Source organism: Geospiza fortis, unplaced genomic scaffold (genome assembly GCF_000277835.1).
Source record: "Geospiza fortis unplaced genomic scaffold, GeoFor_1.0 scaffold1, whole genome shotgun sequence".
NCBI lineage: Eukaryota > Metazoa > Chordata > Aves > Passeriformes > Thraupidae > Geospiza > Geospiza fortis.
Window position 1 is genome coordinate 231070 of NW_005054320.1, and position 72089 is coordinate 303158.

Genomic DNA, 72089 nt, shown 5'->3' on the forward strand with positions numbered 1-72089 from the left:
GAGTGTAAAATTAACAATTAACAATTTGCACAGAAAAAAAAAAAAATTTTCCACTAATTTTGAGCTCTGACAAGGGAAAAAGGGTGCTAATGTTTCCAGCATGCACTGTCTGGGATAGACTGCAGCAAAAATGTTCATCAATCCTGAAACCAATTACTGTTCTGTCTGTCAGAGCAGATACCATTTTCTCTGCATGAATATTCATTAATCACACCACTATACACTGCAGGTGAGTTCATAGAGGCTTTCCTCATCATGAAATGCAGGTTAAAACTTACTACAGCAAAAATACATTGTAGTGCACATTGCTGAATTTTGCCAGTATATCTCAATCCACTCACAGCACCACTGGAAATTCTCAAGACATGTCACTTCTTGGCTTGGACTTCATTAATGACTGAAAGAGAGGACACAAAGAATTTGGGGAAGGTGTGCAAGCATTTACTCACTGAGAGATGTCCTATCAGGGAATGACTGTTGAATCATAGCATGAACTGTAGAAAAAGAGTGCTTTGGAAATCCTGTGCAACTAAGAGATGATTATACTAATAAATGAAAGGAATGAGGAATGCTGAATTTCATGCTACTCTGTAGGATGCATTGTCAAACAAAAAAAAAAAAGAATTCATTTTTTTCCTGAGGACATGAATCTTTCCAGATTTTCAAGGGCTCCGTGTCTCACTCTCAGCTGACAGAATACAGTCACCTTGGGGTTATATTGAACAGAAGTAGCTATTGATTAGAAAAATGTTTGCAGATTAGGAGTTTTGCAAAAGAGTTGCTCAGCAATCTCTATTAATTGGATATTTTCAGCACTTGAAACTTAATTTCTATCTCCATTTAAGTGAGTCAATATTGTGGAAAAAGCTAGAAAACAGGTCTGGCACAATAAAACTATAGTTCTCTTCCTATTTGTTTGGATCAGTCTAGGCAGAAGCAGAATGTGTCTACCTTCAGGCCAAATAACCACTGGCCTCATGCTCCATGAAAAGGCTGTAACCGATTCCATTTGGCACTATACCAGGGATTCATGGATTGTACCAAGTTTACAGAATCACAGCTTGTCTCAGAAAGGAATCTCAGGTGATTGCCTCGTCCAAACCCCTCAGCTCAAGATACAGCAAGTTGTCCAGAATCATGAACTGTTTGGTTTTGAATATCGCAGAGGCTGGACACTCCACAACCTTTCCAGACAGTAGAGTTTCTCTTTATTCCAGTGTTTTGACTCTGTAGCAAAATGTTTTCCTTGTGCTGAGCCTTCACTTAAGGGTAAACCATCTCAGCTCCCAGCTTCTCTCTATATGTGCCTGTATGTACTCACTTAATCACTGTGCCCTTTGCTCCAGTATATCCATGTCTCCTCTTCTACTGAAGAGGAAAGATCTCTCAATGCAGCAGGCATGACTAGAACCAAGGGTCACAATGCTAGCAGTGTTCTTCCAAATGCAGCCTGCTTTGCCACGAGGTTTATTACTGCCTCATGTTTAATGGTTTTGGTCCACTGGGCTCCTCAGCACCTTTTTTCCTAAGCTTCTTCTCAGGCCCTGGTCTGTCCTGGTGCGTGGAGTTATTCTCTAGATCTTGCATATATCTTTGTTGAACTGTATGAGCTTCTCCTTGGTCCATTTGTTCAGCCTGTCAAGGTACCTTCAAACAGCAGCACAGACATCTGGTGTATCCATCATCAAATCCATCCATGAGACTTTCAAATTTCCTTCAGATTTTCTCAGGCTACACTCTGTACTGTTGTCTAGCTCAGGAATAATAGTACTGGCCCCAGTGTTGATCTCTGGATATCCTACCAGTGACTGGCCTCCAGCAAGAGTTCAAGTCACTATCACAATATGCTGAGGCCAGCAGTACAGCTTCTTTCCAGTCCATCTCCCTGTCCACTTGTCTAATGAATTGTTTCACTAGTTTGTCTACTCTTGGCCATCTTTTAGACATCAGTATCTCCAGAAAAATCAGGTTCTATTCAATTCCATTTCTAGGAGGATGAACCAACTAATCCTTACAGACTGCAACACGAATATCCATGAATTGGCTGTGCTGGAACAAGATGACTGGTCATAGTAATCTTGTCAATTTTGCTCCTCAGTCCTGTAGGAAACAGTACATCATGCTGAATAGGGATGAAGAGCAATTAGACCATTGAAGGAAGCCTGCTGTGCTTCTGCCCTCAGAGGTTAATATCCCAATGTGACTAAAGGACAAATACTGAGGACATTTTCTGAAAAACAACATGACCTTTAAGGAGAAAAGAAAAAAATCTTCTTTTTCTTCTGCTATATAAAGCAGAGAGCTTCTGCTTGAAATTGCAGTAAATCTGAGCCTGAAGCTAACATCTGGAGCCTTGCACATCTGTAGCTTAACTAAGAATCAGAGAATTTTTGTTAAGTAACTTACAATATGCATGTTCTTGCAACACAATAGAAGGAGACAAAATTTTGCAGGGCTAGCAAAGATGGGATGGAGACAACAAATGAAAACATGTCATTGAGTTTATCCATTTACTAATTCTCAAGGTTAGCCAAGTTCTTCATTTTTTATAAACACATCACCTATTTAATGCTTAGAAATACCTGAACACCTCATGACAAATCCAATAAGAAAAAGCTTTTCATAGGTCTCCTGCACCTACTGAGGAGCAGGGATAACAGATTTCCCATAAACAAAAAATATGAACACAAACTCCCAGAATCCAAGTCTTTCTGATCATTGGTCTTACAGAGGGAGAGATAACTGTTCACATGTTTGAAAATACCACCTGCTTACACTTTTTGAGGCATGGAGATCTGCAAAAACATAGAATTTACTTCTATGTGTTCTTCTCTCATTCTGTATAACTGCTGCAAATGTCAGTGCTTTGCTCACCCAAGTCCCATTGCACAGCTGAAGTAACCAGCAGAAAGTATCAGTATCAAGTGAAGATAAAACTGCTAAAGCTTGTTTACGGTGGATAATTGTGCCCTTTCTCCCCCTTGACACATATAACCATTTCATTCATACCCATTACCTGCAGAGAGAAAGCCAAACTTTTTGAATGCATCTCCCCTAAATTATTAAATCCCTTACTCTCTCAACAAAGACTTGGTCGCGCTGTTTTTCCTGTGACAATATGATGTGTGCTAATAATTTTCTGATTTGCTGCCACTGGTGTCTCAGCAATTGTTTTTTCATCACAGAGTTCTCTTTGAAGATTATTAGTCACTGTCAAGAGTGACCTGCTAGCTCCATGGTTAGTGGTTAATAAATGATTTTTCTTTACATAATTTATACCAAAAATTAAACTCTAAAGGTTATGGGGGATGTTACCATTCCTAAAGACCAAGTCTAAAAGTGCAGGTATGAAAAGGTGAGACGCATGAAGCAGCACAGCTATTCTTGGGCAAGCATTAATAATTAGATATTACTTTGGAGAAAGGGCAATGCTTCATCTGAAGATGAAGTATTATCTTCAATATCTCTTTGTGCATTTGGTGGAACATTCCCACTGATTGTGCTTCTAATCTCAAAATAAGTTGGCAGGTTTGCCCTTTTCTAGCTGAAATATAGTCTCTTCTGGGAAACCTTTACCAACACATCCTGACAACTGTTATGTCCTATTAAAGGTTGTTCAAAGATATTTGTAGTATCTTCAATACACACTGCATTATTACAGATGAATTCTACATCTGCTTAGAGTGAAGATTTTGCTGAAAACAAAAGACAAACATTTCTAGGGGTCATCTTGTTTAGGAAGCAGACTCCTTGCTGTGCTAGACTATTGCTGTATTTTATGGAGGTGCTTCAGGAACAGCAAAGTCTGCTGGGGATGAAAAACAGGCAGGTGTCAGATTCCAGGGTCATTTATGTGGTCATTTCTGATCTCCTGCTCCCCAAGAACAAGAGGGTTCCACAGACTCTTTTGATAGAAAAGGCAAACCCACAGTATGACTGAGCACTGCATCAGAGTTATATTAAAAATTACTCTCAAATATTATTTCCCTTTCTCCAAATGTCTTTAGGAAATTCCTTTTTATGTGGCAGAAGTGCTTTTTTGTTTTGGTATAGTTTTGTTTAAAAAAAACCCAGCCAAATGTTGATCACATGAGAAAATACAGGATTTCATTGCTTTTATGAAGAAGGAACATGCATGTTATTCTCATTTAATGATTGAAAAAGACTTACGTTGTCTTCAATCAAGTTATTAAAAAATAAAAAAAACCTGCTTGCTTGCATTATTGAAGAAAATATACCAGAAACTAATGCACTCATTAAATGATCTCTTTAGGACTGGCAAAATCTACCCCAGAACATCTCGTGTCAAGACAATTTAGCTTTTATGTTTGTAGTAATTTAAGGTACCCATTTGTGCTAACCACTTTAGAAAAGGACTGCAACAGTTAGTTTTTAAAAAACGAAACAAAACTCTAGAAGCTTCAAATTCTTTTGAGAACCAGAAATTAGAGTTTAGCGCAATATTTCCACTAGATGAATTATTGCAGAGAGTGTTACAATATTGGCTAACAGACAGCATACTGATAATATCCAACTGTCACAATTCAGAAAAATATATAAAACAAAACCACGTCACATCTTCTTGTGCTTCTTTTAAACTTGTGCACAAGTACCAGGAATGTAACAAAATAAGTTTTTCAAGTTATTAAAAATATCCATAAAAACAAGTCTGCTGACCTCTGTCACACATTCCTGGGCCAAGAGGCAAGGGTCACTGGAAGGTAATTGCATATGAAATGTTATGACATGTAATTATTTAATCCCTTTTATGTTAATAGCCACATTTAATCATTAAGGATGGTCAAAATGGCTTTGTCAAACATGTTTTAGTTAACTAGAAGCTCCATAGACATATTCTGAATACAATGTTTGCATGAAAGTTACTTGCCCTTGTATGAAATTGTATACAGTGATTTAGAAACAGCATCAACCTGTCTCTAGTCAGTCTTAGTCAGAAACCCTCATCCCATCTACTTCTCTCTGTGAGCCAGAACATCCTGCTGAGGCATATATCCTATACTGCTGTGGCTCTCCAGCAGAAAAAAATTGTATGTGCTTAGGAATTTGGCAAGAAAAACAGAACAGTGGGGCATTTACATCTTGTGATAGTCTTAAGTGCTATGCACTCAACTGCAAAATATAAAATCCCATTAGCTTTTTCATTTGTTTTGTGAAAAAAATGGAGTTTAGCTTTAGACACAAGTTTAGCTTGTTTGCTTGCCCATCACAAAAAAAAAGTATTTTCCAATATTTATTGCAAAAGACACAGCCTTCATTACTACTACTGATCCGGCCACAGCCTATGGAAATCAGCCAAAAGATTTATTCCTAGGACTTTAGAATTAAACACATGCATACAGTATAGTCAGATTTTAAGCAAGGTTTAGAACTTGTGACCTTCAAGTACAAATTTATAATAATGACACTTTAAAATTACTCTTTAAGACTAATTTAATTGAGTTGAACACACTTCAGCTGAAAAAGTATTCTCTTTATACTTTACAAGGCCTTTTTTAACCTCCCCATTTCTTTGTATGTCCCTTGCATACAAAACCTGTACTTACTAAACAAACAATCACAGGCAGAAAAATCACAGATGTACATTAATACAAGTGGTTTATTTTCATGTGACACTTTAAGGAAATGGAGTTTATTGTGTGAGAGAGACCTGAGTCTGTGTGTCCTGAAAATTCCCTCAAAAACAAAGACATGTAAGAAATCACTTGTATCATGTCTCTGAGAATACAAACATGATTTCACATCTAAGACTTATTCAACAAAATAAATTAAATTAGATGCTGCCTACTTTATGAGGTAAATTGAGTAAATTGAACCAACATATCTACATGAGTGACTTTGAGCTGTCTGCCTATTTTAATAAATAAGAATGGCTTGGTTTTGAAGGAAATGGATTTCTGACAAAATGGAAAAATATTCAGCCTTTGATCTTTCATTTTGCTTACTGGGGTGGAAAAAAAAAGGTGGTGAAGAAAGTATGAATAATGAGGTCATTTCGCATTTGTGTTTCTTACAAGAAATGAAGAAAATAGATTTCAGAACTTAAAAATCCTAAAAAACTTTATAAAAGTATATCTTCACTTTTATGTATGTCAGACAGCTGAAACTGCTGAAAAGTTAACTGGGGCTACTTAAAGCCAAAAATCACACGGACAATACACACTGAGCTTTAGTTTGCAGGAGAAAGAAGAACCAGAAAGTGTGCCAGGGCTGTAATTACAGAATAAAATGTGTGTGCTTATATTGTAAAATGGGAGTCAGTCTACAATCCAATTCAATATGTCACATTTTAGAAAAAACCATTTTACTGGAACAGTATGTACAAGGTAATTGAGGCTATGAGAGACAGGCCTACAGCGTATGACTGTGCATCTCTAAGTGCTTATGAATTGAGAAGGTATTTTAAAGGATTTTCTAGGCAGCTGGAAATCAGGCATCTGGTTTTGACAGCTTAATGGGGAAATGGAGAGAGAATGTGTGTAAAAGGCAGTGTGCAAGAGGGCATGAGAAAGAGTGAGGGTGAGTGAGACAGGATGAGAGGGGGAGAGAGCAAGAAAAGGAAGCAAGACCAAGTGAGAAAGAGCATGAGGAGAGCAAGGAAGTGCACGAGAGCAGGCAACAGTGATTGCAAGAGCAACAGTGAGGGCAAATGCCAGCAAGAGAGCAAGCACATGAGAGCATGTAGGAGAAGGAGGCCTTGTCTGACACGTTCAGTAACGTCAGCTATTAATAACGCAAGACGTAAGAAACTATCTTGTCAGCAGTGAACTGTGTTTTGATCCACTTACTACAGAAGTGAAATGTGACCTAACACAATGGGGCTGGAGCGCTGAAGTTCAGCTACTAACACTGTGTTTGAAAGCAATATCAATTAGTTGGATGAAAATCAATAAGAAAAAATCAGCAGAACCCAGGAGGGCCAAGTAAAATCTGATACAGGGTGTGGGTTTCTGGTGCTGGTGATTCAGTCTGGCGCAGTTTGTGTTCTTTCTCTGCCTCCTTTGCAAAGCACAGGGTGCAAAGACTTGTTGATTAAATGTCACCATAGACTTATACAGAGAGTAAACTGTTGCCCTGAAGCATTCCCACTAAACATTCCTTTTGTATTTGAGGCCAAATCCACAGCAAGATTCCATGATATTGGAATGCACATATGAGCCCTGGACCGTTACACGGATCGAAGGATTCAAAAGGGTGTAGTCCTTTAGTCTGTTTCTCACTGACACCCCCCAGACTCAGGTGGAAATGGGCTTCTGGGACAGCTTCTGAGACCAGACATGTAGCTCAGACCACTATTTCCCACAAAGGAAGGAAATCTCTTATATTACATGCAAAAAGAATGAAAAATAAGGTGGGGAAGGACTAGGAGTGGCTCTAGAAACACAGCTGGAAATTACCTAGCTCCAGTACTTGCAAGAAGCAATTTGGGTTTTGGTTTCACTATGGATGAGCTCGTGTACCCTGTTACATACTTTCCTGTCTATGATGTGCAGGTTTGCAAGTTTGACATCTTTTGGAGCATATCTGTGACCTGAAAGTACATCCTCCCTCTGTCTGTCCCACATGATGCCAGCAGTCCCACTACTCATTGCCATAAGACTTTTTAAAGTTTTACTTTAAAATCATTTTAGCTTCTCTTCTAAAAGAAAGAACTGAAAATAGAAATTATTGTTAATCCAAGCACTGAACAAAGTTAATGTTTCCTCACTTGTAGCTGTGTTGCATAGTATAATATTTAAAAGCCAACCCACACTGAACAGAAGTCTGCTTGCCTAGCATCCTTCCAGGAGTCTCCTTCCCAAACATCATTCAGCCTTCTGGAAGCAGTAAAATCCTTCTGCTAGAGGCATGGAATAATTCTGAGAGAGCTAAAAATGACTTTTCATAGCTCTAGGATTAATGAGCTAGATAGCTTGTCACTATTTGTTCGTTATAAAGAAAGCTCAGAATGGTAATGGCTAAAAGTCATTAACTTCTGGCAGCAGCTCAGTGACATATGGGAAGAATTGGTGGCCTCAGCTCACTTCTTAGAGCACGTAACATTTCTCATTTGTCAGTCCCAGCAAAAAGACCACTGTTTGAATGCAGACTGGAGAGCAGCTTTCTACATCTCAAATATTACATCTCACAGAATGTGGAAACCAGCAGAGAAACTGCTGTGGCTGCTGGGATCTCTCTTCCCTGAGTTTCACACATCAGTTTCAAATTAGGTAATTTGGCATCTAGCTACTGACTTCAAAGCTAAGGGATTCTTAAAATAAAGCAACTCCCAAATCACTAGATTTCTTAAACAGCCACAGGAACATAGTCAAATGCACTTACTGCTCAGTCACAATCTTTGTCTTAAATCATGGCTCTTCACTTCTCTCTCTTCTATTTTGAAGAGCTGAATAAAACCTCACAGATTTTTTTTAAATCATAACTGCACCTGAAAGAAGTTGGAATTGACAGCACTTGGGATTTACCAAGAACTGCTAACACACAACAGCTTTGAACTACTTCTCCAAAAAAAAAAAAACCAAAACCAAGAACAGAACCAACATGCAGACAACTGGATGAATTAATATTAAGTTCAGTTTGGGTTTTTTTTCAGTCATAGGCATATGCATTCAAAACCACAGTAGTTTGACCAGAAAACTTGTAGTTTGATCAATCTTTTGATTCACCCAGGGCTGAAGTACATTTGTCCCTTCAGACTGAGCAGGAACATTGTCAGACTTGTGGCAGCCTTTGAGTTGAAAGATACTAAATATGGAGAGACAGAGAGGAAAACCCACACCAGAGATGCTGACAAGATTTCGAATATGTAAATTTTTTCTTCCAGTAAGCCCTGAGACAAGCAAGGCCTTGAGGATCTTCTCAAAAGTCACTACCATGTTTTACACTATTTAGACAGCAGTGGTTGGATCCAGAATCCAAGTTACAAAGCAGCCCTTGTGCAATTCCCATTTACACACAAAATATGTCATCTTTCTTTTAGGAACAGACAAATCAAAAGTTTCATGATGACATAAGAAACTAGCCTGGCCACTGGCTTCAGCCAGTTTTGCACTGTGCTTAAAATAGCATTAAGTTGTCCTGCCCTACACTCTACCCTGATGTTGTTTACATGTCTACGTTTATCCCAAGTAGGAGTAAAATCTAAACCTCTAAACCTAAACAACTTAACCCAGCCACTTTGCCTTAGGGTGAACAGTTGCTTTTCCTCGACACTTCTCTAAATAGCTATGCCACTTTGAGAATCAAAACAGCCAGTGACAGAAATTGCCACAACATTTTGGTCATGTTGTTTCTGTTGAACTCGATTCAAGAGCTTATGAACAAAACTACATGGTTTCTTTGCTTTTTTTTCACAATGAAATACTTAGTATGAAAAGCATGTTTTACTTCCATTGCTGTTCATTAACACCAAATCTTTTAACCACTTTTATCTCACCTACAGTGAGTAATTCACTGCTGCCTACACTGACAGATAGCAAGCCTGACACACACAGGTTTTTTCTGTGTGGTTTAATACACAGCAACTGAAAATCCTGTACTCAGTCCAAGTAGTTCAGTGTGAAATGAGGATAACTATTCTTCTACAAATTCAGAATTCATTGCTGAAACTTTTGGGCAGTATTATTGCTCAGATATCAGAGAAGATATTTAGACATAACACACTTTTGTCAGCAAAACCACATGTTCCTACAACTTTATGTTATAAGAAAAGATCAGCTATATTTTAAAAGTAGAAATGCAAAAAACTAGAAGAAAAGTAGTGGACAAACTTTAAGCCAAAGATTTTGAGCTGAGGTTTCTATTTAATTCTGTTAACTGTAGTAAATACTGAGCAAAGGAAGTCAGTAGATCCAGAACATCTAGACAGGGAAAAGCAGTAGCTTAAATGGCATGCTGAAAATATGAGAGGAGTCTGAGGTAGGATGAGCAGCCTCAAAGGACAACAGCTGGATTTTCAACAACAGAAACAGACCCCAGTACTGCCTCGGAAACTGGAAAGGCAAAAGCAATGCCACATTTAATTAAAATCGAATTGTAAAATTATGCTGATAACCACAAATATTGTGTTGATTTGATAGGACAGATCCTTTCAGCTTAAGATCATGACATCAGCTGCAGATGTTCACAGCAACAATTACAGAAATACGAGTTTGCTGTTAAAAAACAGGCTGAAATCCACACTTGAAGCTGTTCTATAAAGCAGCTATGCTTAAAAGAGGCAAGCATAACAGCTTACTTAAACCACCAATTACTCATAAATGCCTCCCCTGTATAATGATGAGAATATAATTATACCCTTTGCTATATTTTGTAGAGAGCTTATTTGTCTTTTAAATTTATGACAAAGATTTTCTCAATTTCAGGTAAACTATAAGGCATAAAAATAAAAATCTAAAAATTCCACATAACTCTAAGGCCTCCCCCTGGGAGGGAAATGAGGAGTAATTTCTCACTAGTAGATCATGCTCAGTGTCTTGATAGCCTTCTGGGGAAGTTTTTTTAAATATGAGTTTCATTATGAAACTGCAAGATGAAGGTAATCCTAGTGAAGGTTTTACTTATGCAAGAGCTTTGAAATGTCTATGTATATATAAATGTAAACTTCCTGATATTTTAGAGCACTGCCTCTCCATCCCTTCTTAAAAATGTCAAGAACTTTCACTGAATTTTGGAATTCCCTTTCTGGTGGAGAAAGACCAAAATACCTGTGAGACCTGTTAGAATAATACACACAAGGACTCAGACTGTCCCCACCAACTGCTACAGCAGATAACTGAGTCAAACAGAGGAGGGGCAGCTACTCCTGAAGACAAGAGAGTAATGAAAAAGTTAACTTCCACATTGGCAAAATGTAAAAAAAACCCAAAAACAACAACCAAAAATTCCATTGTGCCTAATTATTTGGAATTGCAGAAACACAATTGTCCCAGCAACTGTCGTTTAATCTCACACAGTTCCAGCTGGGGTGTTATTCTAATATTTTTTGAAAAAGGTTGCCAAAACAGAATGGTACAAAACCTCAAAGTTCTTCAATTCACCAAAAGGTGATTGCAATATGTAACAAGAAATCAATGAGCAGTTAAACTGAGTGCTAGTTTGAAGTTAATAAAAACCTTAATAATAGCAGTAAGATATGTCTAAAACTTCTGTCAAGGAAAACAGTAGAGAAAAACAAATTATTTCCTGTTGCTTGGTTTTGTTTACTCATAGGTTTAGACTTGGTGCCCCTAAGTTGTGCTGGCACCCATCAGTCTAGAACCTTGCTTTTAAATGAGATCTGAAACCCCATATGTACTAAACTGAGGCTAAAAGCAAATATACTCAATGCTTCAATTCATGACAAATCTCTCAGTGACTCACTGACAGTGTTCATGTCAAAAGTCAGCCCAGGCAACATTTAAAACCCCACAGGATTTCATAAAATCCAACAGGACCCAACTTTGAATCACAGTCACCAATCTAATTGGAGGCCTGATTATCTCATTATTCTATGCTTCACATTTATTGCTCAAAAAATAGTAGAATGTACCTTTGTCCTCAATATACTGCTATATGCAAGTACTGTAACTGTTTCCTTTTGAGTGCAATACTAAAATACATTATAATACCTTTGGGGCATAAATCTCTAATGGAGAAACCTATTAAGGTTAAACAAAACCTTGTAAGGGCAGCATGAAGTAGACTTGATTACATTTTTAGACAAATGAAGGAGTTAGTGTTAAGACAGTAGACCTGTTCTTACCAGTCTAGTGAGAAGAACATTATTAGTTCATACTCTCAGTTTTAAAGTATCCTGTGAGATATTCTACCTCCAAAGATGAGCAATTACCAAAAGAGATTCATTTGCCACTCAAAATGGTCTCATTCCCTTCACATTGTTCAGAATGCTTTATAAAACATTATTAAAGGAAATAAGACTACTTTAGTGATTAAAACTAGTAGCTTACATTAAAATAATTTACATTTTATTATGAAAAATTCCTAGGGTAACAGAAATTTTTGAACTCTTCAGGAAATACTCCCTTTCTACAGTGAATCCTGAAAAAATTAAGCTAATTTTATTACACTGTCTTTCTGCCGATGTTTATTTTCATCCATGAATCAATGTGTTACAGGACTTACCTGGGACCCTCCACTAAAGGATGTGGTAGAATTGATTTACAGGTTATCAAGAGACAACATCTTTCTTTCTCACCTGCCCTCAGATTTTCTATGGGTGAAGTCCTGACTATGACTATGTAAGAGAATGCGATATGCAGCCAAATTATATTCCAGTCAATACATATCCTGTGAGATTCTGATAAGCATCAGACAGAGAAAAGGGCAACATTTGTTATCGAGCAGTTTAGCTAAAACACATAATTTTATTTTAGTCAGGACATATTTAGTCACAAGACCAAAAAGTATTTTTCATTTAATTTAAAAAAAGCTCAGTACTTAAATGAAATTCACAAAACAGGGATGCTATTCATCATCATGCTCTCTATAGTCAAAATTTAATTTCCAACAGAAAATCTGTCAGCCAAAAATTTGCTCAAATGCATTCAAAAACACACACTCAGGCTCCTCATCCTGGGAGCAGCCAGATACTTTCTCCTGCAGTGGGTCATCTACTTCTAAAGAAATGAAGTTTCAAGAGGGATTCATCACACATATTTAAAAATGGGAAGGAATATGGAAAAAAAATAGAAAAAAAAAAATAGAGAGCCAGCCTCTCTAATTCTCCTCTTGGGCCATCTATTTTCTTAGACAATGACACCTAGTTACTGAGAAAACTAGAGCCCATGCTCAAGCATCCCAGATTTGTTCCCACAGTTCCAGATGGAAGTCCACAGTAACAACTTCAGTTGGAAGACCCTGACCACTTCTCATCAGACCTGAACATTTTTGCCAAATAAGTATGGGGTACTACTGTTGATCCTACAGAAACCTAAAAGAGTTGTGAGTGCCTTGATAGAGGCACTTCATATTTTGGGTTTGTTCTATCGTTCAAGATAGAGAGGAGCACTCAAAAAATGACATGAGTTAATCAAATACTTTCATTTCACTCCTGACTTTAATTTGAAACCCTGCATAAAAATGTATTTTGAAGATGAAACCTAAATCATTTCCTCCTGCCAAACACACAAAAACCAGCCCAGTGGCAAGTATTTCCAGCTGCACTACAGTTTTGCCGGAATGTATCCATCCTGAGAGCTTGCCACACCACAAACAGCTTTAGTAGAAGAACTTAATTGACCAAAAGTCTTTAAAACATGTTGCCTTGTTGCTTTTTGCTTCCTCTTCCGCTATTTCTTCTGCTCCCACCAAGACCCAGAGCCACCCCTGCCCTTGGCCATGTCACAGGTTTGGTAGTAGGTGAGCCACTCTTGTCAAATTACTACCTTGGCTTTCAAACACAGCAAACTTACAAGTGGCAGCATATTAGAACTGAAAATTTATAGGTCTAAGAAATTATAGTTTAAGTTGCCATTCATCAACATAATGGATGTTAGTAATAGGATATACAGTGCTGGCATGCATATCAGGTACACATACTATACATTTATTAAGTATAATTCATTCCCCCAAAGTTCTAATAAGGACTGATTAATTTCAGGTTAAATCAAATATCAGAGGAGCCTGAAACCCCAGAAAAGACTGTTTTTCACAGGTGGAATTTTGTGAATAAGTCAGACATTTTTTAGTGCTAAATGTGATTATCCTTGGCTTTATCTCTGCTGACATACCTTCTCTTCCCTGTTTGCATTTATTTTTCTTGCAGCTCGCAACTGAAGATAAATGGAACTCAGTGTTATGTTCTGACTTCTTGTTCCAGTGATGGTTCTTCATTGTATGATTAACTTTAATGGATATATAATATATGTTTTAAGGCAGGTGGGAAAAGAGGTAATCTGGAGATTTTCAAGCATACTTTTGAGATATTTTTGAGCTGCATATTATGTGAGCTTTTTGGTTGCTTATGAACAAGCTGATAGACAATTTTGAGCAATTATGCTAAATGCCATGATCATGCATCACTGACTCCTTTGACAGAAAGTTCTTCCATTGGCACAAGAATAAAAACGTAAGGGAAATTAATAACAACTCATAATATTTGCTGATCTCTAATTGTCATCCACCATCACTGGCAATCCCAATCTCAATGTAAACTGATATAAACTCATATTCTTTGAAAGGAATAAAATGTATTGGTCACAGAATTACTGCATCCATCCTCTGGAGAAGATCATTCCAACCTTTTCTTTGGCACATCCTATGCAGAAAATAGAACTGGATATGGTAAGACACGGAAGTACCAAGAAGGACCCAAAATACAGCACCATTTACATCACCTGTTTTGAAAGACAAGTGTTGCACCTTTGGTGGTAAAGTTAGCACATTCAGATGACATTTTAATTAGCTTCACAAAACTAGTGAAGAAAACTAGTGGCTTCTAACACTAATTTATTTCATAAATTTGGAAACTCATCTTCTGAATGAGCAAATTTAGTATACTGCCTTATCACCATCAATTTCTCATGTAGCATGACCAGCCACCAAAATGGTTGCTAAAAGTACCAATATACACTAAAATAATCAAAACCCCCAAAGGTAAGCATATCTATTCCTTTTAAAACCCCAGTAAATTTCTGAAGCATCCCCCAAGAAAATCACAGGTGCACCTGTGACAGCTGTCACACAAATAATCCTATGAGAAGGGTTTTACATTCAGAATTGTTATCAAGAGGGAGCTTAAACTGCATGTGACACATGGTATGTTTTATTTGAAGAATTTTGTGTTTCATTGTTTTGGGAAAGTTATAGCCCAGAGGACCATTACTGCAGCCAGCTAAAGTGCATTACATGCTACTAAACATCCATTCCCTCCAGGCTTAATTCCAAAATGCTATCAACCCTCTTCTGTGGGGATTTCTGTTCTGTGGAGAAAATGGCAGTTCTATTTTGGATCCCTCATATGCTTTGAAATTTCCCTCCCTCCTTCACCCTTATTTTTTTCCCTTCTTGATCCTCAGGACTTGGTTTCATAGGAAAGTTTTTCAGTTCATACCCTCTCTGTTATATTTTTTGTTTAAGTCAGACTAGTCTGGTGAAGAAATAATCAAATTATGTCTTCATTCTACATTGCTTCCTTTAACAGCTGTCTTCTCAGAAGCTGTATCTTTGAGTCACAATAGGCCACAAGCCCAGAAAACAAATTAAGTTTTCTAAATTACTCAGCAGTGTGTTCATTTGATTAAACCAGTACTGTCTGGATCCCTTAGCATCCAGGTTACTGATCAAAGTTTTGAGTACTATCCAAACATACTTTTTAAACAAAAAATTTACATTGGAAACCAAGTGGGTAAGTTTGCTTTCCTGTCATAATGATATTTCACATAGAACTGAAACATACTGTATATTTTATCTAAAAAATGTATTGAAATGAGAGTTGAACTGTACAGAAAAGGACTGTTTAACCAGATATTTTCTACAAAAACAAATTAGTGGATCTCTGGCAAAAGCTTTGATTACAATAGTCAGTAGGCAAGTTTGCAAAATAGAACAGGGGAAGCAGATCATAGAATGGCTGATTAACATCCCTGTGTTCAGCCCTGTTGTGGCTCTTTTGTGGAAGCATGACAACTGTAGGCACTTGTATGACAGTTTGGGTGCCTTATTCTGTGGTTGGAAATCATACACAACATACACAACTACAAAATCATTTGAGGCATTTTAGATGACCCAAGTGTACCCATGTGTCAACACGGTTGATGCTCTTTGTTCTGTAACAATGAAGAGTAATATATGCAGGCAGGCTGTCACATAAATACAACTTAAAATAAGTGAACAAAATACTTAACTCAGTGTTAAAATAACCACAGTTTGGAAGAGTCTGAGTTTGAACTGAATTACTTTGAGTCTTCTCAATTTACCATGTAATTACTCACATTTTAAGACTACATCATTTCATTTAGACACATTTTCCCCTTTAATACCTTGGTTTCTAACTCTTGAAATCAAGTCTGTCAGTGATAATTCACAATAAAAATACAGTGACATTTCTAAAATCTGAAAGCACTACTGCATGTACACTATCTGCTATGCTGATTAAATAGACACTTTTATTCTGAAGTGCAGACATTTTGACATCTTTTAGTAGAACTAAAGAGTGATGTTAAGAAAAATTTATCTCCCTTATGATGTTGAAGGTAGGAATTTTTCAGTGAAGGATAAATTGTCAAGTTCTTAAGAGATCAGATATTACTGTGGATAAAGGATCTTGACAGAGAAAAAAAAGCAATAAAATGAACATAGAATCTAATCTTCTGGGATTTTTTAATCAAAACACAATCTTAGCAGCAGTTACAGAATCTATCCAGCTACAATGTTTGCATCAGAGCAAACAAAAGTTATTAAGAGAAATATCAAATTTAATCAAATCTGACTTGCAAACAAAGTCAGGAATGCATTTAAGACCAATGCAAAAGAACTGGTTCATACCTCTTTAAGTAGAATCTCTTTTAATTCAGTATTTCAGTTTCATTTTAAAACATGTCAGTGGCCCATATGAAACACATGAGAAAGTTTACTCATCCTCTGTGGAACAGAGACAGTCCATCACACACAGTATTTTTACCCTTGTGGCAAGCCCTAGCAGGAGAGACTGAAACAACACCCTTATTCTCAGAGGCAGTCTCCCTAGAGTAAAAAAAAAAAGGTGGAAGAAAACATGGTAGTAGTTTAGACTTACTGTGTGTGCAATAACCCTATCACACTGGAAGATATTGTGTTCTGTAGCAATTGGCCAGGGACACTTCACTGCTGCTTTGCCAGAAATACACCACCACTGTGGAAGAATTCAGGGTAGATGCAAGCTGTGCAGCAGATTCATTTTAACTTGATCTTCATAAGACTTAAAACATGGAGGTGTGGTCCAAAATACTGCAGCTCCTGGGATGAAATGTCTGATCAACCTATATTAATGAAAGCTCAGTGACTCAGAGCTGCATAAAATACCCGCAAAAGACCAGAGCCTACCAACTCCAGCAAACTGAGAAGTATGAGTTATCACAAGAGGCATTCCCACAAAACCTGAGAGAAGTGGCACAGGTGCCTGGACTACCCTGGCTTTAAGAAGCTTCTTAGAAGCAGGTATTTCAGACTTTTATACAGCTAGAAGAAACATTTCCAGGAGATTGTTCAAAATTTCAGAAACATTGATTTACCCTCCCAAGGTGCTTCATTCTCTGCATTACCAGAGGATAAAGACTATGATCATAAAATTTCTGCAGTAGGAAGTAAGAAAACATGAATGATAGCAGCAGCTATTGAATTTTTTTAAAACTTGAATGATTCACAGAGTCATATTAAAATATCAATGAAAGAAACAATTCATGTTATCACTGACTATAGCATACAACAATAAAGAGCAATGAACATGTATCTGTGGCCAAAAGCAGCAGAGACAGGTGAAATTAAGAGTGAAAATTAAAACATGCACTCTTTCTCCATTGGGGAAAGAAACAATTTCATGTTTTCCCAGTTCTCAAAGACCAATGAAATGTTTGTAGTACACCAAAATAATTAGGGAATAAAGATAATAAAGAGAGGAAAACAGAGAAAGAATATAATGGGCATTTTAAGAAATATACTTAAATGTGCTAATTTTTAATCTTAAAGGGTGTCAGTCATAGGTCTTTTCCCATATTAATTATGACTATTAGAAACCATAGAATGAAATACTTACTGAAAAAGTATGGAAATCTAAGGTGTAAGAAGTCTTGGATTTACTTTACTTCATTAAAATATCATCACAGGGGTAATATTGCACTATGGAATCTGGCTGCTGTAGTGTTTAAGTGCTTTCCAGGTCCAGGCACTTAAAACCCTAGTAATAAAAATTAAAACTACAATTTGAATAAAATTATTCATTTCAGTCATCAATTAATGCAACAGTAGTATATGATATTTACAGACCAATTTCAACATTTCAACTTTGACAGGTCTGCACAAAGTGTAATTGTATACTTCATCTCTGAGGAAATGTATTACTCTAGCGTAAAAGAGAAAAACTACAGAAACAGATGAAAAAAACCCATAATGCACTATTTCTCGCTCCTGAGCTCTATCCAACCTAGAACCTCATGCTGCTTCATAAAAATTTGTGATGAGCGATACTAGACACTGAACGTTTTTTGTTCAAGCCAAAGGATTCACATATCAGAAGCACAGTGTGTTGACTCATGATACCTGACAGCTTGTCAGTGGTGGCAGCACAAGTCGCTGTATCCAGCTGCTTCCCCTGTCCCACCCCCGCGCAGCATGCCTGGGAAATGCAGCAGTCCCTGCAGTGCAGTCCCTCTGTGCCAACACATTTCATAGCTGGGTGCTGTGACCTCCAAACACCATCTATTTCAGCCGTGATGTGAGCTCAACAGACAAGGGGACACTGACAATCTGCTCTGCTACTAGGCAGTGAAACTCCACTCACAGGAGCCTCAGCTCCTCCTTGGGACTGCATTATACATCAGATACATTTTAGATCGCAGTGAAATCTTTCAGACTGGAAACATTAGGCATCTGGGTTGCAGGAGGAGAAATTTAAAAAGCCAAAAATGTGTATGCTGTATGTGTGGATTAGTTTTCACTTATCTTCAAAATCTTAAAATATTGAGTGGTATGATGAAGAAGGGGCAATAATGAATGTGTTTAGGTCTTACAGATTCCTAGAAATGCAGTGTTTGACAATATCCAGCCTGTAACGTACCTGTGAAATACATATTTCTTCAAATATTCCAAGCATATTAGCAATTTCAACGCATTCCCCCAACTTCTGCAGCTCACGCACAAAGCACGTTTCTAAAGGAATCCTGAAAGCAAGGGCTGGATCGAAGGACAGGAAATGCCCTTTCTCATTACTCAGTTGTGATTGGGTCCAGCTGGAGATTCACAACACTTGCACAACATGGTGTGGGAAAAACTCACACCAGGTACAGCTTCCAGGGCCCCTGTGTGACAGGACTGCCCAGCTTTCATGGGTGAAGGATATATGTTGGCCTACCAGGATCACCTTAGGTTTTATTCAATGAGTTATATGCTTGAGGTAAAGAAGGAAGCTGATTTTGAGGGGCAAGTTAGTGGTTGCAAATCCTTTTCCTACATAAACCCAAGATGATTTAATTGAACTCTGCCTACAGCTACACGATTTCCAGACATATTGAACAGCAGTCTGGGTTTTCCAGACCATTATTTGCCCTTTGTTCCCTTATGCACATCTCTCTGTACTTCCTTGCAGCCATATGGGCTTATGTAAAAATACCAAAATCAACAACAACAGCTTCAGTTATAAAAAGTCCTAGGACAAAGTAACCTAAGTTTCAGGCTGAGTAGGTGTTAAAATTACATGCATCTGAGAGAAATCAACATTCTCTAACACCCTCTGATAAGGCTTGCATGCATATTAGCAAAAACTCACCACAGATCCTTTGGCACATTTAATTTAATTTAGCAGTAACCAAACTATGGAAGCTGAAAAAAGGACAAAAACCTCCATGAGCCTAAGAACAGCTTCCCCATGCCTCTTGAGATGCATATACTACCACCTTCCCCTAAAATGGTGAACTTTGATGAAGATATCCTTTTATGCTAATATAAAAAGTTATTAGTATTCAGCAGTGGAAGCTCTGGAGAGCTATTTCTAACAGTTTAAAAATAGAATTTAGAAATGTTCCTTTAAACATCACCAAGGGAAATTGCACAATCAGGAGAGAAATTGCTTACAGTTATGCACAAACTCATGGTACTTAAGAGGAAATAGAGGCCTTCAGTCGCAGAGCATCCTTTTATGTCCTTGGGAACACAGGGAAAGGAGAAAAAGAATTTGAAGCTAAGCATCTGCAATATGTCTCTGAGAGTGGGTTCAAAGGACTTGATGCAAAACAATTATTCAGATATAGTAGGAAGAGTATACCTGTGAGCAAGGAATGAACAACTGACAATCAAAGGCCGTGCTCTTTGGATGCCCAGGCAGGTCAGGAATCTCATCCTCTGTAGTCACTCAAAGGAGAAAATGGTTTCCTGAAAGCATCTCTATCTTCTGGACCATAGGAAACTTTCAGGTAACTGTAGTGACCGTAGGCCTCCCTTGAGAGCCTTTCTCTTCTCTGAGCACTCTTCATGCATCAGGAAGCAGTGTAGCATAAAGGTACAGAGACTCATGGTTCAAAGCTTGTATTCAGTGATGAATATTATCTAAGAGATGACTTTTCTACCACCCTGAAAAGTTTTAAAAGGTTCCTTAAGATCCTATGAAGGTAGGAAGCAGAGCATATAGATCAAATCAGGATATGGTGGGTACTGATACCTGCGTGAACCCCCCTCCTAAGTCCCCATCACAAGATCATGAGTATTTATAGACTGAAATGAGCTATGTATGGTAGCACTTTAAGAAAGAGTTATTTTATAAGTCTTTATAAAATAACATTTTGCCTGTATTTCCTAAGAGTACAGTATAACTGATGCTTTACTTTCTAAGTCCAAAGTCAAGAGAGATGAAAAATGCTGCTTACATTCCAGAAACAGGACTCAATGGAAGCCAACCCTGGATATCTTGGGATTTCCTTCCTCCCCAATCCCTTCTTATTATCCCTTACGACTTTAGTTCATTGTTTAATGGCATTCATGTTTAATGGCATATTACAACAATAGATTTTTTTCACAAAGCCACTTAAAATGATTTATTATAGTTCCACACAATACCACTTGTTTATTTCTCTTCTGAAATTATGTTTTCTCCTTGCTAAGCTGAGGGTAATAGCTGCTGAATGCTGATTAGGGTTTTCCTTATTTGATTACTGTTAATTAGAGTCAAGCATGTGGTGAATCAGACAGGAGGACTGCAGATCATCGTGACACTTCAAACAGCCTGTTTGACTTCAGCAGAGCCTGTTGGAAGTTTGGGGTTGGAATAAATCTTCAGCAGAGTTGTTTATGCATAGTTGTGTAACATTACACAGCATGAGGTGCTGGACTGTTTGGTTAATTAGTTTAAGAGCCTGTCAGTGGCAGCTTACCTCCAGGTTTACCACTGGAAATTGCAATTAGCATGAAACAGTTTTCCTCTTTGGTCCAATTTCTCCCACACAAATCATTCTCTTGCTTAAGAAACCCAGGACCACAGCCAGTCAGTATTCACTCACCCTCTTCCACTAGAGTCTCCACGGGATGTCTACAGCAACATCAAAGAACTAGGCTAATCCCAGTTGATCTTGGAAAAAGTCCAGGGTTTCCTGAGGCCTTAGGGCTGTGATTAAAGAATACACCTGTCTGCCTCAGTAATGAGGTCAGACTATCTTTGCCAACAACAGGCTGCTTTTTCCCTGTGACACACCTCCTGGAGGAACTGGCCAAAAAAGGTGCGAGTACAAGGCAGTCAAACAGCAATCCAGCACCAAGTAGCAGCCTCTAACAAAGTCACAGCTATTGCAGAACTGTTCTCCCTCCCCCAAATCCCTGATCAACTCCCTCTTCTTCATATGACATAGACTGCAAATGACATTTGGCGCTGAATTACTTCACATAAAAGGCTGGAAGTTGTTGATGTTGTCTGGGTTGGCTGAAGGTAATGTAACGTATACACAAGATATTTCTGAAACAAAGACAACTTAAAATTTACTTAAACTCCAAAATTAAAAGTAAACACTATCTTCCTCCCCACATTGTCAGGGATATAGACAATTAACAGTTTATTTATAAGTATGAAGAAAGTCCACAATAAAGTTTCTACTTCATTTTATTATTAAGCAATATCTTTTTCTATGTTCTTGGTACAGGACAGTAATTTACTTCACAACTTTATCATTCCAGCGTACCAAATTACAGGTGGTAAATAACTAAGCTGGTATCCTTCTTACATCAGCCAGCCACAAGATATTAAAAGAGTGAAATTGACTGGTAATAGAAATAAATTATTTAAATAAAGAAAATAGTTTCTCACACACTACATGTTACTGACTGCATTAGTGGTCTCTTCTTTTACCTCAAGTCAGCCTCAGTATCGGCTCAGGCCCATCTGCTTGTGCTAATTTCAGGGTCAAGCAATTAAGACATGAAAGTCTTCTCCACATATGTGTCACAGTTATCCCGGAGAATAACTGATGTTCATTAGTCACATATAAAATTAGCTGCATTATATGCCAGGCAAAGGCAGGGCCATCAGATGGTACCGAAAATAACCCCCTTTGTTTTCAAAGGAGCACAGCATTTATTAATAAAAAACTTTAAAAGAGATAGGATTAAAGGTGAAGACATACTCTAGAGAAAAGTTTCAATTTCTTAAGTCAGTATACCTTTTCTATATATTTAAAACTATTTCAGCATATTCAGAAACTGCAGGAAATTCTTCTGCTAATTGTTTAACCTCAAAAGTCAACAGGGTTTTGTAATAGCGGTGCAGAAATCCTAAAATACTGATCTATGCATTGCCAAAGCAGCAGTAAAAATTCCTGTCACTTTCTCCTTTTCCACAACTTTCAAAACGCTCAGATGTGGCCAAAGATACTCTCTTCATTATTCTCACCTTTAGTAAAAATTCTAGGAATCTGCTATACTACATCATCTTCTTAAGTGCCCTGATTGGTTTGCTGTCTGGATTTGTTAGTTATCAGTTAATTAAAATGCCCTTGATTCTGCCTTACCTGCAGTCGTGGGGAGTTATTTGTATTCTAGGAGTCAGCTAAACCCCAGTTCACCCACAGACACCAAAACGAGGGTGAACACAGCCAGACCAGTGAGGTGATCTGCACTTCAGACTAGGAGACATTCTGGGAGTGAGAAAGAAGGGGACAATTGTCTTATAATTCACAGTAAGAGGGTGCTGGGGTGTATTGTCTGCCACCACCACCAGAACACAGAGTTTATACAGTTCTACAACCAAAGGCAATTTCCAAGCCAACAGCTGAAATCACAGAGCATAAACTTTGCTTTATGTTTGTTTTGTTATACTCTTTTTCCTAAGAATAATTACAACTGCATTTTTATGGAAAATGTGTGTGGTGCACTGTTCTAATAATGCAATAAAAAGTCACTGTAAAAGAGTGGACTTTTGATAAGCAAAGAAAATTCAAAGGGTAATATATTGGCCCTATATATCATTTAAAGATATTAGATGCTTCAATAATGTCAGTATTTAATTTAGAATTAGGGAGAGAAGATCCCTGTTTCATCAGATACCTACCTACTTGACTATACAACTCGAGACTACAGAAATACCTAATTTGCCATGAATTCAACTTTTCAATTCTTAAATCTCCAACTATGCTTTCACTGCATTTACAACAAGCATTTGGAACATTACAGAATTAATTTTAGGGAATTTCTTCAGTCATGGTTTAGTGACCATTGTAGGAATCTATAAAGTTAGAGGGTCTTATATGAATGTATGAACTGTCAGCATATGATATTTCCTACAAAACTTTGGATGATCTTGTCCACTCTAGTCTTGGGAAGCTCCATGATCAGCAGACTGAGGTAAAACATATATTTGGAGCACTTGTGGCACAAGTTTCTTCCAGCTTATGTTTAATGTCTAGCATGAGCCTTGCCCCTGATCCAGGTCATTGATTTTTGCAGGCTTTCCTTAGAGATCCCAGAAACAGGCAGGAGAGCAGGGCAGATGACATAGTACTCGTTAGGTCCATCTTCTCACCCTATTGGAAGCTCCTTCTGCTTCCTACTTACAAAACTTCTTACTGCCTGCCATAAATTGTGCAGAAAATCTGTTTTAGTGCATGACATTTACATGGCAAAAGTAGTTTTCCTAATATCTACCTGAAACCTTCCTGCACTTCAGGGCCCTACTGGTGCAGAGCAGACAGCATGCAACTCTCAGTACAGACCACTGGAGATGTTTGCCTTCTCCTCATCACCATAACTGTTGATTGCCTCTCAGGTTGTGAACCCCTCCAAGACCATGCTGTAGGATTGATCATTCATTTTTCTACAAAGAGATTCCTCCCTCTTGAGTAGCATTTTATTTGTTACAGCCAAGTTCTTCATTTTGTAGAGATCATTTTCATTTTTGACCTTGTCTTTTGTCATTCTTGCAGTCCATCCTAGCTTCAAATCTGATAACACACAGGCTATTCCATCATCCAGGTCATTAATAAATATGGTGAGTTGTATTATAGCCTAGGCAGGTCCTTGCAGAATCCCAGTCAGTTCTTTCTTTCATTTTGACAGTTAATCACCAACAGTGCTCAAAAGTTTTCAAAATAGCCTTGCATCCTCCTTATTGATTTCTTCCACATTATGTTTCTCAAGTCTGCTAATGAGACTGTCATATAGGACAGTGTACAAAGCCTGAGCAAAGTCGGGGTCCAGGGCACCTACCATCTCTTTTCTAACCAGAATGCCTCTTACCCTGGGAGAATTTGAGAGGAAAATTAGATTGGTTTGACATAAGTTTTTTTTTAACAACTCCATACTCAACTGTTAGTCATTTCCCTGTGTTCTTTTCAGGTTTGTTGACTTGAATGTTCTTGGCAAGAGTAACATATTACTAATATTACGTTACAAAAGTAACATAATATTAATAACAAGATTCATCCCACAACTTAATAGCGAGCTTAATCCTAAATTCCTTTATTAAAATTTTACAGAATGTGAGAACTGACATGACCCAACTATAGAGACCATAAACACAGAAATATTCAGTTATCTGTAACTTTTAAATTAGACAAGTGTGAGGGCAAGCAACTGATAATATCTCCAGTGTATTCAAACAGATGAAATTAAACTGGATGAATAATTTCAGTTGTCATATTATGAATTTAGAGTACTAAGAAAAAACTTAAAAGACATGGTATTAAACACATTGCCAGTAGTGCTGAGCCTCTCAGTGAAATGCTGTGAAGTGGGAAAGGCTCATTCAAAGTGGACTAACAACAGTTATATCCTAACTATTTTTTTTGAGACTTACTATTTAACCTTTTATTTACTGCAGGCTTACCCAGGTTTCCGATTACCAGCAATGTCAACTAAAAGCATTACTAGCTGTTTTACTTTATCAGGATCACTCCATAGAACAAAGACCATGCATCCCAGATGGAGGCCCAGAAGGCCACTACAATCTCCTACATAACTCTGAAAAACTTTCCCATTTTTGGTACAAAATACATGCTTAGGGAACATGTTCTTGATCCAGCCTGCAAAGAAGCTTGCTCAGATCACAGCTGTCTTTCACAGCCATTCATAAGTGAACAGCAATATGGCTGTGGCTGTAAGAACAGTTCTGGTAATTTGATTCCTGGGGACCAGTGTCTGAAGAACCAAGACCAGGCATATCATCTGGTACTACGAGGACCCATCAAATCACAACAAAGGAATGTACACTGCAAATGGAGGTATAGGGTTGTCGTTGCGAGGCATCCCCAAACTGGTAATAATTAGCATTGACTCCATTATTCACAGAAGGCTGATCAATCTCTTTATTATATTATTTTTAAGAAACCCATTGCTTTTATATATAGTTATGACACAGGTAGACCTAGTTGGTCCTCCACCTCACCATCACCATTGACTAATTAAGAAACCACCCTTTGGTAAACAAATCTCCATAACACATTCTGCATGTTCACAACAACAGGTGCAGCAAGAGAAGTTAAGAATGGTTTCTCATTCTTTTCTCTGATCTTCTCACAGCCTTTCCCAGAAAGGCCTGGGAAGGTTATGTGCAGCTCTCTGAGGCCAGAGAGCTGCTGCCACACAGGGTTACATGAACACTCTCAATTAATGATTCTACTCTTCACATTCCTATCATTCATTTCAGTGATGGAAAAAATACAGCTTCAATAAGATGAGGAGATTAGCACCAGAGGACCTCCAAAATGTTCTATTGCATTTCTATAATGAAAAGCTGAGTATGTAAGTGACAGCTGCATGTGTCAGTTGCAACCAAGGATATGTCCTCAAGGAACCATCACACTAATTCAAGACAGCTTGAATTATTCATGAAAGATTGGATTTGAACCCAGCATCCAAGTCAATTCGAGGTCCTTCACAATTCGAGGTTCTATCCACTGATAATTTTACACTCCTACTTTCTCATCTAGAAAGATATAGGACAAGAATAAACTGTTTCTGTGAACACTAAAATCCATGAAGTCCCAAAATAACAACACCACTATGTATAGAGGTAAGCTCTACGCCAGACAAGAAGAGTTTTGGTTGTTTTGTATATAGATAGAGGGACCGAGAATAGCTGAAAACACAGTCTCAGAAAGAAGACTTGATGTAGACATTGTCAAAGAAGCCTGCAGGGCTTTGTTTGCTTTTACATACACAGGCACTCCACCGTACTTTTAAACATGTTATCAGAACAATTTGTTCCTTTACCTCTGCAGCTTCTATTGCTCCCTCCAGCTGCTATTCTAAAAAAATGTTGTGTTTGAAATCTAATCAAGCCTGAAAGTATCCAGCTCACAGCCTGTGCTTTTATTGCTAGTTAGTCTAAGAAATCAAAGAAAAATGACTACAGTTTTTCCTTAAGACAGTTCTGATCATTGAGAGTAATGAAAGGCATCGTAGGAAGGAGACATCACACATGGAATCAATGACAATGAAGAAAGATGATGCTAAGGATTAAGCTGAAGCTAAGGACTGAATTGTTCTCAGTGGAAGATATGACACTCAACAAGACTATGTCCAAGAGACACAAAATTGAACCTGAAAACAGGCTCTGAAGTATTTCAAAAGGAATGTTGCAATCAATGATAGTAGTGTGTGATTAGGTTTGGTTCAATTGCAAGGCCAAAAATACAATAGACTCCACTCAAAAATGTGAGGAAAGGTGATGATGGAATTCCTGGAATATGTAGTGTTGAAGAGAATACTTCTGTGTTAATGGAGCTGAGACTGAAACTTTGGGAAGTCTAGGTGGACAGAGCACCTTACAATGAAGAGCCCCTCTTTCCCAGCATAATGTCTGCCCTGAGTCATCAAAGAGGTATTGAATGGCTTCATCATCTACTGCTGCTGGCCTGAAAGTCTGTATGCCCAGCTGGGCTTCAGAGTGAATGTTTATTCCAAACCATGTGATATCTACTAATATTAATTCCGAAATAATGAGTGGACAGTTGTCTCACAATCACAAGTAGGGGTAACTTGCTCATGAGACAAATAGATCAAGAACCTCTTTGAAATATAATTTAAAAATTAATGAAAAACCTCTTCATTCCTGGCTTCATCCCTACACAAAAGAGATGCCAAGTATTTACCCATCATTTTCAGGGCTGCATCCATTTAAAGGGAAAACCCAATCATTCTCACCAATGCTCAACAACTCTGGAGATTAATACCTCAAAGAGATGACAAAAGGCTTGGATAATTGGAGTTGTTCAGTCTGGAGAATAGAAGGCTCTTAGGAGACCTTATGAGCTCTTCCAATACTTGAAGGGGTCTTATAGGAAAGACAGGGACAGATGTTGTAGCAAGGGCTGTTGTGATGGAAGTGGTAGACGTCTCTTCCCTGGTTGGACAGGGCTCTGATCAACCTGGTCTAGTGGAAGGTGACCCTGCTAATTGCAGCAAATTTGGACTAGATGGCCTTCAAAGGCCTCTTTCAATTCAAACCATTCTATGATTCTGTGATTTCTGTAGGTGATTTTCATCCACATATACAGCACCCAAGAGCTGCCACATGCATTCTCAAGGTTTGCACTAATCTGCAAGAATCTCATGGAAAAAACAGTCTAATGGTAAGCACCAATTTCCAACAAATAAAATTACTTTGTTAAACAACTTAATGGTGGAAATGCACAGAATCTCCTGCAGACATAAGAAGAAAGCTGAGTTGACTAGGCAATATTCTCAGTTTGTGGCAGGAGAGGCCTTTGCCTGTATCGTATTAATCTTCCCAGAAAATAGATTATTTCACAGCATAGATTTGTAAGATTTTTAATTATTTCAATTTTTTTTTCCTTTTAAGGTTGTGGGTTATTGCCTGAGCAGTTGAGGGCACAGCATAAACTTTTTTGCTCCAAGACAATGCAGCCCCTTTCTGAAGAAGTTCCCTCCAAGTTTGGTCAGCTGTAGACTCCTTCCCACACTCCAGCACACACTCCTTAAGCAGAGAGATATTTTCAACACAGGCTTTGCAACCCCCTCTGTGGGGGTGCAGAGCAGAGAAGCAGGGCTGCCATGGGGAGTCATCTAGGCACAGCCTCCCGCAGGCAGGCACAGTCCTTGAGGATGCCGAGCCGATGTCCAGCCAAAGCAGATGGGCTGGGGTCCCTGGCTCTTCTCAGGGCAGGATTAGGGCCACAGCTGAACCAAAATGTCACCCCTGGGCTTCTCAGGAGAGGCTGGACCCAGAAATTAAAGCCTATGGATGGCTCCAGAGCCCAACAATTACTGAAAGCCAAGATTACAGTAACTGCCTGTCTTGTCACCATGACTGAAAGGAGTCATGGACCAGTAACACTGCCAGGTTTCAAACAGCTTGTTTTATCCAAAAAACTCTCTTCATTCATCTTCTTACTAAATGTACATTTGGGAAGCAGCTTAAAGCTAAAGAACCGAATTAAAGTAAAATTAAATTCAAGCTTTTCCTCCTCTAAACCAAAGCAAATTTTTGATGCAGCCTGTAGGCCAAAATTCTGAATTAATTCTGACTTTAAGCATGAACAGAATCTTTGGGCATGATTACTAGCAGGCAGTGACCCAGCAGCTCCTCCTCCAATTTAGGAAACTTGCCCCTGACCAATGTATGAAGCCTAAGGCAGAGGTCTGAGGGATTCCTTATCTCCTTATCACATCTTCCTTTGATATGGCCCTTCCAGCAAGGTTTATATTGACTCTTCAAATTTTTGTGTATCCTGTAGCATAAAGAGAGCATTAACAAACCTTCCTCTCAAAAGACCTGACATGCTTAAACTCAGTTCCCAAAGTCAAAGAGTGACCACAAGTCATCAGAGGTCAGTCTTCACTGACTGCCTTCCCAAGGTTTCAAATGTAATTCTCTAGTGAAAACTCAAAACAGCAAAGTAGATTTTCAAGTATAAATAATAATACATATTATTTAATACAATTAAATTAATTATATTAATTATATTATATATAATAATTATAAATAAAATACTAATAAATAACATTCAGTTATTTAATTATAATAATAAACAGGTACATTTATTTATCCTATTTTACAAATCAAGTACCTCATTGATCTAGAAGCACACTCTATCAAATGTAGCTCTCAATAAAGAACCCTAAGTTAAAGATACTTCCCTTGATGGCTGATGATATTAAACCTATTTAGAAACTGTAATTTTATCTTAAGTGCACTTAAGAATATAACTATTTTAACCATATTATAGCAGGTTATATACAAGTTTTTTTCTAAATTGATACCTCCACACAAACATAAGCAATTAAACTGTCATTATTCTACTAGACCTTAATTAGCTGCTCACATTAGAAATATCCTGAGATTTCTCTCAGTATAAGGGTCTGTAATTAGTGTAATTAAGATAATATTTTGATTACATGACTTCAATCTTTTAGGCCACATAATTAGAAATGGAGCACATTTTAAAGTGACTGTCCTTTGGAAAAAAAACTCAAGCAAATAAACCAAAGAGTCTGATGGGCTCATTTGTTCTGCATCATCTCACTAGCCCCTCACTCACACCATTGCCCGGCAAACTGCATCCAGCTACTAAAAGAGACAAATTTGGGCCTTCTGTGTGGAACAGCTGGCTCACAGTCAAAAACTACAATAGACCTATTAGATCAGAACAGGAGGGTTTAGCTGACTCACAGCCTCATCCTGGGAGTTAAAAACATTTTCATCATTACCTTGCAGAAGGTATTTTACAGTGGGTGAAATGAGCTCCAGCTCCCCATGCTTTCATTCTCAGCTACATTCTCCCTTCAAAATTTTTTCCTTAACATAAAACAGTCACCATCACTCTTCCATTTTTATTTTTGTCTTAATCCCCAGTTTTACTAAGAAATGCAGCACACTTACAAAAACCAGAAGCAAGAGGAACCTCAGAGGAAAAATATACAACAAAGGGGGAGAGATATGGCACCTTGCATTTGAATCAATGTTCTTTGCCTTGACTTAAAGCTCAAAATATCCTTGGGAGGATCATCAAGGCATAATTTTATTCCTCCCGAGTCACCATTTTTCTATTTTAGACTCCTGCCCATGACTACAGGACAGCTGCAAAAGTCTGGATTGTGAGTCGAAGGTGACACATACTTCTTTTCTCCTCTTCATCTGAGAGACACTTTTCTCTTTTCTACAACTTCTTGTTTTAAGAATGACACTTCAGTCTATTATATAAAAAAGAGTTCTTGACTAAAACATTAAGGCAAGTGGTAGTAAATTAATCCTCAATACTCAAAAATTGATAGCAATGTGCATATGGAATTCAGCTGTCTTTCTTACTCTGAGTGATAATTCAGCACTGCACCTGTAAACAGGTCTTTGAAAGTTTACTTGTAGGCTTAACTACAAGGCAACACTGACAAAACTATTCCTGAAATTCACATCTTTTTATATATATATATATATATATATCCTTAAATCTCTCTACTTTTTAAAGCTCAGAAATTAAGAAAGACCAATGAGGGAGAAATTAGGAGTCTCTAATTAAAATTCTTGGAGTTTTGAATTTGGAGAAATTCAAATTCAGACTAAATTCTGTGAAATAAGCAGACAGCAGTCTTTGGTATCTTGCCTGGTTCAAACATTAAAATTACAATAGTACTTGTGCTACAGATTTTAGGAATCCAGAAGATTAACACTTCCCTCAATGCCTTTGCACAGAATGAACTTCCTTGATGGAGTAATAGCTTATCTTCAGTTTTAAAAAGTCACCAATAAAACCAGACCAGCCAAACAATTAATTCCCATTGAAGTCTAAAATGCTGTCTAAAATTGATGTAATCTTTCTTTTTTCTCCAGTCCATGAGGCTGGAGAGGTACAGACCGGAGTGGCTCTGGTTGAAAAAAAAATTTCTCTCTTTTTCCCATAGTAAAGTCTGGGCTAACAAGCATTTTCAGACCTGAAACTTGCCTAGGGAAGTTTTACTTTAAGATCCCATTCTCTTCATTTTCTCTAGCCTGACCCTCAGCTCAGTTCTCCCAGGTCTCATCTCCAGCTCCATAAAGCTACAGCTGCAAAATGCCGTTGTGAAAAAATTAGCACGGAACTGTCAAACACTCTTAAGGATATATTAAGCTATTTCTTCTTTAGAATTTATTTATTTTAATAGAGGAGAATTTGAAAGAGTTTTTATAAGTAGAGCACAGCCTTTCTCAAACTTCTATAACCTAAATCACTTGAAAAGGCAGTTAACCACATCAGCCACTTCTCTGCTTGCTGGCTCTTCAACAATTCTTATTATAGTCTCTTGTCAAATGAGTAAACATCTGACAAACACTGAAATGCTAATGGTTAAGGACTCAAAAATTCAGCTATCTGCGAAATCATCAGGTGCTTTACTGAGGGCAGGTTTGCACCCCTCAAATGAGATTGAGGAGAAGAGTTTTTTATGTGTGGCAGCAAAACCTCTGATCTGCGCAAGACAGAGGAAGTGAACATCCCTCACTAGAGAATGACCTCAACAAACCAACCTTTGTTTAGCAACAAGCTGGGTCCTGGGCCAGGTAAGGGAAAAGTAAAAAGGCAGATCCTGCTAGGTGGGATAATGGTTTTTATTATGTCAATGTCCTCTCACACACCTGGCTCATGTGGAAAACTTCTACCTGGGGTAGCACCAGGACATTCACACTTAGGCCCAAAGGTATTCATCCTTTCTGATGGGGCATAACTGGCTCAAAGAGGCAGCCCTCATGCCTTAGAAGGGGGCATAAACCATCAAAGACCCCTGAAGTGCCCCCAGACTCATTTCTGGGGCCTTCCACCAGAGGACTCTCTCGGGACTCTAACTGGTCAGAGTGACCCCAAGATACATTAGAAAGTCTCTTTTCCCAGCGTGGTGGTCGAAGAAGGAGTCAGAACTCTTCAGTTCTAGGTCTCAAGGTTGTTTATTGTTTCTTATCTATAAAATTCTTTCTCTAGGCCTGTCGAGGTCTGCTCAGCAATACAGTCAGAGGCACTCTGCCTGCCCCCAGGGCAGTATAATTTTATACTAAAAACTATGTGTACAATATTTACAATTACTTTCCAATACCTATCACCTATGTTAGACAGTGAGGTTCTATTCTAAACCAATCTAGAAGTGCCAACATCACAGCAGAAGATGGAGGCCAAGAAGAAGAAGGAGAAGGGCGGGACACACCTAGATTCCTCCATCTTGCCCCCTGAACCCCCATTCTAAAAACCCCAAAAATCTATTTTTCACCTCATTATAAATTCACTTATAAATTCACAGTCCAGGGACTGTGCCTTTCTATTCTGTTACATTAAAGAAACTCAGTCGATTGATGCTGTTCTGTAGAAGAATGAATCACTTTGTACACCAGAAGGATTCCTACCATGACACCTTCCTACTCCACATGATTTGCAGTGTTGCCTCAGACAGTGTAAAACTGCCCCCCCAGGGGAGGTAGCTGGGTGTTCCCATGTAAAATTAAGTGTATATTAACCCATTGAACTTTGTGTTTCATGGGCTTCTCCCACCCCTGACAGATAAAGACTGTGAGCATCACTTCAAACAACAGACACCAAAATTGCAAACATCAAGTCTTGTCACTGCAGCCACAGTGATGATATCTCTCCTCTCTGCTATCTACTCTTATCCTTTCTTTTTCTTTCTTTTCCTTATACCCTTTCTGAAGTGCTTTCTTTTATGCTTTGATATGACTATATTTCTGCAGATAATAGCACAAACAGCTACATACCTCCTTTCCTTTGCAACCAACACATAGATATATTTATGAGTACCAATCACTTTGTGTCATTTCATTCTAATCCACCCCAAATAACCTATTAGCAAGAACCTAAATTACCCTTGCCTTCAAAGGCAGATCATGTAAAACCTCACACCATTTTTATGTTCCTGCAGTGATAAAGAAAATATTGTCACCGTACGCACCAATATCCCCCTAAAATTTGAATTGTAATTCGGGATATCCCAAATTTGGGAAAAGTGAGCAGGAGGAGGCTAGTTTGGTCCTTTGCAAGCACAAAGGCAAGCTTAATACTACACTTACAACTCATCTACCATTCTAAAAAAGGAATGATTTCTAGTCCATTACATCTACACACAATTAGTCCTCCCAGAGGATTGTCTCTAGGATAAACCTGAGAGGCTTGACAGGAAATAGTGGTAAAGAATTTCTGTAGGGAGAGCAAATTTCTTTCACAGGTTCTTTAATGAAAGACATTACCTGCAGGCAAATGATTCTGCTTCCCCCACAAGTCTGACATTTTTCTCAGCCAGGGCTAATACATTCCCTGTATCACTGAACAGAAAGAATGGTCATTGTAGGTACCTGCATTGAGTAATTTAGCAGTGGCAGTCTGTCAGGCACCTCTGACATATCAGAGACAAATATTTAGTTCAGTTGTTGGAAAAATGGTGTAGCAATACTAAAGGATGTCATATAGCAGGATTCAGGGCCTAAGCAAATCCTTTGAAATGGATGCCAACTACTATCGCAAATCTCATCAGTAGGCATCTCCTGAAAAGTCTTTAGGAGAGACATATCTAACAAAGGGAATTCCTTCCTCATGAAGGAATAATAATACGCTTTATACTACAGTTATTAAATAATGTATTTTATATTGCACTTAATAATACACTGCAACTATTCTCTCTTAGATCTCTGGAAGTTCAAGAGCTGAGTACAAAAACTACAAAAGCAAAACCACCATGCCACATCAGCAGAAAGGGGCACAATTGCAAAGCAAATGAAAGAAATATGCAGCACACCTGGATTTACCACTCAGATTATTCATCTTTGCACTCCTTGTGCTCAGCTCTCAGACTCCAGAACTAACCCAAGTATTTTAGGTGAACTGAAGTTGGCTGGGATTCAGCATAGTGGCCTTTCAGGTAATGTTTGACTTTGTGGATTTTGCTATCAGAAAGGCTTGCCTTTCCTACAGCTGAGATGTACCACATGCCTTTTTTCTCCATGCCTCAGACACTGATGTTTTCATGCCTGCTGGCACATTACCTGCAATGTGCTGATCTTTTCCAGACCATGCAGTGTTGTCTGCTCCCTGACAGTCTGCAAGACATTCGGCTACATAAGCAACATATACATACAAATTGAGAAGGATTCTCATTTATCCACCAACTATCCAAATACAAAAAAAACCTTAAGTGTCCATACTAAATTCAACCCACTTGTTTGCTTCCATCCTATCTCATTATTAGCATTTCTCTCCAACACTGTAATGACAGACATTAGGAGTCAACACTTAATGCCCACTGTGAATACAAAAAGATTTCATTACTGTTTCTCTTAGGCTTCTAGTTCATACCATACCTAGCCAGAAGCTGAAGCATTCCTAAATCTCTGATAAAAGCTGACCATTTTCCAGAAGCACAAGAACACCATTAAGATTGAATTTGAGCTTGTGGGAAGAGTTGTGCCTAAATTTTGATAAGAGGACACTACTTTAAGTAGTAGTAAGATACAAATATTATGCACCAGCAATTTTATTGACTATGTTCAGGGTGGCAGTAAACTAAAGAGGTAGAGAGTAGTACAAGTGTCATCACTCCTACTCAGCTTACTTCAAGCAGCTTCTCTACTTTGTTTAAGTCAAAGGTAAGAACTCACAGATTTGTGTTTGCTGCTACTTTACTAACAGTGTGCTAGACACATCTGCTCTTACAAGGATTCAGGTGTGCTGAGACACTGCAAAGTCCATGATGTACTTGCCCAGAACTAAACTCCTCAATAAATATGGCAATGACCGAAAGGTAAAATCTAAGTGACTAATTGTATATACATAAATATTTGTCAATTTGGATCCATTTGCAGCAGCATAATTTTTCTAAGCAGAGGTCAAAAAATGCCCCATTTTTTCAGTTATGAGTAGTGTAGATACCAGATTCTGATTTATTAGCAAGATAGTTCATGAGAAAGTAATTTTATTTTTAATATCTCTCTCAAAGCCCAATACTTCAGACAAAGAAAAAACATTTTCTTATATCCATTCAGAAGCAGAGAAACAGTGCTTTCTCTGCTTCCATATCCCTTAAAATGGGGCGGATTATTTAAAATGTATGAAGATTTAAAATCAAATGACACAATTATATTGTTCTCTCTGCTATGACCTATTCAGTGTATATTCTAGAAAACTTAATCGTTTGGGGTTAATGACACTTTGGAGATCCAATTAAAATGAAATGTTTCTTCTACAGTCATCCACAAGGTGCCTATTGCTGTAGCAAGAGTAGATAAATTGAAGTACTAAGATTCCCCAGCATCTATACAACCTCCAGATATCTTGCATAATTATTTTCTTTTCATTGAAAAGTAAGTTGCTAAAGCACTGCATCCTCAAATAAAAACCAAAATAGTCAAGCCATTTCCTTCCTTCTCTAAAGGGTTTTAAAATATCCATGATGAATATTTGTTTCTGATCCATCCCAGACCCTATCACTCCTGGCAGAAATAAAAAGAAAGGATGCTATCAGGGCAAGTCCATTGACCCAAATATCTGCCCAGGGACTGTGCCTTTCTATTCTGTTACATTAAAGAAACTCAGTCGATTGATGCTGTTCTGTAGAAGAATGAATCACTTTGTACACCAGAAGGATTCCTACCATGACACCTTCCTTTGTGAAACTGAGCTAACAAAAATAATGCCAACACCTAACTCAGGCACTACATATACACTGAGGTTGGATGGACATAAAGTCTTTCATTACTGAATTAAAGTATGGGTTGACTAAATTGATATAAAATTACTGACTTTCTGTTCTACTTTCAAAATCATTTGAAAACTGAAATGAATCCTTACCCAGCGAGCACTTATCATCCTATTATATTCACCCTGGGGGATGTTAATGGTTTTGGACTACTGCCTCCAGCCCTTACTTCACCTCCAAGTGGGTATTATGTGATGGCAGTGCACATTTCATCAAGATATATTGCTGATTATATTTCCATTAAAGAATACAGCCAAGTCTGACTCCTAATTTTTCCAGACTAATCCACCACTGCAAGCTTCCCTGCACTGATGAGTTCATAGCGGAGAAAGGATTCCTTTCTCCTTTTCTTGCAATTTGCATAAATACGTGTCCAGAGTATGAGACTAAGTTAATCAGTTTTGCCTACAATAATTAGTATACTCACACAACATCTTTAGTTTAACAGAGTGTCGTTCATTCAATTATTCTTTTTGCTTCATAGTAGTGCAATGACCATTTTTAGCAAAATATCTCAAAAGAACTATGATATTAGACTACAGGCTTGTATTACCCCACAAGGCATTTGAGGATGTATTTGAAAGTACTGCTCAGATACAGCTGAAAAATTATAGGCTTACACCTAGTCAAAATAAAAAGTCTGTACTGCACACAGATTCTTCTCCCTTATACCAGTGCTCAATTAACATGTAGAAAATACACCAAGGAATGATAATACTTTGAAAGGATCACCCTCATCAATCAGGTACAAAATTCAAGCATGCAGGCATTAGCATTTGCACAAGGAGAAAATTTCCTTATCCAAATAATGGTCTTGAAAGAGAATAAGTCACCTGCCTTTCAGTTCTGCAGTTCTGTTTCCCAAATGTTCTAGTACAAAATAATAGCCAGTTGAGCATCCAAGTGCCAGCAGTTTGGCTGTAAAGATAAGCTTGCTCGCTCCAGGCTTTATTTATTCTCTTCCCAGATTTCCCAGATCTGTATTTATATTATTTATTACCTTTTATGAAGGGAATACAAACTTGTTCTGCTTTTGTTGAAAGAAATGAGGAGTATTTCCTCTTGCTGGACTTAGCTAGAAATGGCCATGCTGGGATATACAAAAGTGAGGACATGCTCAAAACAGCAGACATTTCTGATCCACACTCAGAGCTAGCTATAAATATGGGGAGCTTATTGCATGAGTCACACTAGCTGCATATGCTGTCACCTCCTGAGTTATGTTCTAGTATTTGTTTTTAATTATTAATATGTTTTGCTCTGTTGAGATTTATTTTTTATTTATTTTTGCAGATCCATAAAACTCATCTCACATTAGCCATACATTTCTTGTCAAGACTGTTCTGCACACCCTACTGTTTGGAACATTAACAATCAGGTGAAATATTTGTGTTTGACACATTTTTATAGTTCCCTAAAAATGTAAATATATTACTGTAATTGCCTTTCTCAAGTATCAGTGAGTCAGGGAAAAGAAACAACATTCTCGGTCACGCAATACAAAGGAAACAATTATACTGTACAACAGCACGGGGAATGGGCTAATTTTCATATGGGAAGACACATTAAAATCACTTTCCTATTTTCTTTTTTTTTTCTTTTTTAATGTGCTTTCTCTATAGATATTTGCATGAATTCATGTTAGTCCCAAACTAGCAGAATGCACCATATCAAGTCCTAAGGTATAATTTCCAGTAAGCCCAATGTGCTAGTAATATCCTCATGTAAATAATGCTTCAAAAACCAGCTGATTCTAGTGCAAGAATAGGAACAAACTAGCTAATATGGAGTGGTCTTCTTAAGAAGGATTCTCAGGCTGGTCCACTACTGAGATCACTTTCATGGGACTCTGGTAACTTCGGTCTGCCTGCAGCTGTGTACATCCCTGCTAGAGATGACTGGCCTCTACCATGCTCTGTGCCTCAGTTTCCTCATTTGTAAGAGTCTGATACTGCTCCTCTCCTTATAGGCCTTTGAGCATAAAAAAACATGTAAAAAAGAATGTGTATGAGAGGGCTATGTATGAATTTGAGAAATGGGAAAAAATTTCTCTTTGTCTATAAAGCCCTGAAAAGCAGAGGAAAACCCATTACAAATTAAGGCTGAGATGGGGTTGTATATTCATCTGAAGCCAAAGTAAAATATAAACAAGTTGTGGTCTTTGTTTTCCAAGTTATACATTATTACTAGATTATTAATTATTATTTTACTTTTCAAGCTTGTTAGCATTGCAGAGACATGCAAAAGAATCTTAGATTTCCAATTGGGTAACAAAACTATGCATTAAAAAAAAAAGAGAGAGAGAAACAGAAAAGAAACTAAAAGGTGTCAAGTCAGAATATTGATCACATCTTCCAATAAAGTATCATCAGTGTTTAAGAGATCAAAGAAGGAGTATTAGTGCTGAACTATGCTGCAACCCTACAATTTGTTGAATTTTGAAGGCAAGAGATGGAGAAACGATCTGGAGCAGAGGTACATAAGTCCCATTAAAAAACACTCAGCATTGTAAATAATTAAAAACAATCACATTAAGGACCTGCCTTCCATTCCATTCCATTCCATTCTTCCTGGAATCATGGCATATGTGATGAAGTCTGTGGTCACACGGAGCAGTCAAAGTTCTCTATATAGGTTTAGCTTTTAGAAACTTTCCCTTCTAAGGGAGAATACCACATACTGAACTGTTGAATTTAGTCTCAAGAAGGGGATTCTTTGCCCCTCAGGGACAAAAAAACCCAACAACTCGGCTAGAGGAAAGGCTAGACAGACCTGCAAAGCAAAAACAAAACAGGCACTCACGATGTCTCCAGTGAAAAAAGATAGAAAAAGATATTTCAAGGATTAATTTTTTTACCTTCCTGATCAGAAGAGGAACATCACATAACTGAAAACAAAAAAAACCCCTGAAAACCCACAATCTGCTTTTATTCTGCTACTAAGCAGTGATTGTAATCCTATATTAAAAAAAGAAAAAAAGAGAGGACCCCAAGATAGACTTTTATAGATTGAATAAAAAATTATGAGTTTTAAAACAGACTCAGTTTTTGGAAAAAAGTAAAGTAAGATAATGGAAGAATAATAACTTCAGCATGTTCTAGGGTTTTGGTAATGCTGCAAACAATATAATGCAATTTATCAGTGCTTTTTAAAGGATGACTCTGTAACACTGTACTTCCAGGATCTCCTATTGACTCCTTAAGCTTTTCCTAGGGTTCTCAAGTAGATACTTTCATGTTTTCGCATGAAAGTCTGGATTTGGTAAAGCAGTTACATGCTTAACTGCATATGATCTAGATTTGCCTATGTATACAAACACTAGGCAGATCAAAGACAACTCATCCTTTTCACTGTTTAGATTGAAAAGCTAAAACCAGTTTGCTTTAAGACAAGAACATCATCCAGGATTATTAGGTCACTCTTTGCACAGGCATCTGATTAATGTTCATGTTTCACTCATCCAGCTAAATCTTGGGAGACAATTTAAATTCAGCAGATTAGTATTGTGGAATTGTCATAGCATTTTCCTAGGTCTAGAATACCAATAAAATACAACTTGGCTAGTTACACAGTGTGTTAAAAGGATTAATCACTTTTTCTAGGCCCATTTTTATATGCTGGAATACACTGTAGATCTCAGATGGATTTCCTGTCTGTATAATTTTTAAACAGATTCCTTAAGATGTTCCCATACAGTAGTACACAGATATACTTGAAAATGTTATTCTTTTACAGTTTTCAGGTCCTTAAACAAGGCTCAGCCTCTTTAAAAGAATCTTTAACTTAAAGAGAAAAGAAAAAAAAAAAACCTCTTTCAGGAATTATTTTTGTAACAGTTTAATGAAGAATCAATCAATAAATGAGAAAGATTTCACTCTTGAGGGAGAGAAGGAATGAGAAACAAACCACTGTACTCACCATTCACAGGAGCAACCTCTCAGCTAGGAAAAAACTGACTAGAGAATTTTAAAAATAAAGAACCTGTAGTTCAGATAGGCAAATTCTCATCTAATTTTTATTATCAAAAGCTACGTAATCCTAACCCAAAACCTAGAAAAGGAGACCTGTTGGCCAGCCTTCTCCTACTGTCATTAGAAGCTACATCTCCAAACTCAAAGAGTTAGAGGAATAGCACAAGATCCCACCACAAGCGCAGATATCATGTCTAGCTCTGCATCCCTCTCTTTTTGGTGTTCTACAAAGACAACACTGAGCTGTCCTTTCTCCAGATAAAAAAGTTCCTCTCCTGCATCTAGAAGAATAATATGTTATTCTTGATCAATAACACTGTGCTGCTGTCTATTAAACAAGGTAGGCATTATGCACTGGAAGAATAGCAGTCAGGAGCTTGATGCCTATTTTCCAGTCCTTTTCAATCCCAGTCAGCAGTGTGAGTTTTTAGGGCATGGAGGAAAAGGTCACAAGATTCAGACCACTTGACCATATGCCCAACATGGGAAAGACATTCCCATGTCGTGCACCCTAAACAGCAAAATAGCATCCGCAGGTTTTCCATGTGGAACTTATGACAAAAATAGTACAAACATTCAGATACATAGAGCTACACTGTGAGGCTCTGCATCACATCTTCAGCAGCCTGTTGATAACTGCAGTTTTTTTCTTTACCACAGCTTTTCTGCAGACTGCAACATTTAGTTCATCCCTCTGGGAAGCACTACCAGCCCCTGGGGCTGCCCAGGTACACTCTTATAACACAGGAGGATGACAGCTCCTTGTCAGTCAAAAGCAGAGGCTGGCTTTTATTCATGCTTTTGTAACTTCAGTTGCAGTTAATGAGGGCAGAAAAAGTTTTTGACAGCTATTGTCTAGTGTACATCAGGGCTTTTCAGAGCCTTCAGAAAAATCAACAATACTGGGGCAAACACAAGCCAGCTTATGGTTTTCATTCTCAAGCAGGTGCCACTCTTCCGTTTCCCAGCTCACAAGAATGATCCCTTTGGCTAGCTGAAAAATATATTAAAAAATGCCAGTACCCAAGGAAACAAGAAAACTTGTTCTAATATACAGAAAAATTGCTTAAAGTATCCAGTGTCTGACAATTTGAATACCTACATTACTTTACACACAAACATGGAAGCTAACATCCTTTTTCTGTGGCTAGACTAGGAAACTCAATATGTGTTGCAGCTTGGCTTCTGCAGGCAAGTGAAGTGATACAGATCTAGACTGTCAGAGAACTTTGCTGCGTCAGAGCAGTGCGGTCAACTAAGGAACACAGAGCTCCCTGTACTTTCTGATATGTAGACTTTTAAGTCTCTGAGTGAGATTTCTTCTGCTATAGACATTTATTTCTTACTAGTTTTATTTGCTTCCACTGCAGGGAAGTAATGCTGAAGTAACACAGAGATACTTTTTTTCCAGGGAGCTGTTCACAATATGAACACCTTGCCATCTTTTAGTCAATATTTCTTAAAATATTTAGATAAAAATTGGTTCCAACAAACAAAATTTAATCTAGAAAAGAGTGTCAACTTAGAGATTTATTAATTTAATGAGATGAATGCGGTTTTGGTCCCAAAACAGTACTGTAATGTTGTTTTGAAATAAGTTTTCAAATCCTTTTAAGAAAGTATTTGTTTTCCTTAGGTAAGAGCCCTGATAACTCAGGGACAGCCCAAAGTCAATATGCATGTCTTAGTGCAATTTGTCATTAATGCAGCATGTCTTGCCAACTAAAAACTAAAAGCCATATAGTCTCCATAGGTAGTAATAAAGTCCAAGGAGGGGATTTGCTTAAGTATCTCAACAGAAAATATAATTTGCTTATTCATTTTTAAAGAGTGGTTTTGTTTAATGCTTACACTTATCAAATGCTAAACAGCAAATTTTGGGAATACAATATTAAGCATTTATGGTAGTAACACTGGTGCTGCTACAGAACCATTGAGGTTAAGATGACTTTCACATTGATTCAGGCTGAGAAATGTGAAAAACAAAACAAAAGGCTGGAGGAACTGAAGAGGTTATATCAGAGTATCTAAATTCTGGACCGGAATATCAACTAAACTATTAGCAAATGCTAATGTATTAATTGTTCATGGCAAAGGGCATTGGGTTTGGAAAAGAGCACTTTTCTTCAAAAGCAAAATATATGGCTGGACTACCGAGTGCTTTAAGAGAAGATTTTGCTGTGACCATAAATACCACATATTTCAAATCTACAACTCATTTTAGTCAAACCAAACCCAAACAAAATAATAGGCAAGCAAAACACAACAAAGAAATGTTTTTTCATTTTCCTTGGGCATTGCATTTGGCAGATGTCCTGGCTATACTAAGATTAGTCTCCCTCAGCGTAAGGCAAAATGTGATGAACGCTTAAAATATTATCTTTTGCTGTTCGGGAGAAGAATCCACATACATATGCAAATGTCTATTTACTTAGGATCAGTTTTTATAGACAGAATAGATAACATGGTAAAATATATGCCAATATGGATAAAGTGAGATTTTTTGGGTTTCTTTGGGCATATAGATCAGGTTAATCTTGATGCTATTTGCAAAACATGCTGTTTCCTCCAAAGGTAAGCTTAGATTTAGAACTTGATCTTTAGTTTAAAGTTTGCCCATGACTTTTCATTCTGCAACAGTGCCACAGACACCAGGTTTCAGCAGTGTCTCACAAATGAGTTGGTTTTAAATCAGCGTTTCTACTCTAACTCACAAAGAATCTGGAAACTTTACTTCTTTAGCATGATACAAGAATGTTCTGTAGTTCTGAGGAGCAATTGGTTGGCTTAGAGTAAGTCCTAGCAGACTTTTTTGATTATATGGGACCGAAGATGACAAAAATAAAAAGTACATTTCCAGTTTGAAAATCCAAGGGAAGTTACAACTTGCGCTTCCTTTGTGTTTAGCCCTCTTTTCAAAACTGTCTGATTAGGTGAAAGCACAGATTATAGACCTGATATGATTTCTCTATATCATCCTTAAACACAAAGGGAACCAAAAGGATGTTTTCTCTCAGTTCCTGCAAAAAATATTTGTCTCTGCCCAGCTTTTGAGGAAAGGGCACATAATTGTCAGAGGCTGAAGGGCAGTAAACATGTAAGGCAAAACACAGAAATAATCACACAGAACCAAACCATTGTTTCTACATTTTTTACATGACAGAAAAATTAGCTATTTCTGTGTACTCTTTAGGTATAAAGTTCCATGCCAGTGGTACCTGCAACACAGTAATTGGCAGGGACCATACCAGCAAAAGAACCTTTTAAATATAGACAGTTAAATGCTCATTTCAACTCTTAATAAGTGGTAAGGCTAGATTATAATCCATGTATCTTATTCATGCATTCATTGTCTTCTCTTATCCTCCCAGACTGCAATACTAGAGCAGACATATAGGCTAGTCTTTTTACGCAAGCTCAGTAGTAATGTTAAAATAAATTAAAAATAAATAGGCCATCAGAGTATTATCTCAGTCATATCATGATTATTATTATGGAGCAAGGGAGTTAATTCTGTATGAAACCAAGGTCCCTTAAAAAACCATCAAATTCCAGTTTAGGAAAGTAGTGATGTTAACAAGATTAAAAAGGTGTATTAGACTTACAGGACAAAAAATTGTATGAATAGCAGAATGTCTATTGTCTAGCAGAATAGCAGAATTTACATATCCTCTGCTGCCAAACTTTATGCTTGTTGCTGCCATAAAGGAATACATTTTATATGTGTTCACAATCATAGTAGAAATGTGAAAACCCTGAGCTTCCTTCAAACAAAACTATAATTTCTAAGCACAAGAAACCTTGCTTGTGTGTCACAATGCGTTAGTCTTGTCAACTAAAAGCAAGCTCAGCTGGATGAGATTTTTCAAGTAGATGTAAGAGCTTCACAGAAATAACAGGAGAGACCAAAAATAATTCAATCAAAACACAATCTCCATCATACACCTTTGAGGGGGTTCCTTGTTTTGGTTTTCTTTGCACCTTTTTTCTCTTACTAGCTTTTCCTTGTTAATGACTGAATCAATCAAGTAATGTTTACCTATGGCAGAAAACATTAAACTAAACACTAAGTCACTTGTCATTTTGATGATTGAAAAATAAGAAAAAAGCCCAAAGGAACAACTAGACAAAATCATCTCACACCAGCAAGAAAGAGATCTCAAATGTGACTGGCACTGTGCAACAAGCAATGAAATGAATGAGACTTTATAACATCAGAATCAGATATCAAATTTCAGAGCTTTTTGTAGTTGCTACACATTGCTGTCCCTTTTATAGGATAGCAGATCTGCAGTACAGGTTCCTTTACTGAGACATTTCTCTTTTCTTCTGTGTGTAAAAAGACACATGAAATCAGCCATTTTGTTTCAAGTTATGGTCCCAAGCAAGGTCTTTTGTTGGTAGAGTCTAATGGAAAGCAATTAATCCCTAGCAATATAAACCTTTAATCGTATGAAAAAAAAACGCCTAACCACTGTGTTTATAATCTCTTGGAGCAGAGTCTGATGCTGAAACTCAGTGCCCAAGTCCTAACTTTACTTTTTAATGAATGTCAAATCCTGGCTCCCTTCAAAGTTTAAGCCTTGTGTTAATTTTAACATCCATGCTTCAGTGAAATGCCTGAGACAAGCACTGTAAAGTCAATGGGATTATACTTTTGATTACAGGTTGTTGACTAGGGCAGTGAACTGCCATGCTGCCAGTCTTGTAAGGATTTGTGTATCATCCCTAATGAGACATTCAGCATTATAAATTCAGGGAAAGGCTCAGTATTTTTGTCCCCTTGTACAGTACTCATAGTTCGAAAGTTTGCTTTTGAGTTTAGCCATGAATCTCTGAGAACTTCAAATAAGATCTGGACTCCCATGCTCACCAGCTGAAGTTTTATTTCTTCACAGAAGCAGTTTCACTTCTGAAGTGACAAAAGAATATTCCCTGATACCATCTCAGCTGGTCCTCTATTTCCTTGCCATTCTAAATAGCAAGAACAGTCATGCACTGGAGATTATACAGTTCTGGGTACAACTCTTAAGATTGCATATAACACCCCTGAACATCAGGGTTTTTCTTTTTATCATGCAGGCAATGGTTCATCAGCAACTGGACTGAAATAACCAGTCTTGGTTTCATGTGCCACACATTGCACAACTGAACAGACAATGGCTGAACAGTTTTCAACTCTTGTTCAAGGAATCTATTTTAAAAAGATGGTTCATTAAATAACGATTTTTTCATCTATGCTCTTTTGGTTTTCCATCACGAAGGAATAAATTTCAGCATTTACTTGACAATTACAGCTCTTGATCATCAGTTTTGTCCAGTCATATTGAGGAAGTTTGAGTTCATTTGCATGACTGCATTCACTTTTGCCAGTTGTATTATATTTGTGTGGCAAGGTTTTGGAGTGGGGAAGGCTTCTCTTTTGTGAAAAGAGGACAGAAACTTTGCCCATGTCTGATAAAACCAGTGCCAGCTGGCTGCAAGACACACCCACTGCTGGGCAAGGCTGAGCCCTCAGCAGCAGAGGTATTGACTCTGGGGTAACATATTTAAGGTGGGTAAAATAATCCCCATATAAAAACAAACACAAAGAGGAGAGAGAGTATGTGAGAATAACAGCTCTGTAGGCACCAAGGTGTGTGGGAGGGTGTTGCGGTGTGACCGCTTTTCTGTTCTTAGTTATGATCTGTGTAAGTTTATTATTCAAGTTGTATTTTGATGTTAATGTTATATTCAGTTGGTAGGTTTGGTTTCCCCCTGTTCTGTTATTATAATGGTTCTGCCTAGGGCTCCCTTCCTGGCTTTCCCCCTCACAGTTATCTGTCAATCCCCGGGTGTCTAGGCAACTCCCGTCACCCTTGTATCAGCTTTTATGTTAATCTTTTAACCCCTCCTCTGTTGTCATAGTTTCTCCCAAACCCCTCCTATGTTTCCCTAGTAACTGCCATATCCGTCACTCTCGGCCCACTCCTTTTCCCTAGAACCTTCTACTCAGGGCAGAGAGTGATTGGACCAGAAGTTGTTTCCCCTCCCCAACTAGTCCCCCATTTGTTGTTCTGTTAAGTCAATCAGGGTTTTCTGTATGCTCATTTGCCCAGGGGTAGGTGATGCCTCCCCTCTGGGACCCTTTAAAATTGTGAGTAGTCCTTGCCCTCTTTGGCAGTTGCTTGCAGCCATCACCTTCTTGTAATAAAACCCTTCCCTGCTGCAGACAGCTGTCGGACTTCTTCTTTCTTGGTGCTTAGCTGGAGCTGTTTCTAGCCTTCGGCCAAGGGTGAAGCTTCCTCACCTCTGATGTGGGGAAGTCGTCCTTAGGCAGCAGCTTGCTGGAGCCCGCCTCCGCCCAGGAGCTGATGCTCCGCTGCTGCAGCTGCTGCCACGCCAGGCTGCTGGCGGGTGCTGAAACTAGCCTGGGCTCAGAATCTTGCACCCCAGCAGGAGGGGAGGAGGAGTTCCAAGGGCCAGAGCTGAGGTCATGCTGCAGCCCATAGTGGAGACCATGGTGAGGCAGAGGTGCCCCTGCAGTGCATGGAGCACTGCACACAGCACAGGTGGATGCCCAAAGGAAGCTGTGACCCTGTGGCACTGGAGCAGGCTCCTGGCAGGACCTGTGGAGCCGTGGAAGGTGGAGGAGCAGGCTTGCTGGCAAGATTTGCTACCCTTGGCAGGATCCACACCGGACCAGCCTTTTCCAGAAGACCTGCAGCCTGTGGAAAAATATTCACACTGGAGCAGTTCATGAAGGGCTACAGCCTGTGAGAAGGATTGCTGTTGGAGAAGTTTTTGGGGGACTGTCTCCCTTGAGAAGGACCCCACACTGGAGCAGGCAAAGAATGTTAGGAGGAAGCAACAACAGAGGTGTTTGATGAACTGGCCATGGCCCCTACTCCCCATCTCCCTGTGTCGTGTGGAGAGAGGAGGTAGGGAAGAATTGTGAGTTAAGTTGATTCCAGAAAGAAGGAAGAAGTGGGCAGAAGGTGTTTTAGGTTTGTGTTTATTTCTCAGTATCCTAATCTTATTTGATTGGAAATAAATGTAATTAATTTTCCCAAGCTGGATCTGTTTGCATGTGATGGTACTCAGTGAGTGACCTCCCTGTCCTTATCTCAACCACAATGTCTTCTTTTATCTCCCCAGTCCAGCTGGGGAGTGGGGTGATAGGATGGCTTTGGAAGGTACCTGGAATACAGCCAGAGCAAAACATCACATCAATGCATTCCATTCACTAACATTCACTACCCTTTTTTATATTCTGTAAGTCTTAAATATCTCCAGATTCAGTTGAAATAATGAGATAAGACTGATAGCAAAGAAAATATTCTCTTATATATTTTTGCTCTTCTAACAAGAGTAACTGGGAGACCTCTCTATAAAGAGGCTTTCAAAATGGTCAGCAATGCAGACCTGGAGGAATTCTTCTGTACTAGTCAGGAATTTTAACATGCCAGCCCCAAACAGCCCGATCCCAGATACCAAATCTGGTTGTATTAAATATAACAGAACTCCACTAGTGTTTTCATGGGTGGTGGGTAATATTTATTCTGCTGGCTCTTAAGCAGCAACAACTGAAAAGGAAGTCAGTAACCAATTTTTTTTCTTCTTACAGCTGACAGTTTTATGTGCTCTCCAGTTTTTGATGAACAGCAGAATTTCCTTTTTTCCTCCTTTCATCTCTATTCATATGTCAACTTCTTGAGCTCAATGCTGAAAAATGTCACTTGTCGTATCCAGACTCCAGTAATACTTTCGTATTGTGTTCAGGCAGTTACAGCAATGTTGTTTAAATGTATATTGACTTACCTGTAACATAGACACAGCTTTCAGTTTGTCCACAGTTTTGCACTCTCTGATGACACTATTCACTGCTTACAGTCTTAAGTTATCTCTCAAAGGCTACATTACACATACATGGCAGAGCTGAAGATGGATGTTTACTGCAAAAATGCCTTTGTCTGAATAATATTTTTCATTTTAAAATCTCAAGCTGCTGTATCATAGATTTATTAGGCATAAGAAAAAATATCACCCCATGTTTTACTATTTCATAAATTTTCAACACATATTCTGATACTGAAACAAACTATGTCTGTCACTCATTCTCTCGGGGTAACTACTCATCATACTCCTCCTAATATTGTTCTATTGTTCTTCCTGACAACAGGCTACACATCGGATGGACACTCCATTAAACTACTATTGCCTCTGAGATTCCTGACGGAAATCTCTCTCACTGAAATGCCTGTGTTAGTTTCTTTCAGCAGCATTCATGCTTACAGTTTTAGAATGGGTTTTTGTTGTTGGGTGTTTTTGGGGTTTTTTTGCCTCCAATAAGTAAGTTGCTTTGGGAAAACTGCTTCTGACACTATCATTCAGGTTTTCTATTCTAAAAAAGCAACTCATCATTTCATTTTGTTTGCTTTGGCACAAAGCACTCAGCTAGTGAAGTCACAGTTGAGCTGACAACTATATTATTCTTCCTCACCACACCTTTTGGTTTTAACAGTGGTCTCCAAAGGTAAGATGGTGCTGTTAAGTGTCAGTTAAGTAAACTTCATCTTTGGAGATGAGAAATTTCAGGACCAGTAGCCAACAGCAAAGACAACTTTCTCAGATGTCTGCAGACTAAGCACACGCTCTGCCTTTGTACAGAAGCACTTGAATATCAGGAGGAGGTACTACACCACTTGCCAATATTTCCTTCCACTCTGCCCCTCTGCACCAATTAATACCATCATGTGATCTAGAGCATTAATTATTTAAAATTAATATTATCAATAAGATTCCTGAAAACATTTGTGACAACAGTCTGTAAAAAAACATTTGTGCCATATTTTGTTTGCTCACATCTATATACTCCACTCTTTTGATAGATAACAAAAGTATCACTATCTATTTATCTAAAGTGGGCAAAATAAAAAATGAAATATTTCCACATGGCAACATCATCAAACTATACCAAGTTTCAGTCAGTCACAAGGATCTTTCTTTAGTCTAATAGTCCCAAATAATTAGTCTTTTCATTACTCCAAATGTCACTTAATGCCATTGTAAGATCATAGGTGACTTTTTTTTTTTTTGCTGAGCATTTATACTGTCTGAAAATAGTAAAAATTACCACCCACACTCACAACTTACTTTCTAAACCAGAACAGCATCTGCACCAAAGTAGTTTTACTATTTCACATTTCATAAGTAAAATGTGGTGTTCAACTACACTCTTACTTCATCTGAACATGGATTTCAGAAGTATCATGTAGATTACTCTTGTTTTTAATTAAAGCTGAATAAAGTTTACTTTGCAAAAATGCCTTTTGCTTGACTGAGAATAAAACTTGGTGTCCTCAGAGGATGGCTCTTGACTTTGGGTCACTGTGACTACACACAGATCAATTGGTATTGGATATATATTAAATCTCTTCCCTGATTAATCTTCAATTTGATAATTAAATAAAATTCTTTGCCATACACATTTGTTTCTGAGATAACCTCCTCACAAACTTATTTCTGCACTTTTATAATGTAGCAGCCAATTTTGATTATAAAGACAACCTTTGCAAAACTACAAGGTCATATTTTGTAGTCAGATTGAAACCATAAATTGCTCCTGAGTTAAATCCTTCAGGTCTTACTGCTATAAGATCCTTTGATTAACTTCAATGGTAATTTTTCACAGTTTGACATTTTGTTACAACAATTGCATACACTAAGAAAAAATAAAAAGTCCATATGCCTTTCCAGCTAATTCAGTAGTGTTCCGGGCACAAGAAAAATATGCTGGAAGGGCTGCCCGTGCTGCCATTACATCTTTGAATGCTCCTGGGCTTTTCAGGCAGTAACACTTCCCATACTGACAATTATTAATGACATCTCGAAGAATTCTACAACTATTCCATCAGAGAAAATCAAGTATCATCAAAGGATTGCCAATTACTCCTCTTCTTCCACTATACAAAGATGCCTGACAGTGGTTGCCAAGGGGGATACATTTAGGTCTTTTACAGTCAGGTGATAGGACTTAATATAGGCACATCTTTATAATGAAGGCAGAAAGGGAATCAGAAAGAGGTTGGGCAGATTTTTCATTCTATTCTGTGTTAACCACTACAAAAAGGACACTTTTTTCCTTTTTTCTTTTTACTAAAGGAGCAAGAAACACATAAACTCCATAAATCTCATAAAGGTGGTCATACTTTCTCTGTCAGCCTGAAGATTATTTTTTTCTAAAATTTCCTCATGAATTGCTGAAGGTACAAAGTGGAAGGGAAAAAGAGCAAATAGAATATCAGGACAAGGTGATTATGGCCAGGGGAGATGTCAGAAGGAGGTTTCTTATCTTCCTTTTCCCATTACTTACTTATACTGCAATAACCATTTGCCTATTGATGAGCTTGTCTCCTTCATAACCAAGTTAAAACACCATACAGAATACTGTAACTCACAGAATACAAATGCTGCAAACCTGGCTTTGATATGGAAGAATCCCATAATGAAATGCTATAACTTGAGACATTATTTCCTTAAATATAAGCAGTTTAATCTTGAGGACAGATATGCAGTATTTTTGAGCATAAATATCAAGTTCTTACTCAGTATTATAATCTAATTATTCTTGGTTCAAGTTACCAGAAAATATGAGTTTAATAAAAAAATTGACAGAAAAAATCACTCTGAAGGGTTTTTTAATAAATTTTATTTACACTTTTCAGAAATCCATTTTAGAGAATGTTCATTCTCTTCTTTTACAGTTACCACTTATTTCTAAAATGAAGAAAAAATATTCTTCATCTTTAGCAATCCCAAATGTAAATTATCCCTTTGTTCCTCAAATCCAGTCTATCAAAACCACTATGAAAACAAAGGACATTATTTGGCTTTTCCATTAGTGGAGTTCAGTTTTTTCCTCCCGGTGTAGTTCACCTGTCCTCTAACTCAGCTGAATCTTTTTAGGGGTGGGGAAGAGCAAAATTGTTCTACAGAAAGGAGAAATACCAATGTGCAACTTTTTCGTCCTTTCATTTAGAAAACAAGGTGGAAAAATATGAACTTTTATAAAGCCTGTTTTTTTTCCATGGAATTTTCAGGCACAGAGCAAATAATCAGGATGCAGAGTAAAGAGTTCTGCCCAGAAACCCCAGTGCATCAGCAGCCTTCCAATTGTAGGCGTACCAAAAGGAGTCAAGATTAGATCTTCTGTGATGGTTTTCAAGATCATCGATTTTTTCTAGGAGGGAATGTTTTTATTGTGTTGCTGTCAGCACTATCTGCTGAAAAGCAGTTTAGATTATCTTTGGCTCTTTTAATTCTTTCCTAGCTTGTAGTTATTCTTGCCACCATACCATCCAAGGTCACAAAAACTGTTTATACATCTGATTTAATTGAAGGCACAAGACACATTAAATGGGAGAGATTACTTTCTTTTGATACAGCTAAGATCACTGGAATGGTCATGTTTTTTATTTAGTCTTTTCTTATGTTCATTTCTGACTAAGCTGCTGAGTGTATTAAGATCAGTGCTGATGCAGACACTCCATCCACACCTGAAAGAAAATATCCAAATCATAACATCTGAGGTCTGCAATTGATTCTCAGGATGAGAATCTCAATGCTGAGTATAAGGCAAAGGGTTGATTACTAGATCCCTATAGAAGTAGTACATGCAGCACTTTCCTCCCCATTTACATACATGAATGGTACCTCAGAGCACATCAATACATGGACACAGTGTGATAAACACTGCACCGAGAATTTTGACAGCCATGGACAGGTGATGGCAGCATGCCATAACACCATCTTCTCCTGGCATAGCATGCTCTAGTTTCTCCATTATGTTATCCCATGTGAGAAAGAAACTGCACATGCACATTTTGTTATTTCAACAAATGACTCAATAGGTTGAGTTAAATAAAGAATTTAAAGTAATTAAGAACTAAAGATATAATTAGAGACCTATGGTTTTTCAAAATAAGTTGTTTAAAATTTCGCACTACTCTTTGCCAGAGACTTCACCTCTGAAATAGAAAAATGGTAAAAAACCCTTTCAGTAGAAAGAACAAGTTTAAAAAAATGTGATACATTCCACTTTTAAACAGACTGTGAATATAAGCACCCTCTCCACCCCACTCTAGCTTTGACATTATAATAGCACAGGGTACCACTCATTGATATTCTCCCAGCTGCTACCAACTCAAATGTCTGATATGCAGGCAGGCCAGTGTTTTTTGAAGACATATGCCTAAATTTTACAGAATATAGGATTCAGCTACTTAAGGAAGCAATGGGAATAAAGCAATGGAAAAGAAGGGTACTAGCAGCCCCAACCCTATTTAAACAACAATAAAATACACACATATATTTTAAAGAATATTAAATAGTTGTTATGCACAAACACTTCCCAGAAAGTTTTGATTTATCTACAAAATTATCCTGGAATTTGCCATGTGTTATTCTAAACCGAGATGCCTGTGTTGTCTAAGTGGTGAATATTTCAAAATCTAAAGGGTATATTATATAAGAAAAAAAAAGGTGAGAGAATAAAGCTGTAACCACCGTGGAACCAGATATATCCGAGCCATGGAAAAAATGTTCTACTGCAGGCACACACTGGAGCAAGATTTTCCCAGAATCAGCTATAGTCCATACAACTTTGCATTTGCCTTCTAGAGCATCTTTAGGTTCCAAGAAAGTCTACCTGTGTACACTGACATCACCTGTTTGCTGAGTATGTGTCTATGAGTAGTGAAGTATACACTCAGCTCAGCTCTCGAGCTAATATTCCAGTGGCAGCCACCCTGTGCTTGTCCATGTGGAGGTCAGCAGGCACCAAGAAACCCTCCTGAGAATCAAGGTGACACTGGCACATCTCACCTCTGCCAAGGTCCTGCTAACAGATCCACGCTGCTGCTGCTTCACAACCCACTGCAGCCTCTGCTCTGAGACATCCTCTGCCCTGAGATGTGGTTGGATTTCTCTACATCTTTAACCAGAAAACTAATCACTGTCTCTAAGTTTCATAGAAGGGTATATATCATACCTACAGGTACATGTACTGACCACTTTTCCCTCAAAATTTATTGTGAATAGACTTCTGAACATTACAGAACTGTTTGGGTTGGGAGGGACTTTTAAAGGTTGTCTAGTCCAATTCTCCTGCAATGGCCAAGGACATCTTCTGCTAGATAAAGTTGCTCTAACCAGACCATGAATATTTCTGCAGATGGAGCCTCTACCACCTCTCTGAGCAACCAGTTCCATCATAAAACTTCAGTGTTTATGTCTAATCTGAATTGAACCTCTTCCATTTTAGAAACAATACCTGTTCTAGTGCCACAGGACCTGTTAAAAGATCTGGTCCCACCTTTTTTATAAGCCTCCTTTAAGTACTCTCTCAACCTGTCCTTATTTGAAAGCTGTTTCAGCTCTCTATGACTTATGTCGCTCTCCTCTGCATCCACCATAACAGGTTGTCCTAGGGTGACGTTATGATGCTTGTATCCCCATTCATATGTTCTGTTTCTGCAGGATATTATGTTCTGTGCCTTTAAGACTGGCTTTGGAGAGTGGAAGTTTTGTTTGGGTTTTTCTTATCAGGGACACCGAGATGTATTTAGGGCTGCTTTGGCTTTCTTACTTTCACTTTCTGCTTTGCTTGCTCTCTCTCGCTTCTGCTTGCTTTTGCTTCTGCTCTTTAGCTAGTTTAGCTAAACAGTCCAAATTTCTTCCTGGACTGTTTATCCTCTTCTTTTTCCTGACCATCTCGAACCTGCTCCGGACTGGGACCTGGGAACACCGAGAGTGTGCACCGTGCGGCTTGCAGCAGCTGCCCAGCACCGGAGGGACTGAGAACAGAGCGACCACCCCCCGAGAGGGACTTTCTGAATTTGTCATCTGTTTCAGAGTGGTGTCACCTGGTATTGTTCATTTTGTGTGCTGGGGGGTGCTGTGCCTGTTAAATAAACAGGTTCTTTCCACTTCTCTCCGAGGAATTCTTCCCGAACCGGTTGGGGGGAGGGGCCGTGTGGGTTTGCTTTCTGGAGGGGCCCCCTTTGGAGATTTCTCTCCCAAATTTGCCCTAAACCAGGACACAGGTCCGTTTCCTTCTTATACTGAGGAGACCAGAACTGAGCACAGAACTTCAGGTGGGCCTCCCTCACCCTGCCGGCCGTGCTGCTTTTGATGCTGCCCAGGAGACTTTGGCTTTCTGGGCAGTGGGCGCACATTGCTGAGCCATGGACAGATTTTCATCCATTAGCATCCTCAAGTCCTCCTCAGCAGGGTTGCTCTCAATCTCTTCATCCCCCAGTCTTGAGGGGCAGCAAGCTAGGGTTTGAAGGCTTTTATGGTGAACCTCAACAGTCTGCAGAAACGAGTGTGCCTGCTTATTTCAACTATTTTTTTCCTGGTTCATTTTTCATGTGTCAGTCCGCACGAACAAAGCTAAGGTCTCATAAGATCTGAATTTGGCTTGGCTTTATTCAAGCTGGCGAACTTAAGGCATTCAGGAGCTAGAACTGGCTGTCAAGGAAGACTGTTGCACAGTATTTGCTGTGTGAGAAGGGTTATGCCTGCAGACAAATCTGGTTGGAAGAAACTCATGTCATTGACAAAGAAGGATGGTTTGACACAACATGAAGAAAAGTACACAACCTTGAGAGAAAGATGCTGAGGGCTGTTGAAAGTGTCTTTGGTGGGAGAAGAGAACAACAAATAGTTTGGGGAAGGAAAAGTCATCCTGTATGTGAAAAACTACACCTCTACTATCTTTTCAGAAGCAATGGTGACTGTGGTCTGATGGAGTAGGGCAGGAAAGCACCCATTCAGATAACCCTGTATTGGGTTTGAGTGAAAAGGTTTAGGAGTGTTGGGAAGGGCACAGGGTTGGGTTGTGTAAGAATTTGCCAGAAGTTTCCTCCACAAGTTTGATAGAGCCAACCTCAGGTGGCTCCAAAGAGACCTGCTGCTGGCCAGAGCTGAGCCCATCAGCGATGGTGGCAGCATCTCTGGGATAATGTTGCAAGAATAGGGGAAAACAGTTATTGCACAAGAGAAATTGCAGCCAGAGAAGAGAAAAATAAACATATGTGAGAAAAACAGCTCTGCAGTCACCAGGGTCAGGGGAGAAGAGGGGCAGAGGATGCTCCAGCTGCTGGAGCAGGGATTCCCCTTCACCCCAGGGTGCAGCTCATGGTGAGGCAGCTGTGCCCCGACAGGCCATGGAGGTCCATGATGGAGCAAATGTCTACCTGCAGCCCATGGAACAGGCCATGTTGGAGCAGGTGGGTCCCAAAGGAAGCTGTGACTATATGGGAAGCCCATGATGCAGCCAGCTTCTGTCAGGAACTGTGGACCTGCAGACCTGCAGGGATCCCATGCTGGAAAAATCTGCTCCCGAAGAACTGTACCCCATGGCAGGAACCCTTAGTGGAGAGGTAACTGCAGTATGTGGGAAGGAGCGATGTAGAAGAAGTTTGTGGAGAACTGTGTGAGGAGTAGGAGAAGTGCTCTGGAGTAGGTGAAGAGTGTGAGGTGTCATCCCTTTGAGAAGGAGGGAGCAGCAGGGGCAATGTGTGATTCTGTTACTGCAGCCCTCATCTATCATGAACCTTTGTCAATAAGAGGGTAAGGTAGACAATTTGGCAGTTCAGTTAACTCCAGGAAAAAGGGAGGGATGGAGACAGTGTTGTAAGAATCTGTTTTATTTCTTGTTATCCTAGTCTGATTGGTAACAAATTCAATTAACTTCCCCAGGTTGAGTCTGTTTTGCTCAAGATAGTAACTGGTGTGTAACTCTCCCTGCCCTTATATTGACCCAAAGCCTTTCATTTTATCTTCTCTCCCCATCCAGCTGAGGAGGGAAGTGATAGATCCTCTTGGTAGGCACCTGGTGTCCAGCCAGGATCAACTCGCCACACTATGCAGGGGCAAAAGCTACACAGTAGATCACATTCCTGGTGTCAGAACTCATCACCAATTCCCATACACTTTTCTCCACTTTGTGTAGAAAAAGCAGCTTTAGAGAAATGTTTTGCAACCATCCTCATAAACATATATATGGTCATTTTACCTAAGGGAAAGCCCCTTTCCAGTGCCAAACTCTAAAGTCAAACAGAATCCAGAGTGCAGAGATCTGAGTATCTATTTTTCTTCTGTTTTCTAAAAAACCTTAATAACTCAAGCTGTAGGTATGTTTTTAAGACTGTACCGTTCACTGAATACCATAAACATTTATATTAGCAACAGGATACACAAGTAAGTATAGATTGAATATATCAAGTTCTTCATTAGTTATTGATTCATTTCACTTTGACACAGATGACCCATCTTTTATGTTTACATGTAAGAAAAAACATGAAGCCTTGACTGGCCTTGCTGCTGTTGTAAAAATTTACTGGGGTGAAATTCACAAAGCCTTTTCCGAAACATACATTCTACTGGTATTCATTTAGCGAGACATGGGGACCTCTGGCCTCCAGCAGGTCTTTTAGCTGCTCAGCCTCTGTTTTACTATTTGCTCATCATGAAAACAAAAAATTTGTATTTCTCAATGTTGAATTAGAAGGTTTCTATTAGGCTTTTCACAAACCAAGTGAAGCAAGCAATTGCTGTTGAAATAATTTGGCTTCCTTCATTTTAGATACTGGCACTTGTCCAATACCAAATCCCAGCACGTTGCTTGAGCTATTTGCCAAGAGTAACTTCTGGAAAGCTCCTCCACTGTGCCAATTCTTTTGTCTCTTTTCTTTTACTCTTTACCAATGCTGGGACTCTGGTTTAGAATTACAGCAAAGCCTGGTGAGGTCTGCTCTGTGGACATGTGTTCAGCAATTACATACTAGTAGTGTCTTACAAACTTGCTTCCTCATCTGCCACAGCAGCATTTCAGCTGGTGCTTTGCAAGTGTGCCAGGATATTTCTGGACTGAGCTGCCACAGATGTCTCTGCTGAACCTTCAGTGTTATTGCCTCTGCTAAGATGGTATCTCTCAATAACAACTCATACTGGAGCCAAATATTTCCACAAATTCTGTCTTTCCTAGACTTTTTCCCTGCTGGTTGACCTTAATTAGGGTGACGAGTATCTTTTACAGGAAGAAAAAAGGATTGTTACCACTAGCAATTTCTGTATATTTTATCAGCTGTGGGATTATCCAAAAATTCTCAATAGTTCCAGTGTTTCAGAAACACAACATTGTATACCAAATTTCCTCACCATTCCTAGCTTTCTGAAACTTCTAAAGCTGGGAATAGGTTTTTCTCAGGTTGGTTTTTGCTTAAAATTAGTTCCATCCTCCAATATTGAATAAAAATTTACATTACATCCTTAAAATTTACAGTTTTAAGGAAGTGCTGTCATATTAAATCTCATATTTCTGCTTATATTGGAGGAATAGTAATTTAATATGGAAGCATCCAACTGTCCCCTTATACTATGTGTTATCCAAGTAAACTGGAATACAACATGTTAAACAACCGTATTGGACATTTAGATATACTGTTGGATAGAGGACAAGACAAGGAAAGGCAGAATAGACGTAGAAAGACAAAGTGGATTTAAACCACAGTCATTCAGTAGATCTGTGGCAAGTTCAGGAGCAGGCAGAACTCAGATTCTTTGCTTGGCGTGCAGTGCCCTCTGCAACAAACCCCAAAGACCTGTGCATGCACTGGAGAATCCCCCTAACCATTTTCTTCTAAATTTTCACATTTTTCTGTATTAAAAATGTCAGCAGATGGTGTTTAGTTCCCATTCCTCTGTGACAAACCTTTCTCCCATCCTCATCATTGCTCTTACTACCTACACTACTGTCATTACAGTCCTAAAAAATGGTTTCATTTTACAATGGAAGGGACAAATACCAAAAACAATCAGGTATAACAGCCTCCAGGTAAATCCGCACATGAGAATTCAATCTTTTCCCAAATTTGGCTCATTGCCTTTAAATGAATCCATTTTCTACTATGTGTAAACTTTTTAAATCCCAGTTTTTCAGCACTGATGACAACATTTAATGTGGTGCTGTATTTTAAGTCCCTTATTCCACAGTTCCTTCTAGTGTAAAACATCTTTCTTACATTGGTAGAGCTGGGGGCAACCCTGGCATAAGTTTTTCTAATACACAGAATTTACTCTTTGCACTGGATCTGAGATTCATCATAATACCAATCTGGAATTCACAGTTCAATTAATTTTTCATTTCATTTTAATGACCTTTCTGGAAAGCAACTGACTAGCATTTGTTTTATTGTTATTATAATCTTCTACTGCTTGGCTTCCCCAGTCAAAACACATTATAGGACAATTTATTCTCTTTTCATGATTTAGATATGGTTTAAAGGCAACAAATGAAACCTTCTATTATAAGAAGAATCCTCCTCAATTAACAGATTAAATTCTTAGAGATCCAGATCCAGAAAGCATTTTCAACTCTATCTCTTACTTTAACACCTCCACATTCATAGAATGTTCCACTTACAGTAAAATCTGTTACCCATGAAAACAGTCAAATATGGTAGCATAAATCAGAAGGTGAGAATTCTTGTGAGCAAAGAATTGAAAGAGCAGAATTTCACCATACCTTACTTTCTTTAGCTTGCGAGGGTAATTTAGGAATGAAACTTTCTTCCCTAAAAGAAAGTGTCTACATACCAATCTGGAATTTTAGGAGATAAACTCCTGACTTTCTAGGAGATTCTTCTGTCTCAACAAACTTCCACACACAAAATCTGTTTCTGCAAGTTTGAAAGGGGTACTTTCTATTTAGAATGAAAGATTGAAATGCAAAGATGTGGCTTAAGTAAATATCCTGCTATTTAAAACTCCACAGCACAAGGAAATCCTGAATCTGCTCTAATTCAGTGTAGCTTGAGTCTCTCTTGAATCTCAAGGCAACAAGTATTTGTGCATTTATTTAGGGAATGCAACCCCCCACTTTACAGCATCTGAAGTTACTTATCATCAATGACTATTAATCACCCTGGATGGCCTGGAGTCAGCAAGATTTGGCTTGCACAACAATGTGATATCCAGCAGACCAAGACAACAGCCATCCACAGATCAAGTAGCTCTCAGACAACATGGGAGAAGAATGTAGTCTGATTCCTCTTGACAAGACTGCTTGAGGATTGCAAAGTACTTTGTACGCTTGATGCCTTCTAAAAGACATTGAGAACACTTTCTAAATAATACATGCAAAAGTACAACAAATGTCTGACCCTTTCCAAACAGCATTCTTCTTACTGAGGCTGTGATAAAAGATGAAAATGTTTAAATCAGAAAAGATTGAATGAAAGAGCTCCTATAGAATAAAATATAGAAATACATATACACAAATGTGTAGGTTTTATGGCAGCTTGTAGTCAATTAACTAGAAAGGTAGTGCAATAACACTGTCCCTAAAATGGTTCATAGAATTGGCAAAGATTGATGAACCTTGAAGAGACACTGCCAAGCCACTTGTAGCATACCTAAACATGTAGATTTGTAATAACTGTAATAAAGGGCACCATTTCCCCACCTATAATTCACTTTAGAGAATGCTAAGGCATTTTCCAGACAGACTTAAAACTCAAGAAAGCTTAATGTTTATAACTAGTCATATTTGGCCCCAGCATTGCCGGACTCTTAACAGAAAAGCCAGAAAAACCTAACCCAGGGAACTCTCCTCTGCAGCTGTGAGCCTGCACAGCACACAACTGACTCCTCACCTTCCTCCTGCTCTGCCTGTCTCAAATACCACCTCTTCTGCTTGTTTTCTCCAGGTGAAACCAAGATCTGAGTGTTAGCTAGGACTGCTGAATAAGGCCTCTTACACAGGCAGGTGTTAATTTGTTCAAATTAAGAAATATCAAGTCTTTAGAATATCCTGGCTTTTTTTCACTATAGTTCAGGAAAGCTAAGTCTAATTTCTCCAATTCTTCTCTTACGCTCCTGCTATGTAGCTTTTCAACTACATATTTTCCCTCAAACTTGAGGTGCTATTGGAGCAAGTGACCAATTTGAGATGCTATTGGAGAAAACAAACCCAAGAGGATTTACCTCCAACTACAGGGTCAACAAAACTTTATATACACCTGACATTTCAATCCCCAGTTAAACATGAACCTGATCCAAAAACATATGTAATTGCCCAAAATAACTTCCACCCACAGACATCAGGGAAGAAATTCTAAGCAGATCAAACTCACAGCTGTTCACCACATGCTTATCTCTAGATTTCTTTTTATCTGCACCATAGCAAGATCAAACACAGAAGTTACTCTGTAGTATCAGTCCTCAGGCCTCAAAAGTTCATAAAGTAACCCTTCGTCTCCTACCTGAAGAAAACATCTCTCTCAAAAATAGCTACTTTTAAGGTACTTTACACAGAACTTCATGTGTTATGATGTGGGGTGACCCTACTTCCTTCCCCATCAAGTAGCATCTGCTCTAGGTTTGGTGGTTTTGCTGAAAGACTAGGAATTGTACATGAATGCATTAGACTTGTGATGCATTCAAGAGTTAATTGTATATAAGCAGGTTAGGAGAGATTGCTTTGACCAATTTGGTAGCGAATTGTAGGTTGAGGGTATTTCCAAGTTTTATCACAGTTAACACACAGATCAATATATTTTTTTACCTCAGTGTTTTTTACACCTGTCACATTCAATGATTATCTAAACTAACAGATTTTAAAGACAGAGTTCTCATCCTGGTGAACTTTCCAAGTTTGATTTTTCAAAGAAGCTGTAAAGAATGGTTCAATTTCTACAGCAGCATATGCTGAGGTTAAAACACAGGTTTGCAAACTCATTATACTCAAAAGTATAAATAAAATGAAAATTGAAGGAATGAAGTCTTCAGAGATTTACTTTGCATGTTAGAAATTAATATAACTACATAGAAAATAACAGTATACTGCTCTGTGTATAGTTTCTCACTGAAAGTCATGACCTAATAGGTTTTTTAATGAGGTAGAAAGTAAATAAAATTAATAAAAAGCAATGCTGTAAATTAGCATTGGTGTAGGGGAACCAGTAAGAACTTTGGTACTACTTGTATTGGAGAAAATCCAAAGTGATAAATATTGTGATGGTCAATGAAAACTATTCTTTCTTTAACAGTTGCACATTTCCTGACATTTGAGAAGGGCTGAGGGTCTCCACTAGGGGTACCCTGATGTAATATCAATCTACGGATTAAAAAGAGGTACTGGAAGGCAATACAGGACATAAAAGCCACTAGGATCTAGTATAGCTACTAAATCATCAATTCTCAGTTTGGACTGCTGCAGAAAGCAGAGGCCACCTTCATTTTGAGCAAAGAACACCATCTGTATTGCCTTAAGGACCTTCTTCCATAAAACTCGAAATAGACCTGCTCATTCTTGTCCAGATCCACATTTTTATTGTTGCTTGCTTGTTTGTTTTAAATAAATCCATTTAATCTTACCCTACTAAACAAGTACAAGAAAAGCCCAAAAGTAAAACCTGACTGTAAACTAAAAGTTATTAATTCAGGAAAAATCCTACAGGGGTATTTCGATAAAAGAATGACTCCTTGTGACAGGGATTCTGAAGCTTGCTTTGAAAACATTTTTTCAGACCTATGATACTTCCATGCTATTTGCTAGGCAAGTGTTACAAAGAAAAATAATTATTTCCTCATACAGGCATCTAAATGTGGCTGAAGAATAAGTCACTGAATATTGCTTGGTATTAACATTTAGCTTACTGACTTCTGTGCTTATGTAGTATACCAAGCAGAAATAGGAACGTGACTAGGGTAATACTTCTATATATAGGAGTTAGTGTCATCATTTTTAGGAAAAGGTCACCATGATTTTCACAAAATTTCTGAGTTTTGTTGGCAAGGCAAGGTTTATTCAAACTCTAATTTTACCCAGAGCAGTGGGTGCTCTTTCTTCATATAGTGACAAACAAAAGCAAAATCATGGTACTACTATTAAGCGATTTGCTGAGATGAAAATCAGTTTTATTTTCACCTATAGAAAGCTATATTTTTTGTTCATAATAGAATAGCACAAAGAAAAATAAATACAAAACCCACTACTGCAGAGAGACAAATGCCTTACAAAGATACAGTCGTATCTAATCTTATTAGGCTTACATGCACTATGATAGTAATTGCATTAACAGATGTACAAAACACAATCTGCTGGAACACCCTTCATTTTGCCTGCTAGTGGTAAGCAGATACATTCACCTTACCTTCAAAAAGGATTTTGACTCTTCTTTCTGGAAATAATTTTTTCCTTAAATAAACTCCTCCTTCTTGCTACACTGTCTGATGAAGGACTTGAAAACAACATATTTCTTCTATCTCCAAAGCTTACTTTCCAAAGGAAGGTGTTCATCATGTCAAACATTCAGTATATTTTTAAAATGTTATGCATTTAATAGAATATTTAAGTGTATATAAAAGAGAGCCTGAAGCAACAACACAGCACATAAAGCACATACAGATTTTCTGTTTTCACATATATCGAATATCAGAACCTGTCTCAGAAACATGGACAATAACTTATTTTATTCTTCCTTATCCACACTTAAAGACTTTTTTCTCATTTAAATCAAATTAAACTCAATGTCTAGTTCAGCCATTCCAGAGGAATTATTACACAATATAAATGCCAAATTACCAAACACACACAGGCTGTGCCTTGTGTCACCCAGAATAAAAGTACCTCTCCTGATAAGCTGGCTTTTATTAACCTTCAGTCTATATATTCATTGTGCAAGGCAATCATTCAAGAAGAGAAATGAAAACAGAAAAGAGTGAATTTGATTCAAATCTAAATAAGTTTAGTTATCTTGGCAAAAGCAGTACTAGCACAGCTTCTAAAGGACTACTGAATACTCTGCAAGTTACAGCTTGAATTTACTTATACTCCTGATAACTCTGTAACAAAATCATTACTTCATGATGCACAAACAAACAATATTAAATAACCAAAACCAAGAACTGTTTTATACTGGTCCCAGTAAAATTATATTCTTCATGCTTCAGAATTACAAAGGAATTTATCATAGAGCTAGTAGTAGGTGTTGCTGGGTTTAGTATTCACCCAATCAGTAAAAACTAACTTCTGTTGAATGACAATAAAATAAGCTACTAGCAAATGCAATAAAGCTGTTTAATCAAGTAGTAGTCCAATGCAGATGGTAGGAAAAACCTAGTTTGGTGAATAAATGGAGAGGGAAGGTAGATGGAGAAATAAATGCCCTAAAATTTCATACACACCTCCAGGAGAAATGCATAAGCCAAATGCCATGTAAATCCATGAAATTTAGTTTGGCTTTTTTATTTTTATTTTTAAAAACATGTAAACAGCTCTTAATGACTGTTGAGCCATAGCATTTACAGCTGAACTTGATTCAAATGTTTAAATATTAGAGAAATCACATCCCTTACAGCATCATTCAACTAATGCATTTTTACTGGATCAGAAGAAGTAAATACAGTTCCTATGCCATATCAACATCAATTCTGTCACAAAGCAGCTAAATTAATTACTGGTCAGAACAAAACAACAAAGGTGGAAAAACCCTAGAGAACAATAATCTTCCTACTGTCACAGCTGCTCTGCCTTCATCAAAAGCTGGTAGTACAGTGGCCTGAGAAAAAAAATACATCCTTTATGCCTCCAGAACTTATCATGCATAGTGGGAGAGACTTTTCAAATGAGTTGAGTAAAAACAAACCCTGTTCAGTCACAGGAATAAAGGGCAATGGCAAATGACAGAACTACATCAGTTCACACTACCACTTTGAAAGCACAATTTTAAGGCACCACTTTCAGGCACCCAACTGCAAGTTAAGAAAATTTCAGCAACTGGCAATTATAAATGTTTGTACATAAAATAGTGCTGGCTTCACTATGTAAAATTACATAATTTTTGCATCTTCTTCTCTGCTTTTCCTTTTGATTTGTCAGAATATTTTAATACATGGTCAAATCAATCAAAGTAAATTCAGCAAATCAGATGTAAGGATAAGTTTCAAGATAGTATATTCATTTGCACTTGTTAAATTTTAATGTCTGAAGACTGGATTTATCTCTTAGTGCCACAGTCTAGTTGACATAGTGGTGCTAGGTCACAGAGTGGACGCAATGATCTCTAAGGTCTTTTCAAACCTAATTGGTTCTTTGCTCTTCTATGTACCCATCCTGAGAGCAAAAAGGGTGGGTTGTTTCAATGATATAAGCTTTACTAAAACATTATCCTATTGTTGAAGATTGCATGCAAGATGTTTTCCATTACCATCTGTATGGCTGATTGCCTTGTCAAGTGAGCAGTTTGCCTTATCTCTCTCTTTGAATGACCACATTCACACCTCCATCGGGAGGGGACCTCTGCTGATAACAGACTATTGAATATCAGTGCATGACTGATAAGAACTATAACATCCCATTGTGAGATGCTCCGCCCAGAGGGAGGAGCCAAGCATTGCTACCCCATATAGTCTGAGATTCTGAAATTGCAGTTCAGTTTTTTCTCCACGAGATTCCCCAGAGGAACAGCAGCTGCCTTTTCCTCCTGGATCTTCAGAGGAAGACTACATCCTTCTCTACAGAACCCCCTTGCTCCAACAGAACCACAGCTGATACTTCAGAGGACTGCAGCCACATTTTCAATCGGACTGCCACCAGCACCCTGACCAACAGGGTGTCAGGTTGGGTTCTGACTCTGTCAGTGTTGTTCCAGTGGACTGTATTGTTTATTTTATTCTTTTTATTTCTTCCCTATTAAAGAACTGTTATTGCCTGCTCCCATATCTTTGCCTGAGAGCCCCTTAATTTAAAATTGTAGCAATTCGGAGGGGTGGGGAGGGTTTACATTCTCAATTTCAGGGGAGGCTCCTGCCTTCCTTAGCAGACTCCTGTCTTTCCAAACCAAGACAGATTTTGGCGCCCAACGTGGGGCTCAAGGGCACAGAAACCAAAAGGGAATAACAGTTCTTGAGTAATCTAACTTGTGTGTGTGGCTATAGAAACCTCATTAAGCGACACCATGTGGTCCAACTTGCCCTGGTTTGGGTGGCACGAGAATAATGTTGATAACAGTTTGATGTTTTGGTTGTTGCTGAGTAGTCCTTCCTCTAAACCGAGACTTCTCAGTTTCCCATACTCTGCCCACAGGCAGGTGCTCAGGAAGCCAGGGGGGAGCACAGCCAGGACAGCTGAGACTAACTTGCAAAGGGATATTTCGCACCATGAAACATCATGTTTAGTCTATATCCTGGGGGGAGTTGGCTGTAAATGACCATTTAGTGCTCATGGACAGGCTGAGCATCAGTCAGAGGGTGCGGAGCAATTGTAGTGTGCATCACTTATTTCTCTCAGGTGAATTTCTCTTTTCTTGTCATTACACTTTTTATTATTTAGTAGCATTAGTATATTTTATTTTATTTCAATTATTAAAGTGATTTTATTGCAACCACAAAGTTTCATTTTTCTCTACTTGAGCAGAGGGAGAGTGAATGAGCAGCTGCATAGTATTTAGTTGTCAGCAGGGCTAAACCACACCACCTTCCCTATTTCCTAGATCCTGAGTCTCGCCTTCTCACGAAACAAACACCTGTTCTACACAGGCTTATGTTCAATGCCAAATGGCTGCCCTTCAGACAGGATATGGGAGAGGCAGAGCTGTTCCTATGACTTGGATCAAAAATAAGGAATAAAAAACCAGATCCTATCTTCAGATTATTAAAGATTGAGGAACTACTGTGATTCAAGTAGGAAACAATACTGTAAAGGCAAGATATTAAAGGATCAATATAAAATTTAGAAAGATGAACAGAAACTGCCTAAGAGAGGGTTCACCAAAATGAAGAGGCACAAAAACCCAGCCAAACATAAAAAAAAACCACAAGCCCCCTCACTGCTCCAAATTCAGATTAGCTGTTAAGTCCTAAAACTGGCCTAGAGTGCCAGAGAGTAACAGAGGTTTGTTATGCTTCAAGTGAAGCATAATAGCTCAAGAATGATCAAAAAATGGAGGCCAGTTAAAGAAGGTTATCGTCAGTTGTATTACATTTTAAACATGGGCAAGTTCCCAGTGTTCTTCCTGATATTTCAGATTTTTGCAATGCATGTGATAGGTGACTTCACAAAATGAGGGCAGCACAGAGCTCACCTTACACGCACAGTCAAGGTAATAATGAACTGCATGGGAGCAAATCCTTCTCAATAAAATGTGCTTACAATATCTCAGATTCCTGTAAAGCTACAAGAATTAGGTAAAATTTAGTATTACGCTAGGAATTACGATAGGAATAATGATAGGAAAGTAGTACAAATTAAAAAACACATGGAGAACAATCATCACAGACCAGAGAAAAAACAGAGCAGAATTTATGGCAGAATGAAACAATGCCAGGAGCAGTGGGTAAGAAACAGAGCTATATACCCAGCTATCCAGGAAAAAATATTAGGACAAGAATGAAGACCTCAAAAAGTTAATTACTGACAAAATATCTTTGCGGGGTTTCCCTATCCAGCGAAACAAATAACTTTTATCTTGTGATACATAACTGCTTGCACAGTAGCAATATTGGCATGTCACTGCTGCTGTACATCAGGGGACATGCAAAGCTGAGCCTTAAAGCTCTTTAGCAAGTGTAAGTGGGAAGAAAACAAGCTCAAATCCCTAGAAATAGAGAAATACCTTAATTTACACCAGTTAGACTCTAGAAGCTATAAGACAAGTCTGAAATACGTGATTATTGAGCAATTTCTACCGATCCTTCTTGTAGGACTTTTCTGCTCTTAGTTATCACATGTGTTACTTCTCACCCCATCAACATACCTTATCTCTACTCAATGTTTTATGCACCTTGGTCACCTTGGTTGTGTCAAGACATGGATACAAACAACTTGATACTTCTTCCTCAGATGTGATATTTCTCCAAGTATCCAGTCCCAAATAAAACACCAGGTTTGCATCCACTTGACTCAGAACGAACAAATTATCATGCAGAGTAGAAAGATAATAAGACAGGAAAAAATACTCTTGATCTGGTAAACCCCCACCCCTCCTATGTGCTTTATTCATGTATTTCATGCAAAATAAAGGTAGTATTCAGAAATTTAAGCAGTGTTAGTCAACATCAAAATATGATTGACAAGTAGACTATATGTTGAGATAAAATGATAAATGAGTGGGGATCAATTAAAACTATAGAAAATTCAAAACTTAGGCAGAAATTTAGCACACAGCCTTTAAAAATATGATCATTTGTGAGTGCAAGTTAGCCAGAAGGGTACCTAAGCAAGTTTCTAAACTTAGGATTTTTCAAGCACATTCACATCCAGTAGTTCTGTTTAGACTCAATATGACTCCAGCAAAAAGTTGCTCCTTATGTTAGCAATTAGCTGTTCTCAATCCTCCTGCCCTCAGTTTAGCTTTGAGGAAGATTCACCAGAGATCATTTTGTCCCCAGCACTTTGATAATGAGCCTGTGAAATCACTACATGCAAGGAGCACGAAAAAAAGCTCTAAAACCAAGACCAAACAATGAATCATCAATGCCCTTAGAGAAATGTGTTAGAAATATCTACTATGAGAGTTTTTAGCAGATGTCACAATGACGACCAGTAAAATCACAGGATGAAACCAATCTACAAATTTTATAATATCAGGCACTGAATTTCAATAGGCAGCTGTTCAAGTTGTCACTTTTTTTTTACTCTCTGCATAATTTCTACGGCTCAGAACCAGAAAGCATATACAAATAAAAATTGCCAGTCACATTTTTACTAGCTGATGTGCTACTACCATTAATTTTCCTTATCTCATGTTATTTCTCAGTACACAATGTTAAAGCTGTCAAGATATATCTTCCTGGCTCTTGTCTTGTTAACATCCTAATTCATATGTGTGGCAGACCAGCTTTCATGACTGTGGCAGAAAGACTGAAGCTGTACTTCTTAAAAAGACATATTTCTGGCAAAAAAAGTGTGAGCCCCTAGAAGTTCCTGTATAAAACTCACAGATAAAACACGTCTAGAAAAGAAAAAATAATGAATGTAAAGAAGGAAAAAATGGCACATCCTTCTCTTGCTAAGTTCTGTAACATCCTTAAAGTCACATTCAAATCCCATCCTATTTATGGCCACTTTTGAGCAAGTGCTTGAAGCGATTTTTGTAGAGAGTTTACTGGCTTATGTTTTATCCCAGTTCTCAACCCCCCGGTGTACTACTTATAGAAGAAAACCAAGGCTTTGAAATAGCAAAAAAAAAAAAAAAAAAAAAAAAAAAAAAAAAAAAAAGCAGCAGGTTTTGTGGTCTATTTCAATTTCGATGGCTCTGGTAAAATCTTTACTCTTAAGAGACGCAGCGTTCAGATGCAAGAGGCCCTTTGTGTACATTTGTAAATTCAAGCTCTATATCAATCCCCTTTAGTGTTTATAAAATGATCCTTTAGCTATGTCAGCAATACTCTGCTTTTACTTTTCTTTACTGTAGTACAGCTCTAGGAGGAGCAGAAGTCTCCTTGTAGTCGTAAAGTTTCGTGTCTCTTAAAACAATGTCAAGAGAAATGAAGGCAGAGCAAGGAGGAGACAAAATCCTCCATTAAAGCCTGTTGAATTGCTAGATTGCTCCTCGTCAGCATCCACCAGAATGCATGACTTTTCCACCCAATGCCATTCATTACGTTGCGCTATTCCTCTGGTTGTGTTTAAGCCATCCCATCACTGTTTGTGGCAGTTCCTCCCATTAGCTTCCTCTGGCCATCTCAAAACTGGGACAACTCTACTCCTCGCTTCCAGATTTTATCAGCTCCAGAGGACTCTTCAGACAGCCCAAATGAAAGATATCACATTATTATATTCAAGTGCACTTGGAGGAGAAAAACCTCCAAGAACAATCTTTCAATACTAATACTGCTTTTAGGACATTTTTTGGATAATGGGTAATGTTTTTATTTCTTACTGTTAGGTCAGAAATATTGCATTATCCATTATAAAACCACTTTAGCTTAAGCTTAAACTATTACCAAAAAAATGCCTCTGAAAAGGACTTCAAGCAGTGATCACATTTACTTGATTTGCTCCAGCTTTCCACATATAATTTTATTTGCTTCAAAAGCAGCATCACAATTATCATTCAAAATCAATTACTTACAAAGTAACATATTTAAAAAATCAAATGTATGTAAGCTTTACCACTTATCACTGCTTTTCTTATTCACAACTTTAGACAGCATTCATGTCACCTAAAGACCTTTCCAACTGTCAGTGTCATGTTTCTCTTAACCATGCCATTTTAAAATCACTTTTATACCTCAATACTCTCCAGAGCTACAAGCTGTCATTGCATTCTGGGACTAACAGAAAGCACTGTTATTGAATCCCAGAATTTCAGCATCCCACTGCAATTTTGTCAGGATCCTGCAACCCCAGCATCCCACAGGTGCTTATGTTACTGCAACAGTCCAATGAATATTTTCACATGCTTTCAGAGAAGAATCAGAGAAAACGATATAGTGATAAACTGTTCATTTATCACATTAATGATATTTTAGAGGCTGGCTAACTCATACTAACTTACTTGTGTGCATCTGCATAAGAATGTGGCTTTTACAGATACCAGAGAAGGGAAACACTGGAGCTGTTGGGCACCTGCCAGGGTGGTGCTCAAACACCAAGGAGCCCCAAACTGCCAGGCCAGGGCTGAAACTGGCCTGACTGGCGACTCGTGCACTGCCAGCTGCTGGGAAGTCACAATGAAGACAGCCAAATTCTCAGCTGCCTGCTGATTGGCTTTTGTTAGTGAACAGGGGGATCTGGTTCTGCAGGGAACTCTACACACTGGGTTGTCTCCAGACCTGCCAAGACACAAAGCATTTCTGGGAGCTCATATTCTTGCAAAATAATGTGATATTTCCCTGTCCACTCTGCTTTCTGATTTGAAGATACATTACAAAAGCATTAAAAAGCAAAAATCACATATGAAAATAAGGTGACATTAAAAAGTCCAGTTTACTTAATTTTTCTCACTGTTGTGCACTTCTTCTTTGCATACCTCACTGCACCATAAACCCTTTCTAGTGAAAGAGTTTAGTTAAAAACTGAGATTTCAGTCTTTTCTAGAAGCAGTGGAAATTGATGTTCCACTTGGTGGAAGAGAAAGTAGATGGTGAAAAGAAATGGGTTGTGCTTGGTTTTGACCATGTTTTCTGATGTATTTGTTAAATTGTATTTAATTGGTTTGCTTATTATTCTATTCTGAAGGCAAATATTCTGCTTTCTTTACACAGCCTATGAGGAGGCTGTGAAGAGACTAAGGTACTAATTAATATAAAAATATCTTTTTGTGGAAACAAAGATTCATTCATTGGACACAAGCAGGAAGAAGTATTTTTGGAAAAAAAAATAAGTACTGCATGTGCTGACATTGCAGTTCACATGGGCAAATTGGCAGTCAGCGACTGCATCCTCTTGGACATACCTTCAGCATATAAGCTTGAAATCAAGGATCAAAAATTGAATTTTTTCCCAAATATTTGTTCAATAAATAAACTCAGACATATTGTAAATTCTTTTCTAACACTAAAAATCTACCTCTCTTCTCCATCTCCAGAGGAAGTTACTGACCATTCTTCTACTACTACCTTCTGGAAACAGGGGGAATCATACCAACCATATTAAAACAGAAAGTCCTCTGGAAAATATTAGCATCTCTTACACTGAGGCAAAACACAAACTCAGTTTACTGTGAAATTGTGCTGCTTGTAAGCTATTTTTTCCACTGGTTGGCTGTACCAATCCCTGGATAGGGGAGAGGCAACAAAGAACTATTTAAAAGCACTTTAGCCAAAATGGGGAACATGAAAGCTCCAGCTCTTGGGGAACATGAAAGCCCCAGCTCCCAACCCAACTTACCTGAACAGGAAACAAGTAGGAGATGCCCCTTTTTGGATCTTGTTCCTTGCTGGTCTGTCTGCTTGCAAGGTGCTCTGAGGGGCACTGGGGCTCTGCACTTGACATGCTCAATGTGCCAGAGCTCAAACACCAGCCTCAGGCTCTGAGGCTTGACATGCAGAGGTGACATAGCCTAAAAGCTCTTGGAAAAATTCAGTCGTAGAAATACTGCCACAGAACAGCCTATTTTCATTAAAAAAAAAAACAGAATATACTGAATTACAGATATCACAGTGCTCCTACTTTAACTCACCTCAATTTAAATTACTTCGTTCAGTATGTGTTTAAAAATGTGTGAAAGAAAACGAAACCCTGTTTAAATAATTTCTCAAGTGTCGCCATGACAAGCTTGTGCCTTCAGTTTGCTCCAGGCTTGATACTCCTTGAAATTCACTGCAGTTCAGCTGTTCCCATCTCCTCCTCCAAATGTCTCCTTATTGCCCAACTCTACCCATGAAGAGCCATTTCTCTGGATGACGTGGCTACATCTCCACAACATCAACACTTTGTTGCAAGAACAGATGAATTTAATCTTGCCTTGTTCACCACTTTTAACCCAGATTTGTACAGTTAAATCATGCTGATGGACTAAGAACTTAGCATGTGCATGCAGCTTAGGAGAACTGGGGGATGGAAAGGAAACTGCATCAGCCTTACACTTCTAGTATTTGTCTTCCCTGGTTTTGCCTTACAGTCCTTTTCACAGGCTAGCGTATCCTCCTAATGCTGTAGTATCCCAGAATCCGTTAATAAAATAATGGAATAAGGATCAGTATCATATGAATGAACAAAGATTAGTAACATTAATAAAAGCGATGGAAGGACAGCATTCTACTCTTTCATTAGACTAGAAATTTATTCAATTATCCTGCTAACTGAATTTAATAGGTTTTTATAATCCTTCTTAATTCTCATTGCATATTCAATTTTTCCAATATATTTGTAAGTTTCCTGGAAGAAATCCAACTATTTAATTCAGTTCTCATTTATTTTACTTTTGGGGCTCAGTCACATGAACAACAAATTTGTTTGGGGTAAGTATTTTCAGCTAAATGAGAGGAACATTCTTTCTATAAATGTGGCTTCCCAAATGGAAACAGCCCGTTTATTAAATACATACGCAATTAACTCAGATATCAGTTTTATTTTTGTGAGGTATATTCTAAGCTTGTTGGTACCTAAATACCAAAGTTGAGCTTTAACTCACTTCACTTTCATATTTTTGAAGGCAGAAATCTAAACTCCAGTACCAAAATTACCAAATCCTTGACAACTCCAGGCCAAAGGCAGAGCAGAGATAGACTCAGCAGGTTAAAGAAAACAAAGCAAAACCC